Source organism: Onthophagus taurus, chromosome 10, assembly GCF_036711975.1.
Source record: "Onthophagus taurus isolate NC chromosome 10, IU_Otau_3.0, whole genome shotgun sequence".
Taxonomy (NCBI): Eukaryota; Metazoa; Arthropoda; class Insecta; order Coleoptera; family Scarabaeidae; genus Onthophagus; species Onthophagus taurus.
This window is the reverse complement of record NC_091975.1, coordinates 15,131,118-15,203,206: the sequence shown is the minus strand read 5'-3', so window position 1 is coordinate 15,203,206 and position 72,089 is coordinate 15,131,118. Positions and strand designations below refer to the sequence as shown.

The 72,089-nt window shown below is 35.1% G+C and overlaps 5 protein-coding genes and 2 long non-coding RNA genes across 7 annotated transcripts; 1 reads left to right on the top strand and 6 right to left on the bottom strand.

Annotated features, from left to right (window-relative positions):
- The first annotated feature begins 17,361 nt into the window (after positions 1 to 17,361).
- Positions 17,362 to 17,820, top strand: LOC139431628 (uncharacterized). The gene has a single exon (XM_071199627.1). The coding sequence runs from the start codon at positions 17,362 to 17,364 to the stop codon at positions 17,818 to 17,820; it is 459 nt and encodes a 152-aa protein (XP_071055728.1).
- Positions 17,821 to 28,964: 11,144 nt separating this feature from the next.
- LOC139431587 (uncharacterized) lies at positions 28,965 to 29,509 on the bottom strand. Its single transcript, XR_011641681.1, has 3 exons — positions 29,396 to 29,509; positions 29,105 to 29,338; positions 28,965 to 29,036 (listed from the first exon to the last, which is right to left on the bottom strand). It is a non-coding gene; the product is annotated as an uncharacterized lncRNA (long non-coding RNA).
- Positions 29,510 to 32,017: 2,508 nt separating this feature from the next.
- LOC139431561 (uncharacterized) lies at positions 32,018 to 32,562 on the bottom strand. The gene is made up of 3 exons (XR_011641644.1): positions 32,449 to 32,562; positions 32,158 to 32,391; positions 32,018 to 32,089 (listed from the first exon to the last, which is right to left on the bottom strand). It is a non-coding gene; the product is annotated as an uncharacterized lncRNA (long non-coding RNA).
- Positions 32,563 to 32,728: 166 nt separating this feature from the next.
- Positions 32,729 to 35,051, bottom strand: LOC139431627 (uncharacterized). Its single transcript, XM_071199626.1, has 3 exons — positions 34,695 to 35,051; positions 33,912 to 34,555; positions 32,729 to 33,548 (listed from the first exon to the last, which is right to left on the bottom strand). The coding sequence occupies exons 1-3, from the start codon at positions 35,049 to 35,051 to the stop codon at positions 32,729 to 32,731; spliced, it is 1,821 nt and encodes a 606-aa protein (XP_071055727.1).
- Positions 35,052 to 59,663: 24,612 nt separating this feature from the next.
- Positions 59,664 to 61,313, bottom strand: LOC139431626 (uncharacterized). Its single transcript, XM_071199625.1, has 2 exons — positions 61,127 to 61,313; positions 59,664 to 60,952 (listed from the first exon to the last, which is right to left on the bottom strand). Exons 1-2 carry the CDS (start codon positions 61,311 to 61,313, stop codon positions 59,664 to 59,666), a joined length of 1,476 nt encoding a protein of 491 aa, XP_071055726.1.
- A 2,933-nt stretch (positions 61,314 to 64,246) lies between these two features.
- LOC139431625 (matrix metalloproteinase-18-like) lies at positions 64,247 to 65,869 on the bottom strand. The gene has a single exon (XM_071199624.1). The coding sequence runs from the start codon at positions 65,867 to 65,869 to the stop codon at positions 64,247 to 64,249; it is 1,623 nt and encodes a 540-aa protein (XP_071055725.1).
- Positions 65,870 to 66,876: 1,007 nt separating this feature from the next.
- LOC139431624 (uncharacterized) lies at positions 66,877 to 67,770 on the bottom strand. The gene has a single exon (XM_071199623.1). The coding sequence runs from the start codon at positions 67,768 to 67,770 to the stop codon at positions 66,877 to 66,879; it is 894 nt and encodes a 297-aa protein (XP_071055724.1).
- Between the last annotated feature and the right edge of the window lie 4,319 nt (positions 67,771 to 72,089).

Here is a 72,089-nt window from a genome sequence, read left to right as displayed (position 1 = left end):
CTACAACTTTTGTAGTAAAAGTTTTTCTGTATTCTGCTCCGGATACCGTTTTTTTTTCAACACTCTTGTAATTTGCACATTTTTCAAAAATTCTCCACATTGATGCATCTGGGAGCAAAAATGTTGGAGACCATTGTGTTAAGGGCACAATTTGCTACAACTTTTGTGGTAAAAGTTTTTCTGTATTCTGCTCCGGATACCATTTTTTTTCAACACTCTTGTAATTTCCACATTCTTGAAAAAATCTCCACAATGGTGCATCTGGGAGCAAAAAAGTCAGAGACCATTGTGTTAAGGGAACAATTTGCTACAACTTTTGTAGTAAAAGTTTTTCTGTATTCTGCTCCGGATACCGTTCTTTTTCAACACTCTTGTAATTTCCACATTCTTGAAAAAGTCTCCATATTGATGCACCTGGGAGCAAAAAAGTCACAGACCATTGTGTTAAGGGCACAATTTACTACAACTTTTGTAGTAAAAGTTTTTCTGTATTCTGCTCCGAATACCGTTTCTTTTCAACACTCTTGTAATTTCCACATTCTTGAAAAAATCTCCACAATGGTGCATCTGGGAGCAAAAAAGTCACAGACCATTGTGTTAAGGGCACAATTTGCTACAACTTTTGTGGTAAAAGTTTTTCTGTAATCTGCTCCGGATACCGTTTTTTTTCAACACTCTTGTAATTTCCACATTCTTGAAAAAATCTCCACATTGATGCATCTGGGAGCAAAAAAGTCACAGACCATTGTGTTAAGGGAACAATTTGCTACAACTTTTGTAGTAAAAGTTTTTCTGTATTCTGCTCCGGATACCGTTTTTTTTCAACACTCTTGTAATTTCCACATTCTTGAAAAAATCTCCACAATGGTGCATCTGGGAGCAAAAAAGTCACAGATCATTGTGTTAAGGGAACAATTTGCTACAACTTTTGTAGTAAAAGTTTTTCTGTATTCTGCTCCGAATACCGTTTTTTTTTCAACACTCTTGTAATTTGCACATTTTTCAAAAATTCTCCACATTGATGCATCTGGGAGCAAAAATGTTGGAGACCATTGTGTTAAGGGCACAATTTGCTACAACTTTTGTGGTAACAGTTTTTCTGTATTCTGCTCCGGATACCATTTTTTTTCAACACTCTTGTAATTTCCACATTCTTGAAAAAATCTCCACAATGGTGCATCTGGGAGCAAAAAAGTCAGAGACCATTGTGTTAAGGGAACAATTTGCTACAACTTTTGTAGTAAAAGTTTTTCTGTATTCTGCTCCGGATACCGTTCTTTTTCAACACTCTTGTAATTTCCACATTCTTGAAAAAGTCTCCATATTGATGCACCTGGGAGCAAAAAAGTCACAGACCATTGTGTTAAGGGCACAATTTACTACAACTTTTGTAGTAAAAGTTTTTCTGTATTCTGCTCCGAATACCGTTTTTTTTCAACACTCTTGTAATTTCCACATTCTTGAAAAAATCTCCATATTGATGCACCTGGGAGCAAAAAAGTCACAGACCATTGTGTTAAGGGCACAATTTACTACAACTTTTGTAGTAAAAGTTTTTCTGTATTCTGCTCCGGATACCGTTTTTTTTCAACACTCTTGTAATTTCCACATTCTTGAAAAAATCTCCACAATGGTGCATCTGGGAGCAAAAAAGTCACAGACCATTGTGTTAAGGGCACAATTTGCTACAACTTTTGTGGTAAAAGTTTTTCTGTAATCTGCTCCGGATACCGTTTTTTTTCAACACTCTTGTAATTTCCACATTCTTGAAAAAATCTCCACATTGATGCATCTGGGAGCAAAAAAGTCACAGACCATTGTGTTAAGGGAACAATTTGCTACAACTTTTGTAGTAAAAGTTTTTCTGTATTCTGCTCCGGATACCGTTTTTTTTCAACACTCTTGTAATTTCCACATTCTTGAAAAAATCTCCACAATGGTGCATCTGGGAGCAAAAAAGTCACAGATCATTGTGTTAAGGGAACAATTTGCTACAACTTTTGTAGTAAAAGTTTTTCTGTATTCTGCTCCGAATACCGTTTTTTTTTCAACACTCTTGTAATTTGCACATTTTTCAAAAATTCTCCACATTGATGCATCTGGGAGCAAAAATGTTGGAGACCATTGTGTTAAGGGCACAATTTGCTACAACTTTTGTGGTAACAGTTTTTCTGTATTCTGCTCCGGATACCATTTTTTTTCAACACTCTTGTAATTTCCACATTCTTGAAAAAATCTCCACAATGGTGCATCTGGGAGCAAAAAAGTCAGAGACCATTGTGTTAAGGGAACAATTTGCTACAACTTTTGTAGTAAAAGTTTTTCTGTATTCTGCTCCGGATACCGTTCTTTTTCAACACTCTTGTAATTTCCACATTCTTGAAAAAGTCTCCATATTGATGCACCTGGGAGCAAAAAAGTCACAGACCATTGTGTTAAGGGCACAATTTACTACAACTTTTGTAGTAAAAGTTTTTCTGTATTCTGCTCCGAATACCGTTTTTTTTCAACACTCTTGTAATTTCCACATTCTTGAAAAAATCTCCACAATGGTGCATCTGGGAGCAAAAAAGTCACAGACCATTGTGTTAAGGGCACAATTTGCTACAACTTTTGTGGTAAAAGTTTTTCTGTATTCTGCTCCGGATACCGTTTTTTTTCAACACTCTTGTAATTTCCACATTCTTGAAAAAATCTCCACAATGGTGCATCTGGGAGCAAAAAAGTCACAGATCATTGTGTTAAGGGAACAATTTGCTACAACTTTTGTAGTAAAAGTTTTTCTGTATTCTGCTCCGGATACCGTTTTTTTTTCAACACTCTTGTAATTTGCACATTTTTCAAAAATTCTCCACATTGATGCATCTGGGAGCAAAAATGTTGGAGACCATTGTGTTAAGGGCACAATTTGCTACAACTTTTGTGGTAAAAGTTTTTCTGTATTCTGCTCCGGATACCATTTTTTTTCAACACTCTTGTAATTTCCACATTCTTGAAAAAATCTCCACAATGGTGCATCTGGGAGCAAAAAAGTCAGAGACCATTGTGTTAAGGGAACAATTTGCTACAACTTTTGTAGTAAAAGTTTTTCTGTATTCTGCTCCGAATACCGTTTTTTTTCAACACTCTTGTAATTTCCACATTCTTGAAAAAATCTCCACAATGGTGCATCTGGGAGCAAAAAAGTCACAGACCATTGTGTTAAGGGCACAATTTGCTACAACTTTTGTGGTAAAAGTTTTTCTGTAATCTGCTCCGGATACCGTTTTTTTTCAACACTCTTGTAATTTCCACATTCTTGAAAAAATCTCCACATTGATGCATCTGGGAGCAAAAAAGTCACAGACCATTGTGTTAAGGGAACAATTTGCTACAACTTTTGTAGTAAAAGTTTTTCTGTATTCTGCTCCGGATACCGTTTTTTTTCAACACTCTTGTAATTTCCACATTCTTGAAAAAATCTCCACAATGGTGCATCTGGGAGCAAAAAAGTCACAGATCATTGTGTTAAGGGAACAATTTGCTACAACTTTTGTAGTAAAAGTTTTTCTGTATTCTGCTCCGAATACCGTTTTTTTTTCAACACTCTTGTAATTTGCACATTTTTCAAAAATTCTCCACATTGATGCATCTGGGAGCAAAAATGTTGGAGACCATTGTGTTAAGGGCACAATTTGCTACAACTTTTGTGGTAACAGTTTTTCTGTATTCTGCTCCGGATACCATTTTTTTTCAACACTCTTGTAATTTCCACATTCTTGAAAAAATCTCCACAATGGTGCATCTGGGAGCAAAAAAGTCAGAGACCATTGTGTTAAGGGAACAATTTGCTACAACTTTTGTAGTAAAAGTTTTTCTGTATTCTGCTCCGGATACCGTTTTTTTTCAACACTCTTGTAATTTCCACATTCTTGAAAAAATCTCCACAATGGTGCATCTGGGAGCAAAAAAGTCACAGATCATTGTGTTAAGGGAACAATTTGCTACAACTTTTGTAGTAAAAGTTTTTCTGTATTCTGCTCCGAATACCGTTTTTTTTTCAACACTCTTGTAATTTGCACATTTTTCAAAAATTCTCCACATTGATGCATCTGGGAGCAAAAATGTTGGAGACCATTGTGTTAAGGGCACAATTTGCTACAACTTTTGTGGTAACAGTTTTTCTGTATTCTGCTCCGGATACCATTTTTTTTCAACAATCTTGTAATTTCCACATTCTTGAAAAAGTCTCCATATTGATGCACCTGGGAGCAAAAAAGTCACAGACCATTGTGTTAAGGGCACAATTTACTACAACTTTTGTAGTAAAAGTTTTTCTGTATTCTGCTCCGAATACCGTTTTTTTTCAACACTCTTGTAATTTCCACATTCTTGAAAAAATCTCCACAATGGTGCATCTGGGAGCAAAAAAGTCACAGACCATTGTGTTAAGGGCACAATTTGCTACAACTTTTGTGGTAAAAGTTTTTCTGTATTCTGCTCCGGATACCGTTTTTTTTCAACACTCTTGTAATTTCCACATTCTTGAAAAAATCTCCACAATGGTGCATCTGGGAGCAAAAAAGTTACAGACCATTGTGTTAAGGGCACAATTTACTACAACTGTTGTAGTAAAAGTTTTTCTGTATTCTGCTCCGAATACCGTTTTTTTCAACACTCTTGTAATTTCCACATTCTTGAAAAAATCTCCACATTGATGCATCTGGGAGCAAAAAAGTCACAGACCATTGTGTTAAGGGCACAATTTGCTACAACCTTTGTAGTAAAAGTTTTTCTGTATTCTGCTCCGGATACCGTTTTTTTTCAACACTCTTGTAATTTCCACATTCTTGAAAAAATCTCCACAATGGTGCATCTGGGAGCAAAAAAGTCACAGATCATTGTGTTAAGGGAACAATTTGCTACAACTTTTGTAGTAAAAGTTTTTCTGTATTCTGCTCCGGATACCGTTTTTTTTTCAACACTCTTGTAATTTGCACATTTTTCAAAAATTCTCCACATTGATGCATCTGGGAGCAAAAATGTTGGAGACCATTGTGTTAAGGGCACAATTTGCTACAACTTTTGTGGTAAAAGTTTTTCTGTATTCTGCTCCGGATACCATTTTTTTTCAACACTCTTGTAATTTCCACATTCTTGAAAAAATCTCCACAATGGTGCATCTGGGAGCAAAAAAGTCAGAGACCATTGTGTTAAGGGAACAATTTGCTACAACTTTTGTAGTAAAAGTTTTTCTGTATTCTGCTCCGGATACCGTTCTTTTTCAACACTCTTGTAATTTCCACATTCTTGAAAAAGTCTCCATATTGATGCACCTGGGAGCAAAAAAGTCACAGACCATTGTGTTAAGGGCACAATTTACTACAACTTTTGTAGTAAAAGTTTTTCTGTATTCTGCTCCGGATACCGTTTTTTTTCCACACTCTTGTAATTTCCACATTCTTGAAAAAATCTCCACAATGGTGCATCTGGGAGCAAAAAAGTCACAGACCATTGTGTTAAGGGCACAATTTGCTACAACTTTTGTGGTAAAAGTTTTTCTGTAATCTGCTCCGGATACCGTTTTTTTTCAACACTCTTGTAATTTCCACATTCTTGAAAAAATCTCCACTTTGATGCATCTGGGAGCAAAAAAGTCACAGACCATTGTGTTAAGGGAACAATTTGCTACAACTTTTGTAGTAAAAGTTTTTCTGTATTCTGCTCCGGATACCGTTTTTTTTTCAACACTCTTGTAATTTGCACATTTTTCAAAAATTCTCCACATTGATGCATCTGGGAGCAAAAATGTTGGAGACCATTGTGTTAAGGGCACAATTTGCTACAACTTTTGTGGTAAAAGTTTTTCTGTATTCTGCTCCGGATACCATTTTTTTTCAACACTCTTGTAATTTCCACATTCTTGAAAAAATCTCCATATTGATGCACCTGGGAGCAAAAAAGTCACAGACCATTGTGTTAAGGGCACAATTTACTACAACTTTTGTAGTAAAAGTTTTTCTGTATTCTGCTCCGAATACCGTTTTTTTTCAACACTCTTGTAATTTCCACATTCTTGAAAAAATCTCCACAATGGTGCATCTGGGAGCAAAAAAGTCAGAGACCATTGTGTTAAGGGCACAATTTGCTACAACTTTTGTGGTAAAAGTTTTTCTGTATTCTGCTCCGGATACCGTTTTTTTTCAACACTCTTGTAATTTCCACATTCTTGAAAAAATCTCCACAATGGTGCATCTGGGAGCAAAAAAGTCACAGACCATTGTGTTAAGGGCACAATTTGCTACAACTTTTGTAGTAAAAGTTTTTCTGTATTCTGCTCCGAATACCGTTTTTTTTCAACACTCTTGTAATTTCCACATTCTTGAAAAAATCTCCATATTGATGCACCTGGGAGCAAAAAAGTCACAGACCATTGTGTTAAGGGCACAATTTACTACAACTTTTGTAGTAAAAGTTTTTCTGTATTCTGCTCCGAATACCGTTTTTTTTCAACACTCTTGTAATTTCCACATTCTTGAAAAAATCTCCACAATGGTGCATGTGGGAGCAAAAAAGTCACAGACCATTGTGTTAAGGGCACAATTTGCTACAACTTTTGTGGCAAAAGTTTTTCTGTATTCTGCTCCGGATACCGTTTTTTTTCAACACTCTTGTAATTTCCACATTCTTGAAAAAATCTCCACATTGATGCATCTGGGAGCAAAAAAGTCAGAGACCATTGTGTTAAGGGCACAATTTGCTACAACCTTTGTAGTAAAAGTTTTTCTGTATTCTGCTCCGGATACCGTTTTTTTTCAACACTCTTGTAATTTCCACATTCTTGAAAAAATCTCCACAATGGTGCATCTGGGAGCAAAAAAGTCACAGACCATTGTGTTAAGGGCACAATTTGCTATAACTTTTGTGGTAAAAGTTTTTCTGTATTCTGCTCCGGATACCGTTTTTTTTCAACACTCTTGTAATTTCCACATTCTTGAAAAAATCTGAATATTGATGCACCTGGGAGCAAAAAAGTCACAGACCATTGTGTTAAGGGCACAATTTACTACAACTTTTGTAGTAAAAGTTTTTCTGTATTCTGCTCCGAATACCGTTTTTTTTCAACACTCTTGTAATTTCCACATTCTTGAAAAAATCTCCACAATGGTGCATCTGGGAGCAAAAAAGTCAGAGACCATTGTGTTAAGGGAACAATTTGCTACAACTTTTGTAGTAAAAGTTTTTCTGTATTCTGCTCCGGATACCGTTCTTTTTCAACACTCTTGTAATTTCCACATTCTTGAAAAAGTCTCCATATTGATGCACCTGGGAGCAAAAAAGTCACAGACCATTGTGTTAAGGGCACAATTTACTACAACTTTTGTAGTAAAAGTTTTTCTGTATTCTGCTCCGGATACCGTTTTTTTTCCACACTCTTGTAATTTCCACATTCTTGAAAAAATCTCCACAATGGTGCATCTGGGAGCAAAAAAGTCACAGACCATTGTGTTAAGGGCACAATTTGCTACAACTTTTGTGGTAAAAGTTTTTCTGTAATCTGCTCCGGATACCGTTTTTTTTCAACACTCTTGTAATTTCCACATTCTTGAAAAAATCTCCACTTTGATGCATCTGGGAGCAAAAAAGTCACAGACCATTGTGTTAAGGGAACAATTTGCTACAACTTTTGTAGTAAAAGTTTTTCTGTATTCTGCTCCGGATACCGTTTTTTTTTCAACACTCTTGTAATTTGCACATTTTTCAAAAATTCTCCACATTGATGCATCTGGGAGCAAAAATGTTGGAGACCATTGTGTTAAGGGCACAATTTGCTACAACTTTTGTGGTAAAAGTTTTTCTGTATTCTGCTCCGGATACCATTTTTTTTCAACACTCTTGTAATTTCCACATTCTTGAAAAAATCTCCATATTGATGCACCTGGGAGCAAAAAAGTCACAGACCATTGTGTTAAGGGCACAATTTACTACAACTTTTGTAGTAAAAGTTTTTCTGTATTCTGCTCCGAATACCGTTTTTTTTCAACACTCTTGTAATTTCCACATTCTTGAAAAAATCTCCACAATGGTGCATCTGGGAGCAAAAAAGTCAGAGACCATTGTGTTAAGGGCACAATTTGCTACAACTTTTGTGGTAAAAGTTTTTCTGTATTCTGCTCCGGATACCGTTTTTTTTCAACACTCTTGTAATTTCCACATTCTTGAAAAAATCTCCACAATGGTGCATCTGGGAGCAAAAAAGTCACAGACCATTGTGTTAAGGGCACAATTTGCTACAACTTTTGTAGTAAAAGTTTTTCTGTATTCTGCTCCGAATACCGTTTTTTTTCAACACTCTTGTAATTTCCACATTCTTGAAAAAATCTCCATATTGATGCACCTGGGAGCAAAAAAGTCACAGACCATTGTGTTAAGGGCACAATTTACTACAACTTTTGTAGTAAAAGTTTTTCTGTATTCTGCTCCGAATACCGTTTTTTTTCAACACTCTTGTAATTTCCACATTCTTGAAAAAATCTCCACAATGGTGCATGTGGGAGCAAAAAAGTCACAGACCATTGTGTTAAGGGCACAATTTGCTACAACTTTTGTGGCAAAAGTTTTTCTGTATTCTGCTCCGGATACCGTTTTTTTTCAACACTCTTGTAATTTCCACATTCTTGAAAAAATCTCCACATTGATGCATCTGGGAGCAAAAAAGTCACAGACCATTGTGTTAAGGGCACAATTTGCTACAACCTTTGTAGTAAAAGTTTTTCTGTATTCTGCTCCGGATACCGTTTTTTTTCAACACTCTTGTAATTTCCACATTCTTGAAAAAATCTCCACAATGGTGCATCTGGGAGCAAAAAAGTCACAGACCATTGTGTTAAGGGCACAATTTGCTATAACTTTTGTGGTAAAAGTTTTTCTGTATTCTGCTCCGGATACCGTTTTTTTTCAACACTCTTGTAATTTCCACATTCTTGAAAAAATCTGAATATTGATGCACCTGGGAGCAAAAAAGTCACAGACCATTGTGTTAAGGGCACAATTTACTACAACTTTTGTAGTAAAAGTTTTTCTGTATTCTGCTCCGAATACCGTTTTTTTTCAACACTCTTGTAATTTCCACATTCTTGAAAAAATCTCCACAATGGTGCATCTGGGAGCAAAAAAGTCACAGACCATTGTGTTAAGGGAACAATTTGCTACAACTTTTGTAGTAAAAGTTTTTCTGTATTCTGCTCCGGATACCGTTTTTTTTCAACACTCTTGTAATTTCCACATTCTTGAAAAAATCTCCACAATGGTGCATCTGGGAGCAAAAAAGTCACAGACCATTGTGTTAAGGGAACAATTTGCTACAACTTTTGTAGTAAAAGTTTTTCTGTATTCTGCTCCGGATACCGTTTTTTTTTCAACACTCTTGTAATTTGCACATTTTTCAAAAATTCTCCACATTGATGCATCTGGGAGCAAAAATGTTGGAGACCATTGTGTTAAGGGCACAATTTGCTACAACTTTTGTGGTAAAAGTTTTTCTGTATTCTGCTCCAGATACCATTTTTTTTCAACACTCTTGTAATTTCCACATTCTTGAAAAAATCTCCACAATGGTGCATCTGGGAGCAAAAAAGTCAGAGACCATTGTGTTAAGGGAACAATTTGCTACAACTTTTGTAGTAAAAGTTTTTCTGTATTCTGCTCTGGATACCGTTTTTTTTCAACACTCTTGTAATTTCCACATTCTTGAAAAAATCTCCACAATGGTGCATCTGGGAGCAAAAAAGTCACAGACCATTGTGTTAAGGGCACAATTTGCTACAACTTTTGTGGTAAAAGTTTTTCTGTATTCTGCTCCGGATACCGTTTTTTTTCAACACTCTTGTAATTTCCACATTCTTGAAAAAATCTCCACATTGATGCATCTGGGAGCAAAAAAGTCACAGACCATTGTGTTAAGGGCACAATTTGCTACAACCTTTGTAGTAAAAGTTTTTCTGTATTCTGCTCCGTATACCGTTTTTTTTCAACACTCTTGTAATTTCCACATTCTTGAAAAAATCTCCACAATGGTGCATCTGGGAGCAAAAAAGTCACAGACCATTGTGTTAAGGGAACAATTTGCTACAACTTTTGTAGTAAAAGTTTTTCTGTATTCTGCTCCGGATACCGTTTTTTTTCAACACTCTTGTAATTTCCACATTCTTGAAAAAATCTCCACAATGGTGCATCTGGGAGCAAAAAAGTCACAGACCATTGTATTAAGGGAACAATTTGCTACAACTTTTGTAGTAAAAGTTTTTCTGTATTCTGCTCCGGATACCGTTTTTTTTCAACACTCTTGTAATTTCCACATTCTTGAAAAAATCTCCACAATGGTGCATCTGGGAGCAAAAAAGTCACAGACCATTGTGTTAAGGGAACAATTTGCTACAACTTTTGTAGTAAAAGTTTTTCTGTATTCTGCTCCGGATACCGTTTTTTTTTCAACACTCTTGTAATTTGCACATTTTTCAAAAATTCTCCACATTGATGCATCTGGGAGCAAAAATGTTGGAGACCATTGTGTTAAGGGCACAATTTGCTACAACTTTTGTGGTAAAAGTTTTTCTGTATTCTGCTCCGGATACCATTTTTTTTCAACACTCTTGTAATTTCCACATTCTTGAAAAAATCTCCACAATGGTGCATCTGGGAGCAAAAAAGTCAGAGACCATTGTGTTAAGGGAACAATTTGCTACAACTTTTGTAGTAAAAGTTTTTCTGTATTCTGCTCCGGATACCGTTTTTTTTCAACACTCTTGTAATTTCCACATTCTTGAAAAAATCTCCATATTGATGCACCTGGGAGCAAAAAAGTCAAAGACCATTGTGTTAAGGGCACAATTTACTACAACTTTTGTAGTAAAAGTTTTTCTGTATTCTGCTCCGAATACCGTTTTTTTTCAACACTCTTGTAATTTCCACATTCTTGAAAAAATCTCCACAATGGTGCATCTGGGAGCAAAAAAGTCACAGACCATTGTGTTAAGGGCACAATTTGCTACAACTTTTGTGGTAAAAGTTTTTCTGTATTCTGCTCCGGATACCGTTTTTTTTCAACACTCTTGTAATTTCCACATTCTTGAAAAAATCTCCACAATGGTGCATCTGGGAGCAAAAAAGTCACAGACCATTGTGTTAAGGGCACAATTTGCTACAACTTTTGTAGTAAAAGTTTTTCTGTATTCTGCTCCGAATACCGTTTTTTTTCAACACTCTTGTAATTTCCACATTCTTGAAAAAATCTCCATATTGATGCACCTGGGAGCAAAAAAGTCACAGACCATTGTGTTAAGGGCACAATTTACTACAACTTTTGTAGTAAAAGTTTTTCTGTATTCTGCTCCGAATACCGTTTTTTTTCAACACTCTTGTAATTTCCACATTCTTGAAAAAATCTCCACAATGGTGCATGTGGGAGCAAAAAAGTCACAGACCATTGTGTTAAGGGCACAATTTGCTACAACTTTTGTGGCAAAAGTTTTTCTGTATTCTGCTCCGGATACCGTTTTTTTTCAACACTCTTGTAATTTCCACATTCTTGAAAAAATCTCCACATTGATGCATCTGGGAGCAAAAAAGTCACAGACCATTGTGTTAAGGGCACAATTTGCTACAACCTTTGTAGTAAAAGTTTTTCTGTATTCTGCTCCGGATACCGTTTTTTTTCAACACTCTTGTAATTTCCACATTCTTGAAAAAATCTCCACAATGGTGCATCTGGGAGCAAAAAAGTCACAGACCATTGTGTTAAGGGCACAATTTGCTATAACTTTTGTGGTAAAAGTTTTTCTGTATTCTGCTCCGGATACCGTTTTTTTTCAACACTCTTGTAATTTCCACATTCTTGAAAAAATCTCCATATTGATGCACCTGGGAGCAAAAAAGTCACAGACCATTGTGTTAAGGGCACAATTTACTACAACTTTTGTAGTAAAAGTTTTTCTGTATTCTGCTCCGAATACCGTTTTTTTTCAACACTCTTGTAATTTCCACATTCTTGAAAAAATCTCCACAATGGTGCATCTGGGAGCAAAAAAGTCACAGACCATTGTGTTAAGGGCACAATTTGCTACAACTTTTGTGGTAAAAGTTTTTCTGTATTCTGCTCCGGATACCGTTTTTTTTCAACACTCTTGTAATTTCCACATTCTTGAAAAAATCTCCACATTGATGCATCTGGGAGCAAAAAAGTCACAGACCATTGTGTTAAGGGCACAATTTGCTACAACTTTTGTGGTAAAAGTTTTTCTGTATTCTGCTCCGGATACCGTTTTTTTTCAACACTCTTGTAATTTCCACATTCTTGAAAAAATCTCCATATTGATGCACCTGGGAGCAAAAAAGTCACAGACCATTGTGTTAAGGGCACAATTTGCTACAACTTTTGTAGTAAAAGTTTTTCTGTATTCTCCTCCGGATACCTTTTTTTTTCAACACTCTTGTAATTTGCACATTTTTCAAAAATTCTCCACATTGATGCATCTGGGAGCAAAAATGTTGGAGACCATTGTGTTAAGGGCACAATTTGCTACAACCTTTGTAGTAAAAGTTTTTCTGTATTCTGCTCCGGATACCGTTTTTTTTCAACACTCTTGTAATTTCCACATTCTTGAAAAAATCTCCACAATGGTGCATCTGGGAGCAAAAAAGTCACAGACCATTGTGTTAAGGGCACAATTTGCTATAACTTTTGTGGTAAAAGTTTTTCTGTATTCTGCTCCGGATACCGTTTTCTTTCAACACTCTTGTAATTTCCACATTCTTGAAAAAATCTCCATATTGATGCACCTGGGAGCAAAAAAGTCACAGACCATTGTGTTAAGGGCACAATTTACTACAACTTTTGTAGTAAAAGTTTTTCTGTATTCTGCTCCGAATACCGTTTTTTCTCAACACTCTTGTAATTTCCACATTCTTGAAAAAATCTCCACAATGGTGCATCTGGGAGCAAAAAAGTCACAGACCATTGTGTTAAGGGCACAATTTGCTACAACTTTTGTGGTAAAAGTTTTTCTGTATTCTGCTCCGGATACCGTTTTTTTTCAACACTCTTGTAATTTCCACATTCTTGAAAAAATCTCCACATTGATGCATCTGGGAGCAAAAAAGTCACAGACCATTGTGTTAAGGGCACAATTTGCTACAACTTTTGTGGTAAAAGTTTTTCTGTATTCTGCTCCGGATACCGTTTTTTTTCAACACTCTTGTAATTTCCACATTCTTGAAAAAATCTCCACATTGATGCATCTGGGAGCAAAAAAGTCACAGACCATTGTGTTAAGGGCACAATTTGCTACAACCTTTGTAGTAAAAGTTTTTCTGTATTCTGCTCCGTATACCGTTTTTTTTCAACACTCTTGTAATTTCCACATTCTTGAAAAAATCTCCACAATGGTGCATCTGGGAGCAAAAAAGTCACAGACCATTGTGTTAAGGGAACAATTTGCTACAACTTTTGTAGTAAAAGTTTTTCTGTATTCTGCTCCGGATACCGTTTTTATTCAACACTCTTGTAATTTCCACATTCTTGAAAAAATCTCCACAATGGTGCATCTGGGAGCAAAAAAGTCACAGACCATTGTGTTAAGGGCACAATTTGCTACAACTTTTGTAGTAAAAGTTTTTCTGTATTCTCCTCCGGATACCTTTTTTTTTCAACACTCTTGTAATTTGCACATTTTTCAAAAATTCTCCACATTGATGCATCTGGGAGCAAAAATGTTGGAGACCATTGTGTTAAGGGCACAATTTGCTACAACTTTTGTGGTAAAAGTTTTTCTGTATTCTGCTCCGGATACCGTTTTTTTTCAACACTCTTGTAATTTCCACATTCTTGAGAAAATCTCCACATTGATGCATCTGGGAGCAAAAAAGTCACAGACCATTGTGTTAAGGGCACAATTTGCTACAACCTTTGTAGTAAAAGTTTTTCTGTATTCTGTTCCGGATACCGTTTTTTTTCAACACTCTTGTAATTTCCACATTCTTGAAAAAATCTCCACAATGGTGCATCTGGGAGCAAAAAAGTCACAGACCATTGTGTTAAGGGAACAATTTGCTACAACTTTTGTAGTAAAAGTTTTTCTGTATTCTGCTCCGGATACCGTTTTTTTTTCAACACTCTTGTAATTTCCACATTCTTGAAAAAGTCTCCACAATGGTGCATCTGGGAGCAAAAACGTTACAGACTATTGTGTTAAGGGCACAATTTACTATAACTTTTGTAGTAAAAGTTTTTCTGTATTCTGCTCCGAATACCGTTTTTTTTCAACACTCTTGTAATTTCCACATTCTTGAAAAAATCTCCACATTGATGCACCTGGGAGCAAAAAAGTCACAGACCATTGTGTTAAGGGCACAATTTGCTACAACTTTTGTAGTAAAAGTTTTTCTGTATTCTGCTCCGGATACCGTTTTTTTTCAACACTCTTGTAATTTGCACATTTTTCAAAAATTCTCCACATTGATGCACCTGGGAGCAAAAATGTTGGAGACCATTGTGTTAAGGGCACAATTTGCTACAACTTTTGTGGTAAAAGTTTTTCTGTATTCTGTTCCGGATACCGTTTTTTTCAACGCTCTTGTAATTTCCACATTCTTGAAAAAATCTCCACATTGATGCATCTGGGAGCAAAAAAGTCACAGACCATTGTGTTAAGGGCACAATTTGCTACAACTTTAGTAGTGTAAGAATGCCGGTTCTAGACCGGAAGTTGCTCCTGCTGCTCCTGCGGTGACTTCACGCCTCAATGTATTAGGTATAGGGGGGGATACCAACTAAAGTTTGGGGGAAAAAATTAGGTTGGTATTAAAAGTAACTAGAGATCTAGGGATTTTTAGAAAATTAAATAGAAAAATTTAAATACAATGGCGCCAAATATGATTGAGTGGTGTAAGTACTAGATTTAGGAATTTTTTATAAAATTAAACAGAAAAATTTAAATATATTGACGCTAGCTATGATTGAGAATTGAACTGTAAATTAGCGTAACTTGAGTTGAAAAATTAAATGGTGGTGGTGGTGGGAATATAGGATTAAAAATAATAAAAATCATTACATTTCAAATTAACAATAAATTATATTAGCATAATATATAAAAAAACCAATATATAATATAATCTGTGATTAACATGAAATGACTACATTTAAGAAATATATATATTGGGATGATGTTAACGAATTGGTAGATCGATTGAAATTGTTGTACGCTTCACATGCGGCAGGAAACAATTCCCATATTAATGAAATCACATCCATTATAGAAGAACTGAAGGAGAGCGGCGTTATATCATAATAATAATAATAATTTATGCGTACCAATGAACGATCAAGCGTGAGTGGTGTGAGCATTGATAAGTTTGGTCGTACATTACGTTCTGCGCGGAATAAAGTATTGAATGATGAGAATTTAATTACATCTCAACGCCATATTGGATTCCCTTTAACCGTAGATGGAGATTATGATATCCAGGGGCGTAAACTATCTAACGTTCAACAACCGACGGATGAAAATGATTGTGCGATAAAAATTTATGTAGACGAAATATGTGAAACATTGAAAGCTACAAAAATTAAGGTCATAATAGCGGACGTTCAAAGAATTATTGAAGATCATAGTAAACGTATACATCAGGTGTCAACAAAAATTGATATTAAAAACTCTACAGTCTTACGTGACATTAAAAAAAATAACGCGGAAATCCTATTAAATGGTCAGCAAATTACAACTCTAACAAAATCATTCAACAATAATTTAAATGCATTTGATATACTCACAACAAATCTTTGAAATGGGATACAGGGTGTTGCAGATCGTCTACTTGATATGGAAAGCATTATAAATTCACGACTAGATATATTGGAGAAAAAAAGTTAGACTTAATCCATGAGCGTAATAATGCAGGTTGTTACGGTTTTATTAGAATTTAGATTTGTTTTCCTTGTTTACATATTTGTGGGGTTATGTTTGTTTGTTTTTCATATCAATTCATCCTTTTGTTGGTAAGAGGGCGTTGTTGCCAGAATAAATAGTAATTTTTATTTGATTTGGGATGAGTTGGTATGAATAACTTTCGTATAAAAATGTGTTCCTTCTTCGTCTCTTCCTCTGTTTGTGAGTAACCTTGGTGGTGTCCAGTAAAGATCGGATTGCTTGTGGATTATCGAAAAGCGTGCTGATTCTGAGAAGTGAACGGCGTGAAGACCGTAACTCAATTATCTCAATTGGGGCTTCTCATCCGAAGTATCGGGATCCAACGTTATTTTGTGACAAAAGTGAGAATACGAAAGTAAAAGTATTTTCAAGCGGAATCTTTTTTATTCGGATTATTTTTCCGACAAGCCATAGCGATCTTCTTTTTTAACACCCTTGAACACAGGCTTCCCGGAGTGGAGGTAATGTTGTGATGTTATTGTTAATGTTTGTCTAATGTGTTTTTTTTTTGTATCAACTAAAAAAAAAAACATTATTACCAACAATCCCGTCTGGCCGAAAAAAAGTGAACCCTGAAGCGGGGCCAATTTGTGACGACCACGTGTGGGGAGGTGAGGAAGAAACTACGAACCACTGTCTCTTTATTGGACCGTCTATTTTGTTAAGATTTCGTTTGTCAATTGTGAAACATTAATGGTACGTACCACATTTTTGTGTCGACCGTAATTTTATAATTTTTGTTTACATTGATGAGATTTGTAAGGCTTAATAAAGGAGAGGGAACACATTTACTTCTATCATTTAACCTTCACCATCCACTGCGGGAGGGCGTCGGGTTGGCACCCAGCGTGGTCGTGGCAGGTCTCAGCGGTGAGTTTACGGCTAGTGTCCAATTGTGGACCAGGAATCTGCTTCCCCTGACATTTGGGCTGACCGGGTTGAGTTCAAGAAAAAAAGTGGTAGCAAGGTATCGAAAGCGAAACAAACTATAGTTGAAGAACTTCATCGTCCCGCTAGACGTTTATTTCCTAGACGAAGAACTATACTGAAGGGGATCGATGATTTATGGCAAGCTGATCTTATTGAAATGATAGAATTTGGTAAAATCAATGTTAGACATGAATACATCTTAGTGGTTTTCGATTGTTTTTCAAAGTATCTCTGGATGCGTCCGTTAAAAAATAAATCCTCTACAGATGTAATACACGCGTTACGTTCAATTCTCTTTGAAGGTCGTGTACCTAAAAATCTACAAACAGATCAGGGAAAGGAATTTTACAATACACACTTCAAAAAGTTGATGATGGAATTTAAAATTAATCATTATTCAACGTATAGCGTAATGAAGGCTGCAATAGCTGAACGCGTAATTAGAATCATAAAACAAAAGTTGTATAAAATGTTTAGTCTTTACGGAAATCATAAATGGTTACACTTATTGGATGCTATTACAACTCAATATTATAATTCAAAGCATTCAACCACGAAAATGAAACCATCTCAAATAAATTCGAAATCTGTAGAAAATAAACTTCCCAATACGGTGTACAATCATATTAAAATTGCCGGTAAGGGAAACTTTAATATTGGAGATGTAGTTCGCATTAGCAAGCATAAGCATGTCTTCGATAATGGATATTTACCCAACTGGACCACTGAGTTATTTAAAATAGTTAAAACACAAATTACGAATCCAATTTCTTATTTATTAGAAGATATGAATGGACAACCTATTAACGGAGCTTTTTATGAATTCGAACTTCAAAGATCCAAACAACCTGATGTGTATCTTGTCGAAAAAGTGTTAAAGAGAAGAAAGAATCAAGTGTTCGTTAAGTGGTTAGACAATATCGTTTAGGTTTAAATGTTTCTTTTCTAAGTAAAACGTATATTTACTTCGCATTATTGTTAACTTAAATATTAACAAATCCTATTATTTATTTAAAAACTTTTAATTTTTCACATCCTTATACTTAATTAGGGTTTTAAATTTCTATTTATCCGTATTTCATTTACACCAATAATTCTATTGCTCAGCATTATTGTAAACCACAATGTAATTTAACACTTCCACTGACGTGGTGCATTGAACTTTACTGAACCACGGTGATTTAATAAAAACTGCTTAGTTTGCATTTTTATGTAATATTAATACATATTATTTCTAGAAACGTTTTACTTCACATTCATCTGTGGAACTAGCAACATCAACAGTTTTAATAAGCGGTTGCTCTCGTTAAAGTTTATATTTGAAACTCTCAATTTCAAATCTCTTTAAAGATGTTCGCGTGCGATAAGTGTCAAAAGTCATTCAGCGCCAAAAGGAGTCTCGATCGGCACACACGACATTCGCATACTAATTACGTTAGGAACGAGTGTTCTTTATGCGATAAATCTTTTTCGAGATTCGATAGTTTTGAAAATTAGTGCATGGTTTAGAAGTTGGTCCTCAGCGTCAAGCGCCACCTCCAGCAATGGCAAATTATTCGAAAGCGAAATCCACCATCGATGTACCACCATCTACATCATCGACGGTGAGGTCAATTTTGCAACCTTCTAAACGTCTTCCTCAACCGCTATCGGGTGATAATGGTTTAGAAGTTGGTCCTCAACGTCAAGCGCCACCTCCTGCAATGGCAAATTGTGCGAAAGCGAAACCCACCATCGATGTACCACCATCTACATCATCGGCGCCGACGGTAAGGTCAATTTTGCAACCTTCTAAACATCTTCCTCAACCGCTATCCGGTGATAATAGATCAAAGGTATGTGATTTGTGTGGAATTTCTTTCACAAATCATATGGCTTTGGAGTCACATCTCAGGATGAATCATACGATACAGGTTGAGAAAGGTGTTGAGAAGATTGCAACTTGTTACAAAGATCGAGTTGCGTCTTATAAAATATCTGGAGGTCGTGATGATGATGATGATATCTCCACATATCTAGCGCGTACTCGAAATACTGTCGGAAATATTATCACACCTTACATGAACCTGCTCGGTGAAGGTGCAACTCGAGCTTTTATCCATTTTTATTAAAACAACAATTAATGAAAATGGAGATGAGACCGTTACCGCGTCCGAAAAGAATTTTAATACCAAATTCGAAGTAATTACACAATTCGCCGATTTTAATGAAACTTATGATGAGATGGTGGCAAGTATTAACCAACAAGCTGAAGAGTTTCAGGAGAGGGGGTCCGGTTGAGCCTTCTTTTCTATTTCATACCTTCTTCTAAACATAAACAAATTCCAACCAATACCCGGCTCGTCGTACATCCCGCTTCCAGAATCAATCGCTACTAAGAAAGCGTGCATTAACATCAAAAACTACGATGACAACGCTTGCTTAGCTTGGAGTCTCGTATCTCATCTGCGACCGGTAGAAAGTAATAGAAACTTAACATCATCGTACCCGCACTTTTCAACCGTATTAAATTTAAAAGATATAAACTTTCCCGTGCATTTAAAAGACATCCCTAAAATTGAACAATTAAATAATTTAAGTATAAATATTTATGAACTAGTTAAATCATCCAAAGAATACGTGGTGGAAGGACCAATTTATTTTACAAAAAATCGACGGGATACCCATATAAATTTACTTTATTTATATGAAAATGGACACGGACATTACGTTTTAATTGTAAATCTATCACGTTTGATTTCTAAACAAGTATACAACCACGGTCATTCTGTACACCTTTGCGATGGTTGTTTAAGACGCTTTTCCACACAAAAGTTGTTAAACGATCATCAACTGCATGATTGTAATCATATTAAAACCATTTTACCATCGAAAAATGTGCGCTCAAGGCCAAACTTTCTAGGGTCGTATACGCCTGAAAATATTTTACAATTTAATAATTATAAATATACTCAAAACGTCCCCTTTGTTATATATGCGGATTTTGAATCGATTTTAAAGCCGGTAGAGTTTTGCGAACCTAGTACTTCAACATCTTTCACCGAAGCGGTAGATATACACATGCCGTTTAGCTTTGCTTATTATATCGTTTCAACATCCGATGTTAAATATTATAAATTCGAAACGTATATGGGCCTCGATTGTGGTAAAGTTTTTGTTTCAATTTATATTTATTTACAACGAATATTTAAAATGTATTAAACCAATGCTACCTCTAACCGCTGAAGAGGAATTGAAATTTAATTCAGCTTCGTTATGCCATATTTGTAAGTCACCGTTTGATGGTTGTAATCAGAATAAGGTTCACGACCATTGCCATATTACCGGCAGATTTAGAGGTGCCGCACATTCAACGTGTAACCTTAATTTCAAACTCCCTAATTTCATTCCGATATTTCTTCACAATTTTAGCGGCTATGATTCACACTTATTCGTAAAGGAATTAGCTGATATCGATTCGGAGGGTGGTATCGATGTTTTACCCAACAACAAGGAAAAATACATTAGCTTTAGTAAAAACGTTTTAGTTGATCGCGTTAAAAAACAGCACAAAGATGATTTTGAAAACGTCTACATGAAAATGCGCTTTGTAGATTCATTTAGGTTCATGGCATCCTCTCTCGATTCGCTCGCCAGCAATCTTGTGGACGATGACTTTATCCACGTTAAAAAATTTTTCATACGTCACGAACAGTTTAAATTGTTAACAAGAAAGGGTATTTTTCCTTATCAGTATATTGATTCTATTGATAGATTGGGTGAAACATCATTACCCTCTAAAGATGCTTTTATGAATAAGCTGAGCTTCGATGGTATAAGTGAAGATGAATACAATCATGCGCAAACCGTTTGGCGTACATTCGGGTGTCAAAATTTACGTGAGTATTCTGATCTATATCTAAAGACCGATGTACTTTTACTTGCAGACATCTTTGAAAAGTTTCGAGAAGTTTGTTTTAGTACTTATGGGTTAGACCCTGCCCATTATTATACAGCGCCAGGTTTATCTTAGGATGCTATGCTTAAGTTCACGCAGATCAAACTCGAACTTTTAACAGATATAGATCAGGTACATTTCATTAAAAAGGGAATTCGCGGGGGCATTTCGTTTTGCGGCCATCGTCACGCTAAGGGAAATAATAAATATATGACCGATGGTACTTTCAACACCGATTTACCTTAAAATTATTTGATGTATTGGGATGCAAATAACCTCTATGGATGGGTAATGTCTCAATATATGCCCGTTAATGAGTTTGTTTGGTTGGATGCGGCCCAAATTGGAAGTTTCGAATTTAGAAACGTATCCGATACCTCAGATTACGGGTATATATTGGACGTTGATATTGAATATCCGCGCGAATTGCACGATTTGCATAACGACCTACCATTTCTAGCCGAAAATATATGCCCGCCAAACTCTAAAAGCGTGAGCGATAAAAGACTTATTCCAAATTTATTTAATAAGAAAAATTGTGTAATTCATTATAGAAATTTAAAGCATGCCGTCGCTCACGGTCTTATAGTTAGAAAAAGTAATCGTATTTTATCTTTTAAACTATCAGCTTGGCTTAAACCTTACATCGACGTTAACACACATTTACGCCAAACTGCCAAAAATAGTTTTGAAAAGGATTTTTTTAAATTAATGAACAATGCGGTTTTCGGTAAAACTATGGAAAATGTAGATAAAAGGGTCGATGTGAGGTTAGTGACAAGTTGGGAAGATATACGTAAGAGAACGGGTAGACCAAAATTAGGGGCACGTAGTCTAATTGCTAAATTAAATTTTAAGAATATAAAAATTTTTACGGAAACATTTTCGGCTATTCAAATGGAACATCTGCATGTGGTTTACGATAAACCGTTATATGTAGGGTTTGCAGTTTTGGAAATTTCTAAATTACTTATGTAACAATTTTATTATGATTTTTTGAAACCTAAATTTGGTTCTGAAATTCAATTGTGCTACATGGATACCGACAGCTTCACTGTGTCCATTACCACAGATGATGTGTATGCATTCGTAAAAGATAATTTAGAACGCTTCGATACGTCAAATTATCTTCCGGATAATGAGTTTAGCATTCCACTACAAAATAAAGCGGTATTGGGGTTGATGAAAGATGAAAATTCAGGTAGAATCATGTCAGAATTTATTGGTTTACGTTCTAAATTGTACGCTAATAGGGTCTGTTTCGGCCGTATCACTAAAAAGGCTAAAGGTGTAAAGAAGGCTGTGGTTAAACGCAAAATTATCTTTGAACATTATTTGGAATGTTTAACGTCAAAAAGAGATATTTACATGAAACAATACTTGTTCAGAAGTCAAAAGCATAGCATATATACCATGCTACAAAATAAATTGGCTCTTTCATCACGTGATTCGAAACGTTATATTAATGATGATGGGGTGAGTACATTAGCGTGGGGTCACTATCGTATCAACACTCCATTATCATAAATAGTTTATATTTTTTGATTATATAATTGTAAAAAAAGGATTTCGATGGTTGAATTGCGAATCGCGTTTAAATGTGATTTTCTATTCCCTTTATGTTGTAAGTTCAATTCGGCCACTAAGGTATTTGTTAACATTACTCCATTGAAATCCTTTTTATTATTTAAATTTTTGATGTAAATCCATTTTAGTTGTAAGTTAAATTCTGCTGTTATTTAGTTGACTTTTAATAAATTATGTTTAATTGTAAATTTAAATCATATGTGTCTCAGTTACCTTTTAAAAATCGAAGTGTTCACATCGTCGTCATAATGTCTTGGACTGACTTTCGGCTTAAACTGAAGCAGTGTTTAAATACCGATTTCCCAGAAGAAATTACTCAGCTCGATTTGGTACTTGTAGACATACGAGACATCGATGGTGATAAAATAAATGATTCGCAATTTGTACAGTTTTGTGAATTTGAAAATAACATATGGAGGGTTTATCGCAAGGGTGATATTCTGTATGTTGGTAGTGATGAAGACTTTGAAGATCATCGAAAATTTAAAAATTTCCTAAAAGTTAATGGATACTTTCCTGATAATGAATCAGCTAAATTAATTATTGACGACCATATTAATGTTAATGATTTTGAATATATTAACGATTGTTATTACAATTATAACTATTGGCATGTGTATCGTAATGCAAATACTATATTTGTTAATTTTACCGATTGTTAAATTTTGTATATATTTAATTGTGTATAAACTTTCAAGATTGTATTTTAAAATGTTTCAATATATTTAAATTGGGTTAATTGGGAAAATTAAATTGTATTATTTAAACCTTTTCCTTCTTTTATTTAAATGTATTTTTTTTTACGTACATCATTTTTGTTAATGAAAACGCATTAAAAAAATTTTATAATTTGTATTATTTTTTTTTACTTTCTTAATATTAATTATATATATAGCATTTCATTTAGGTCAATTATTCCATTGTTCAGCATTATTGCAGCGCGCCGCGCCGATTGTAACTTAACACTCCCGTCAGCGAGGTGCATTGCACTTTACTTGGTGATGCGCCGCGCCGATTGTCGTAAGTTGACACTTCCGCCCCGGCGAGGAAAGCATTGTATCGCGTAACTCATAATCAGTTTTACTTTAGAAACCGAACGTGTCAAACGTAAACCGCGCGCAATGTCTCGTAGTCGTCTCTGTGTTTTTCTTTTTTTCGCTCTCTGTGAGTTTAAACCAAAGAAAAAATTTATTCGAAGTTGAGTTGGATTTATCCGTCAAACGTAAACCGCGCGCAATTTCTCATAGTCGTCTCTGTGTTTTTTTTTCTTTTTTTTTCAGTCTTTGTGAGTTTAAACCAAAGAAAAAATTTATTCGAAGTTGAGTTGGATTTACTCCTTTTACCATATTTATTGTTAATGGAAAACGTCTTACGAGCTGCCAGATGATCTGCTCTTTTTTTAAAAGTAACCAGATCTAGTTCCTTTTCCAATACCAACCTATATTTGTTTTCTCCACAGCCATAGGTTGGTACCCTTCCTTATCCTTTTACATTGGGTTGATGACGTCATGTGGAGCAACCTCTTATCTAGAATCGGCGTTTCTATACTACTGACGATCCATTCATCGATTATCACCAGTCAATCGAAGGTATTTAGTTCAGTTAGGATACGAAGTGTTAAAGTAATGGACATTTTAAAAGTAACCGATAAGATAAAAACAGATCACTCTATCGTAAGTTATGAATTCCATTCGCATCAACCGTTTGGATCGACCACGTTCGATAACAATGACGAAATTAGAATTTCAATTCCGGAAATAGATAATTATACTTTACCGAGCGAGAGTTATCTATACGTCGAGGGTAGCGTTCGTAAGTTAGCCGCGGATGGAAGTATAACAAAAGATGCCAGCGCAACGGGGCAATTGGTTAACAATCCCGTTGCATTTATGTTTAGCGTTATTCGATATCTTATTAACGGAGTACATGTTAATGGTGTGTGGAACGTCGGTATAAGCTCATGCATGAAGGGTTATTTCTCATCTACACAGAACGAGGTGGTGAAATTAGAGAACGCCGGTTGGCACATAAAACCTTGGAAAGATGACGTAGCGGGTGTTTCAAAGGCTTTAGACAAAAATGGAAATTTCGGTCGTTGTTAGGATTCGCAGAAGATTTCAGAAAGATCATGATGAAAGTTCGACAGGAACTTGTGCTAATTCGCGGACACGATGATACTGACGTCATCTTTCAACCGGCAGCTGCTCCGAACGACGAAAAATTGAAATTGATCATTAATAAAATTATATGGAGATTTCCTCACGTGGCGGTTGGATTACGCGAACAGTTGGCATTAACAAAACTATCGGAAAGAAACGTAGACATTCACGTTCCTTTTCGATCGTGGGAAATACACGAGTACCCTCAATTACCTCAAACTACGAAGCAATCTTGGGCCGTCAAAACTGCTCCACAATTGGAAACGCCTAGGTTTATAACAATCGGATTTCAAACAAATCGAAAGGGAATATTTAAGGGAAACATGGCATTATTTGATAATATAAACTTAACGAACGTAACCGTTTTCTTGAACGGAGAACGTTTTCCGTACGATTATTGCGTCTCGTTTCGATGAGATCGTTTGTTATTTGTGCCGTTCAACAAAAGAATTTTAACAATACCGGTAAAAGAATTGCCGGAAAATGAATGCAAATTAGAGGTTGGTGCGCCGATGTGTCCCTATCATAAAAAGAGACCAAGTATGTGCTCCTTGTCGAATGTTTTTTATTTATTTTCATACGTATTCAGAAATCTATAACTATATGTAAACGAATTGAGAAAGGCAGACAAGTAGTAGCGGTAGAGCAGTTCAAGATGGAACGTCTTTGGCGGTTAGTTACCAGATTAGGACTTTCAACTTTTATAATTAATAAAGTGTGGGATATTATGGAAAGATACGAATCTGATTTATCTTTTGCGAATATTAAAAACTACGAATTATGTCATTTACCAATCGATTATTATATCAATAAAGTAAAGCCATTAGATTTGGCGGCGGTTTGGTTTAAATTACCGTTGAAGTATAGAAACGATGAGCGATTACAAAGCAAGCTGCCCTGTTTTGAACATTATAATTTGCCTCATTGGGAAACGCATATTGATGGTCCACCATCGGCAAGAAAGGATTGTTCTTTATGTAAGGTTTAATATATAAACATTGTCAGTTATAGATTGTAAATTATAATAATAATAATAAAAGATTGTAAAAAGTATAAAAAATTGTTTTAATTTGAAAGAAAAAAGCATTTGTATACGTTGAGTTGGGTACTGTTGGGTGGGGTACTGTTGGGTTGTAAAAATTGTTGTAAATTGAAAAGAAAAATCAAGAAAAAGGAAGAGAAGAAGAAGGAAAGAAGAGAAAAAAAGGAAAAAAAGAAGAAAAAAAGAGGAAAAAAAAGAAGAAAAAAAGAAAAAGGAAAAGGATTGTTTATTGAAGCTCCTCCCACGCTCCTCCTCAGGCTCCTCCCAAAAGTGGAGATGGAAGAGTAGGGATGGGAGTGGGGATTCGGAGTTGTAATCTAAAATTCTGATCACTTCCATTTTTTGTTTGATCAGTTCGATCAGTTTTGATAACTTCGTTATCTCGGCGACTTTTTTCTGGTAAGTATAGCCTTCTTTTCCTTTGCATATATTGTTGCTAATCTGTTTTTTTCATTCCTATAGCTCCTTCTATTTTAAATCTTATTTTTTGTTGGTAAGCATAACTTTATTATTCGAACGTTTGTATCCTAATATCTACGATAATTTTTTATCATTCACATCCTATCATTCAGTACCCACTGCAATTAGATTTTAACGTTCTTTTCATCAAGCGATGTAAGTATACATGATTTTTTATTAAAATAAAATAAATTAATGTATGAATCTTTTTTTTATCAAGATGTCTCAAGACGGTTTTAGTCAAATTGATTTAACTGCTCCCGGTTTCGCCAGCAGCCAGGAGCCATTCCTGTTAAACAGTTTTGACATGAACCTGTTGAACATATCGACTGTTGAGAAGGCGCTGGATCCAAACGTGCAGCCTAATGAGCAGCCAATGGATCCTAACGTGGAATCTAATGCGCAGCAAGATCCGTCGCTTCTGAACGTTGCAGGTTCCGCGAATGTCGACGATAAAAATGTGAAACGCCTTTCACTTCGTCGGAATTCGGGGAGCCGTGAACATTGGAAGAAGGCTGCTGGTGTGTGGGTACCGTCAGAAAAGTATAGAGAGGAAAGACAAGAAAGAAGGGAGGCACGTGCTCGGTCGCGACGTAGCCAACGCAAGTATGTGTCAGTTGAACCAGCGACCCCGTCGAAGGTTGAAATGACACAGTCGAAAGTGGTTACCGAGAACGTGTCCGATAAATCCGACGACTCTCTTGCTTTAATGGCGGTATCACAACACTGTAGTACCGTAAACCGGAAGTATCTTAAAGCTATTAAGGCTCCTTTTTCTTCTTCTAAAGCTTCATTGGCTCCCGTTACTAACTCAAATATCCCTAACACCGAAATTCCTTCGTTAAGCCCGAAAGTACACATCTTAAGGGTTGACAATATTCCTGCTAATATTCCTGCTACTTCAGATATTTCCGATGTGTCTGCCAGCCTTTTTTCAAACGCAATGTGTACAGCAGTAGAAATTAATAGTTTGTATCAAAATTTTTATAAAGACCTTCATGCAAAGGTTCTTCAATTGCAGACCTCTTTGAGAGAACTTTCACAGTTTAGAGAAGGGCTGGCGTCGAGCTGTAACAACCGTTTAACAATATCGCTCGACATCACCATAGCATCATTAACCTGTGAAATTAAAAAGGCTGAATCTATTTTATCTAGTTTCACTACTAATAGCGTAAACTTCCCTTCCTAGCTTAAAGATGACTTCCAACAACATGAGTTATAATCACATGATCAGATTATGTAATGTGGAGCGGAAAGTTGCCTCGTTGGAGGTGAAAGTAGAGGCACTGTTTAAATTGGTACGTTATATTTATAATCCTTTTTTCCAAGTCATTAATTTTATCTTTTTAGGTGCAGAGTGTGTCAGAATCGGCTGTGGTGAGGGGCGAAGTGCATGTGCACAACATGCATATTAACCACTGCACCACAGCCGTTAGTTCACCGACTCCGGCAACGACTCTGGCAACGACTCCGGCAACGACTCCGGCACCAGCAGCACCACCGCCTTACGAAGAAACGAACCAATTACATCCAGAAGAGGAGGAGTGGTAACTACTCCTTCTCCTCTTTTTATTAAGTTAATTTTTATGTTAATTTTTAAGTTAATTTTTAAGTTAATTATTAAGTTACATTGATATTATTTTTATATAAATCAATATATTTTATGTCTCTATATAAAGTTACATTTGCTAAATTTTTATTCAGTCTTATCCTGTTAATGTCATAATTCATTTAGTGCGAGAATCATGATCGATAAGAAACTAAAGTGTTTACCGCAACCGCTAACACTGCCAATACTAAATTTTAGTAAAGGTACCACCGAAGAACATTTTACAAGACACAGTAATTTATTTGGTGGAAAATGTAAGCGAGGTTTAATTGTAGGACCCTCTGGTGTCGGAAAAACAAATGCTATGTTATCGCTTTTACTTGCACGTAATGGCTTCCGCTTCCTAAACTTATACTTATGCTCCAATTCGTTATACCAAAATAAGTACGATTTTTTAAGACGTTTAATTGAACCTATAAAAGTAGCGTAAGAATATCCGGTTCTAGACCGGAAGTTAATCCTGCCAATCCTGCGGTGACGTCACGCCTCAATGTATTAGGTATAGGGGGGGGATACCAACTAAAGTTTTGGGGAAAAAAATTAGGTTGGTATTAAAAGTAACTAGAGATCTAGGGATTTTTAGAAAATTAAATAGAAAAATTTAAATACAATGGCGCCACCTATGATTGAGTGCTGTAAGTACTAGATTTAGGAATTTTTTATAAAATTAAACAGAAAAATTTAAATATAATGACGCTAGCTATGATTGAGAATTGAACTGTAAATTAGCGTAACTTGAGCTGAAAAATTAAACATTTCAAATTAACAATAAATTATATTAGCATAATATATAAAAAAACCAATATATAATATAATCTGTGATTAAATTGAAATGACTACATTTAAGAAATAGATGCCGATGGAATTTCATCATTTGAACCAATATTCTTCTTCTTCTTCTTTATAAATTCAATCTTTTGCACAGTACATGTCTTGTTAAGTTCAAGTTCTCCAAGATATACCAAACAGATTTCACGTAGTTCAACAATTTCAGCATCGGAAATCACTTCAGCAATACGTTTAGGTAGAAATACAATAAATCCAGCTTCCAGTTCAACAATTGCCGTAGGCCAAGCTCGGCTTGGAATACGTTTAGCTGCTACAATTGGATACGGTGTATGTAAATGTAAATCACTCACTTTTTTCTTAGGTAAAAATTCACACTGTCCTAAACGATTTAGCTGTTCCATCTTTTCAATAAGCGGTGTATAAACTTCAAGTGAACAGTTTGGAGTGTAAGTTCGGAATAAATAAATTTCGCACCAGGCGGTAGAGATACTGTAACCGCAAAAAAAAATAATGTGGTTAGACGCAATAACATCTCTCTAGATAAACAAATTTCCAATAACAACTGTTGATAAAATTTAAAAAAATAAAATTATCAAAAGGAAAATTCGAGAAACAATAGAAATTACTCACAGTATAAAAAATAAATCGATCCTAAGTGTTCCCAACACATCCCAATGGTTGGTAAACCATGTTCTCCACAATCTCAATATGATTTCGATGGGCAACATCCCGTAAAGCTCAAATACATGAATTCTTTTTTCAGTCTTAAATTCACAAAGAATTGGTTGAAGATTTTAAAATTGGAAACGTATCGTCCTTTAAAATCTCATTTTCATAACGTTTAGGTATATAGACTTTAAAATCCTGCAATTGAATTAAAACAATAAAAAAAAACTCGATGGTGTAAATTAACATACTTACCAATGAGATTTGAACCATAGCTAAAGTGTGATGTAAACAGAAAGTAAAGCGAATAAACAATTAAACCATCGAGAACTTTTCAATAAATTACAATAAATACGAATAAATTAACTTAAAATTAAAGTATGTACTATCGTCATTAATACTATAATGACCCCAAGCGAATGTATTAATTCCATTATTACAAATATATCGCTTGGAGTCATTTGGTGATAGAACCAATTTATTTTGTAATGCTGTAAATATGTTATGATTGAAACTTCTAAATAACGTTTGTTTTTTAAATAAAACCGATTTTGAATTTAAACAATCTAAATAATTTTGAAAAGATATGTTATGTTTAACAATAGCTTTCTTAACACCTTTAGATTTCTTTGTAACCTGACCATCAGCGACCCTATTCGCATACACTTTAGACCTCAAACCGATAAATTCAACCATTATGTTTCCGCAATTGTCGTCTTTCATTTTACCCAAAACAGCTTTATTATGTAACGCTATGTCAAACTGATTATCAGGACTGTAGTTCGATGTGTCAAATTTATCTAAATTCAATTTCACGTCTCTATAAACATCATCGGAATCAATTAGTACGGTGAAGCTATCGGTATCCATGTAACATAAGCGAATAGATTCACCGTACTTTGGTTTTAAGAAATCATAATAAAAATTATACATTAACAATTTAGACAATTCTAAAACCGTAAAACCAACATATAGAGGTTTATCGTAAACGACATGGAGACGATCCATTTGAATTGCCGAAAACGTTTCTGTGAATATGCTTATGCTTTTAAAATTTAATTTCGCAATTAAACTTCGAGCTCCTAAACGAGGACGACCGGAGATTTCGCTAGTATGAACATCATCCCAACTGGTCACTAATCTTACATCGACTCGTTTATCTACATTTTCCATGGTTTTACCAAAAACTGCATTATTCATTAACTTGAAAAAATCTTTTTCAAAAGAATTATTAGCGGATTGGCGTAATGCTGTATTCTTATCGATGTAAGATTTCAACCAGGTAGACTGTCTGAACGATAAAACTCTATTAATTTTAGAATACGTTCCTTTTCGATCGTGGGAAATACACGAGTACCCTCAATTACCTCAAACTACGAAGCAATCTTGGGCCGTCAAAACTGCTCCACAATTGGAAACGCCTAGGTTTATAACAATCGGATTTCAAACAAATCGAAAGGGAATATTTAAGGGAAACATGGCATTATTTGATAATATAAACTTAACGAACGTAACCGTTTTCTTGAACGGAGAACGTTTTCCGTACGATTATTGCGTCTCGTTTCGATGAGATCGTTTGTTATTTGTGCCGTTCAACAAAAGAATTTTAACAATACCGGTAAAAGAATTGCCGGAAAATGAATGCAAATTAGAGGTTGGTGCGCCGATGTGTCCCTATCATAAAAAGAGACCAAGTATGTGCTCCTTGTCGAATGTTTTTTATTTATTTTCATACGTATTCAGAAATCTATAACTATATGTAAACGAATTGAGAAAGGCAGACAAGTAGTAGCGGTAGAGCAGTTCAAGATGGAACGTCTTTGGCGGTTAGTTACCAGATTAGGACTTTCAACTTTTATAATTAATAAAGTGTGGGATATTATGGAAAGATACGAATCTGATTTATCTTTTGCGAATATTAAAAACTACGAATTATGTCATTTACCAATCGATTATTATATCAATAAAGTAAAGCCATTAGATTTGGCGGCGGTTTGGTTTAAATTACCGTTGAAGTATAGAAACGATGAGCGATTACAAAGCAAGCTGCCCTGTTTTGAACATTATAATTTGCCTCATTGGGAAACGCATATTGATGGTCCACCATCGGCAAGAAAGGATTGTTCTTTATGTAAGGTTTAATATATAAACATTGTCAGTTATAGATTGTAAATTATAATAATAATAATAAAAGATTGTAAAAAGTATAAAAAATTGTTTTAATTTGAAAGAAAAAAGCATTTGTATACGTTGAGTTGGGTACTGTTGGGTGGGGTACTGTTGGGTTGTAAAAATTGTTGTAAATTGAAAAGAAAAATCAAGAAAAAGGAAGAGAAGAAGAAGGAAAGAAGAGAAAAAAAGGAAAAAAAGAAGAAAAAAAGAGGAAAAAAAAGAAGAAAAAAAGAAAAAGGAAAAGGATTGTTTATTGAAGCTCCTCCCACGCTCCTCCTCAGGCTCCGCCCAAAAGTGGAGATGGAAGAGTAGGGATGGGAGTGGGGATTCGGAGTTGTAATCTAAAATTCTGATCACTTCCATTTTTTGTTTGATCAGTTCGATCAGTTTTGATAACTTCGTTATCTCGGCGACTTTTTTCTGGTAAGTATAGCCTTCTTTTCCTTTGCATATATTGTTGCTAATCTGTTTTTTTCATTCCTATAGCTCCTTCTATTTTAAATCTTATTTTTTGTTGGTAAGCATAACTTTATTATTCGAACGTTTGTATCCTAATATCTACGATAATTTTTTATCATTCACATCCTATCATTCAGTACCCACTGCAATTAGATTTTAACGTTCTTTTCATCAAGCGATGTAAGTATACATGATTTTTTATTAAAATAAAATAAATTAATGTATGAATCTTTTTTTTATCAAGACTGTAACCGCAAAAAAAAATAATGTGGTTAGACGCAATAACATCTCTCTAGATAAACAAATTTCCAATAACAACTGTTGATAAAATTTAAAAAAATAAAATTATCAAAAGGAAAATTCGAGAAACAATAGAAATTACTCACAGTATAAAAAATAAATCGATCCTAAGTGTTCCCAACACATCCCAATGGTTGGTAAACCATGTTCTCCACAATCTCAATATGATTTCGATGGGCAACATCCCGTAAAGCTCAAATACATGAATTCTTTTTTCAGTCTTAAATTCACAAAGAATTGGTTGAAGATTTTAAAATTGGAAACGTATCGTCCTTTAAAATCTCATTTTCATAACGTTTAGGTATATAGACTTTAAAATCCTGCAATTGAATTAAAACAATAAAAAAAAACTCGATGGTGTAAATTAACATACTTACCAATGAGATTTGAACCATAGCTAAAGTGTGATGTAAACAGAAAGTAAAGCGAATAAACAATTAAACCATCGAGAACTTTTCAATAAATTACAATAAATACGAATAAATTAACTTAAAATTAAAGTATGTACTATCGTCATTAATACTATAATGACCCCAAGCGAATGTATTAATTCCATTATTACAAATATATCGCTTGGAGTCATTTGGTGATAGAACCAATTTATTTTGTAATGCTGTAAATATGTTATGATTGAAACTTCTAAATAACGTTTGTTTTTTAAATAAAACCGATTTTGAATTTAAACAATCTAAATAATTTTGAAAAGATATGTTGTTTAACAATAGCTTTCTTAACACCTTTAGATTTCTTTGTAACCCGACCATCAGCGACCCTATTCGCATACACTTTAGACCTCAAACCGATAAATTCAACCATTATGTTTCCGCAATTGTCGTCTTTCATTTTATCCAAAACAGCTTTATTATGTAACGCTATGTCAAACTGATTATCAGGACTGTAGTTCGATGTGTCAAATTTATCTAAATTCAATTTCACGTCTCTATAAACATCATCGGAATCAATTAGTACGGTGAAGCTATCGGTATCCATGTAACATAAGCGAATAGATTCACCGTACTTTGGTTTTAAGAAATCATAATAAAAATTATACATTAACAATTTAGACAATTCTAAAACCGTAAAACCAACATATAGAGGTTTATCGTAAACGACATGGAGACGATCCATTTGAATTGCCGAAAACGTTTCTGTGAATATGCTTATGCTTTTAAAATTTAATTTCGCAATTAAACTTCGAGCTCCTAAACGAGGACGACCGGAGATTTCGCTAGTATGAACATCATCCCAACTGGTCACTAATCTTACATCGACTCGTTTATCTACATTTTCCATGGTTTTACCAAAAACTGCATTATTCATTAACTTGAAAAAATCTTTTTCAAAAGAATTATTAGCGGATTGGCGTAATGCTGTATTCTTATCGATGTAAGATTTCAACCAGGTAGACTGTCTGAACGATAAAACTCTATTAATTTTAGAAACTTTAAGACCGTGAGCAACGGCCTGCTTTAAATTTCTATAATGCACAACATAATTTGTTTTATTAAATAAATTTGGAATCAATCATTTATCGCTTTCACATCTACCGTTAGGTGGTAAAATGTTTTCACATAAAAAAGGTAAATCATTATGCGTATCATGCAAATACTCGGGGTATTCGATATCTACATCTAAAATGTAACTGTAATCTGAAGTATCTGATATATTATTAAAATTAAAATTTAGAATTTGGGTATCATCTAACCACTTGAAATTGGAAACCGGTAAATATTGCGACATCGCCCATCCATACAAATTATTCGCGTCCCAATACATTAAATGCGATTATGGTAAATTGGGGTTATAATCATCCATATATTTATTATTAGCTTTAGCGTACCGTAGGAAGCATTGAGAAATACCTCCACGGATACCTTTCTTAATAAAATGAACTTGATCTATATCCGTCAACAATTCTAATTTAATTTTGGTGAATTTCAACATGGCATCCCAAAATAGTCCCGGTGCCGTATAACAATGCGCGGGATCTAAATCGTAAGTTTTAAAACAAACTTGCCTGAATTTTTCAAATACATCAGTCAATAAAAGAACATCAGTCTTTAAATACAAGTCGGAATATTGTTTCAAATTTTGACAATTAAATTCTTTCCACACACATTGAGCGTGCGAATATTGCTCATCGCTTATGTCTTCTAAATTTAATTTGTTGTAAAACATGCTTTTAGGTGGTAGTGATGTATCATTTAGTTTGTCGAAAGAGGTTATATAATTGTATGGAAATATACCCTTTTTCGTTAACAATTTAAAATGTTCGGGGTGTGGAAAGAATTTACGTATATTGATAAAGTCATTTATTTCGAGGTTGCCGGCTAAAGTGTCTAATGAAGATACCATAAATCTAAACGAATCAACAAATCTTAATTTCAAAAAAATATTTTCAACAATTTTATCTTCATTGATTAATTTATCGACAAACACTCTTTTACTGAAACCGATATATTTTTCTTTATTGTTAAATAAATGCTTTAATAAATAAATGACAATCGTAACCGCTAAAATTATGAAAGAATATTGGAATAGAATTTGGAAGTTTGAAATTTAGATTACAATTTGTATGGGCAGGTCCCCGGTATTTACCGCTAATATGACAATGATCACGTACCTTAATCTGGTCAGATGTGAAAGGATTTTGACAAATATAACAATTTTCAGCTGAATCGAAATTGCGTTGCTCATCGGTTCTTAAAGGTATCATTGGTTTTACGGTTTTCAAGTATTTATTATAAATAAATTTAACATCATCGATTAATTTAGTGATAAAAACGTGAGATGTATCAAGTCCTGTATACGTTTCAAATTTATTAAAACTGCTATCAATCGTGGAAACGATATAATAAGCGAAACTGTAGGGTTGATGCATCTCAACTTTTTCGGTAAAAGATTTAGATGAATTGGGCTCACAAAAATCGATGGGTTGTAGAGTCGATTCGAAGTCTGCATATATAACAAACGGCACCATCTGTGTGAATTTATAGTTGATAAATGATAAAATATTTTCGGGAGTGTGTAAGCCAAAATAATTAGGTTTTGATTTTAAATTTATCGTGGGAACAATTGTCTTTATATGATTACAATCGTGATTCTGATGTGTAATTAATTTTTCAGCAGATGAAAATCGGGTTAAACATCCATCACAAAGGTGTATAGAATGCTCATGGTGTGAAAACTGACGTGATATAAGCCTGGATAGGTTCTTAATTAATACAAAATGACCTTTCCCGCCGGTTTCATATAAATAAAGTAAATTTATATGAATTATTTAACTTTTCCACTTTAACAATGTCTTTTAAAATAACGGGGAATCTAATACCTTGTAAATTAAGTGTTTCACTATAGTGAGGGTAGCTTGAAGTCCGGTCTTGACTATGATTTGCAGGATAAAGAGCTGCCATCAAACACCACGCTAGACATGCATCATCTTCATAGTTCTTAATATTGATGCATGCCTTTTTCTTTTCGATATCATGAGGTAAACGAATATATGATGACCCGGGTATGGGTTCAAATTTATTGATATTTAGGAGCAGGTGAGATATGGAGTGGAAAGCCCACCCCGACCCACGCTCCTGAAACTCTTCGTTTTCAGTTAGAATATCCCGAGTCATCTCATCATAAACCTCATTCAACACAGTGGTGGCAGTAATAATTCTAAATTTTGTATTAAAATTTTTCTCCGACATAATAATTTCCTCATTCCCGTCATCATCATCAAATCCGGACTTAATATAATTTGCTAATAACTCAATCTGAGCTTTTACCGAACCATTCCTATTGAGATGTTGTTCAATCAGTCGATTAACTGTTTCACAACATTTCAATAGATATGACGGTATATCATCATCAGGTTGAGCTCCATCAATTCTATAGCAAACTACCCTATTTTTATAGCAAGACTTAAATTTTTTAACATTATCATCGATTATTTCAACATGCTCAGTTCTAAGATGGCATTCAAGCGAAATAAGTGATGGTAGTAAATCGCCACAAACTTGACATATCCTTCCCTCGTTTTCGATCATGGACTCTGGACGTGCTGAATATCGATGACGTTTATTACCTAGTGGTGGTGATGTTGATGGTGTTGGTGTTGGAACTTCCATCTCTAAATTTGATCAATGTTTGATGGTTGATGGTAATGGTGGTGGTGGTGCTTGACGTTTCATAGATAACCCATGAGATCGTTTCAGATGTACGTTCAAGTTATCTCGTCTTGAAAATTTTTCTCCACACACGGTACAATCGAAATTAGTTTGGCCATGTTTACCTCGCATATGCCTGTCAAGATTATGTTTCGCCGTAAAAGACACTTGACAGAACTCACAAATAAACATGTTTAGAGTTTTTTCTTTTCACTTTCGGAAATAAAAAGGTTTTATAAAAGTAACAAATGCTATTTACTTTTCGGTAACGAGAACATCCTTTATATATCCATTGTCTTTAAATAATAAACAAGTTGGAGATAATTGCGGTGAAAAAAAACAGATAACAGTTGGTCGAGATGATTAATTCTACTTCAAAAACAAAAAACCACAAATGTATAAACAAGTGGAAAATTTTTTATTTAAAATTAATTTACATAGGAACCTAAATAAGTTTGTTGTTACATAGATTTAATCACATTTGATACATAACATTTAATTTTCCGCTGGAATTGGGATATTTGATGAAATTATTGTGGACAATATATATTTGAGTTAATCAATTATAGGGACAAGATATATCTAATAAAGATAGTTCCTTTTTCGAACTACTCAAAACCTCTTTTAAATATTCATTGTAACGGATAATTATATCCCCAACAAAGAAATTTAATAAGCCATCATGCGTTTTATATACACCACTGAAGTTGTTTGAAATTCCCGGAAAGACTTCATCTGCAGACATTATAGTCTTTTTTCTTCTGTAAAGTACTCATCTACCTGGATGATATAATGTTTATCGAAAAAGATATATGTCAAACCGTAATTATTGGCAACCACACCTCTAATTTTACTTGCATCAGTTAAACCTAATTCAGTTTCAGAAAATCTATATTTATACCTTACAGTTAAACTCTTAATTTCAATTATATATATATTTCATTTTTGATAATAAATGTGAATAGGCCATTTGAATCTACTGACACTACATACTTATAGTCGCTATTGTCTAAATCCCCTCTCAAGGGCTGTATCCAATCTAAAATATTTACAGGTTCAGATTGAATCGGTTTTTTAGTCTTTAGATCAATTAACCAAACCCACTGCTTAAAGAAAACATAGACTATTTTATTGTAAATTAAAAATGCTGAAAACTTTCCATCCACATCACATATGGGAGACGTTTACATTTGAGACTGATGTTGACCTTATTGTTGATGTTGACCTTATTGTTGTTGTTATCCCAATTACCACATCGGGGTTTTGACAGTAGCTTTAATGTATCCTTATCAGCTTCCCCTGTTATAGGGAGATTATAGTAATTTTGAAAGGGGGATAGACCTTCAGCTAACATATCCTGATGATTTAAATTTAAATTGGGTCGAATGTTGGGGATGAATGAAAGAAAGTCGAAGAGTTTACAAAATATATTCAATTTTACAGTATACATTTTGAATGGTTTAAGTAATTTTGTAATATCAATGCGTTGTTTTGAGAACATACGGCTGGGGACCCGTTATGACACCAACATGCATCTAACGAAACATTGAATTTAATCTCTTCGGCTACATTACATTTTTCTAGTGATAGGTCGATAATATTTAAATTCCTACAACATCGATTTGGATGGCATGGGCGTTTTTCCAAAAAATGTGCCTTCTGGTTCCCCTTCACATAGATCATATCATAGTTTGAGATGGTATCATCCAGCAGCTTCAAACTCATACCTTGACTGATCCAGCCATCGTTAAAATCCAATCGATGATGATGTTCTAAATATCTACAAGACTTCTGGTCCTTTTCACTCAGCGCTCGGAATGGTTTGCTTGACTGAAGATGTAGATGTAACGTGTGGGATGTGTCTAAATCTATGAGAGTGACTTCTCTGGCTTCAAATTCTGAATCGACTAGAACACCTTGAATATCTACAACTGCCGTACGTCTGAATGTCATGATGGTAACTAATGTGTGTGCATAGCATGGACGTCATATATGTATAGTCAGTGGTAGTTGTTCCATTGTTATATGTAGTTTTTCCACGGTTAACCACATTTTATCATTGTGGATGTCCTGTTTGTCTATAACGTCCTGCACCTGCACAGTTGTTTTTCTCTGTGGCTGACCACATTTTTTTATCAATGTGGATATCCTATTAGTTTATGATTACCGACACCTCACCACTCAATGGTTTATATATATACATGGTGTCTCGAATTTGTTTTTTCTAAAGGGGTTGTTACTGGTATATATTGCTCTTGAAGCAAATGTTCAGATGTATGGTTCCTTGTTTTAATGGGGTTTGTTCCAACCATATCCTCCACAGTCCGTAGAGCATCCCCAGTAACTATAAGAATTCCATCCGGCAACTATATAATTTGATCAGAAACCAATCAGTTTTACCCATCCAACCGCTTTTCAGTTCGAAAAAGTATCGGTGCCGATAAAAGTGGTTGGTCAGATAAAACAGATCGGTTAAAACCGGCCTGTTAAAATTTATCTATTAAAACAGTTTATATAACAACCTGTGACAATCCTTAACGTCCCCAGTAACTATAAGAATTCCATCCGTCAACGGCATAATTTGATCAGAAACCAACCTGTTTTACCCATCCATCCGCTTTTCAGTTCAAAAAAGTATCGGTGCCGATAAAAGCGGTTGGTCAGATAAAACAGAAGGCTCTATGAATACTTTAGTCTTTACGGGAATCATAAATGGTTACATCTTTTGAATGATGTAGCTAAAATTTATAACGCTTCAAAGCATAGGACTACAAAGCTAGCTCCTAATTTAATAAATTCTAAATCTATTGAAAATCAGCTTCTCAGTACAGTCTACAATTTCGTAAAAATTGCTGGTAAATGAAAGTTTAAAGTTGGTGCCAAACATGCTACACCGGCTGCTCATCCCGATATTTCATTGGTATTTCTGACAAAGATTGCAAAGCCTACTAAGATTTTTTCATTACAAATTTATTTTAACTTTCGATTAACTACTCTACAGTTAAACAGTTAGTGTTTGCTTAATTAATTTTTTTCTCACAAATTATTAAGTTTTAATATCAGAGGGGTAAAAAAGTTTTAGAAGTTTTTTGATATTTTCATTTATCTAAATCAAAATTTTCCAATGTATTTAACATCTTCATAAAAAAAGTCTAGACATAAATTGAACGGGGGTGGTTACGTTTAGTAATTTAGAAGGGTAGGTTGAAAGTACAAATAGGGTCAAAACGTGCCCTATTATGAGTTAAACATATTCCCCAAATTTCATTTTCCTAGCGTTTATGGTTTTTGAGAATAAAAAATTAAACCAATTTTCCGCCATTTTGTTGTAGGAGGGTTGTAGCTCCTTAGGGGAGCCGAAGTCGCCCATGGTTCATATATTAAAGTACCCTTAAAATTCACTAAAGGATCACCCCTTGAAGTTTGTAGAAGTCATAGAAAATAATTCAGTGCCACAATTGCAATGACAATTACCATGTCGTTTGACATGGCCATATTGGCGGTATGAAACAGTAGTAAGGAATCAACCGAAAAATTACAAGCTGCTATTAAATCATTCATTTTATAATATTCATCTTCAATATTATTACAATATCGTATCATTATTCTTAGTTATACAGCCGATATAATTTAAAACAATTTCGTGTTATGTTTGTTTTACAAATTCAACAGTTTTGATTTTATTTTATTTTTTAATTACTACACATTGCTATAATCGTTTCCAGTACATATTTGCTGATGTACTGTTCATCAGATTATTTTGATTAAAATTGTATATGTTTCATTTTATCCAATTAAGGCGAGCTCACTTGCAAACGGAGGATTATGTCAACCGGATACTGATAATTACATTGCTGTCATCATTTCCTGCACAGATTTTCCGAAGAAACTGATCATCACATTGCTGCGTCTCGGCCACAAGTAGCATCGGCCGAGGTCACCCGACATTAACCCCTTGCCTACTACACCAACGAAATAATTGACTATTATAGTCTGGATGAGTATTAACTAACTGTGTAATGTGGATTCTATTAACAAAATAAAAAATTGCTTTACTTTTCGCTAAGTACGTTAAAATTGGTTGTTTAATTTATTCTTCCTATAATAAAAATTGGTAATAAACATTTAAACATGTACCATAATTTTGTGATGAAAATGTTTAAAAGTTTCTTTTCTTCAAAACTGTTAATATCCAATTAAAGAAAACGTACACTTTCTTGCATTCCTTAAAAATAGCAATATTTATTATCACCAAATATATCAAAACAAAAATGTTTACATTTGCAGCCGCTGCGTGCGAGAATTCGCGAACTACAGGAATCTCCACTTTAATCTCATTCTGAGACATACATAGTAAAATACAATTTAAATTATACACAGTATCCGCCACACCACCAGCCTATTCAAAACAAGAAAATCTTTTTATAAAATTATACAGGATTTACAGAAATTGAAAGTCAAGCTTGACGTTGAGTTTCGGGACATACAACTGTAGTGAGTTGCTGTCCGATTGTATGATTATGAAAGAAGGCCTCAAAGTTAATTGCAATTACGAAAAAACAAGCTAGATCTTTTCTCTAAAAGCAGTTGTATTAATTAAATTAGACAAATTAAATAGAGATTCAAACCAGAACAAATTCAGTGATCCCCACAGATAAACAAATTGCAACAAAATTTTTTGTAGGAATTAGAAAAGGGGTGCAAAGAGTATTTGCGAATTGGTACATTCTGAAATCATTAACATCTCTTCGTCGATATATTAAAATAAATTTTCAGATAAGAATACCTAAATATTTCATGGTGATACATAACAACAAGTTTTAATTTTCTTAAATTTCTTTTCTTATTTCTTGTTAATTTTATACCATCTATTATTTCGATAAGATGTTGTAAACGTGCAACCAATAATTCCACTGAATAAGTACACAATATTCGTATGCCGAGGATAACATGAATAATAGTACTGATTGTATACATATAACATTATTAATGTTATTTGCCAGTGTTTTAATTGAAATGGGAAGTAATATTCAAACATTAAACAACGTTTAGTATTTTTAAATTTAACGCAATTCGCCTCAAAGCAAATAGAGTACGTAATTAGGTACGCCATAACAAGTGCTTTGTAATGCAACGTTTTAAACATCTTCTTAACGTTTGTATCAATGACTTTGATTCTTTGCGGAACACCAAATTAGCTCAAATCGCTCAATAAATCGGTTGTTTGGATTAAATGACGTCGACTCCACAATAATTGAACATTGAGACATAGGAATAATATTACCATCGAAGTTAACTCCACGTGAAATAACAGTTTTTCAAAATTCGTCTTATAATCTAAAATCATAAAGAGAACAATTATAAGAAATATCTCGAGTAATTTTATGCAACACTCACTTGCAATAATTTCTATTATAAACGGGTAAATTACCCAAATTACGTTTATAACAATCAAAATTGTTGGTGCAAGACCGCGAAGTCCATGCGCGGAGGGCCAAAACTGATATTTTCGGAAATACGTTTCTACAACGTAAAAACCGAGCGTTTTCGACATCTTAACCATAACTACTGAAGTAATCAAATCAAACAGGACGCAAAATGGAAGAAGAAGTCGGAAGTGGATTAAATAAATAAAATCAAAATTGAAAAGTATTTTTCAAAAAATCGCAATAAAACGGGATTTCAATAAATCATTAAAAACCTAACGACGACGACGGCTACGTAAAACACGAGCATCATCTATGCTAAATTTCTGGAAATAAAGGAAGAATGTTGTACCACCAGACATCTCATTAGAGAAGGGATAAGCATGTATTATAAAAACATCTCGGCGCCGTTTTAAGTATGTTGCTTTTTGTCCGTCACATTGTCATTGTCGTTTGAATAAAAAATTAATACATTAGTTTAAAGTTTCTTTCTAAAAACTTTGGTTTTATTGAAAGAACCTTAACTGGCGCAGCCAGTGGTATTATTTCGTCTCAACAGTGCTCGAAACTAATCGAAGAAAATTGGGACTGGTGAATTTTACTTCTTAGTGACGCGAACCTACACAAGTGAAAGTGATCTGTAACGAAAGCTAACCCAAGGGTCCAGACCTTAAATTGGCACGACTCAATCACAAGGGAGAAGCCGTTCTGCTTGTACCCGTACATCCTGAAGTGTACTCAAAGAGGTACACAACATCCCGGGGAAAGTATCAACTAGTATCAGAGCCAACACCGAAAAGGATACGAAACGAAGCAACAATCGCAAGAGAGAAGAAAGAAAATTTTAGAGTAAGTTGTTTTAAGATTATTTTTAAGTGATTTTGTAAAGGTTTGGAAAGTTCTCTGTCGTCCAGATGTTCGACACAGAGACCCCCTGCCAGTGTTTTACCGTGGGTTGGAAAACACGATACTAGAGACCTGCCTGGAAATGGTCAGGGAATCCTACCCGTCTCCCATATCGCGTTGTTGGCGGTGTAGGGTCTGTCTGCTGGGGTCCTGGATCATTCCGCGTAGCCTCTGGGCGTTGTGGATCCTCCTGGCGTTGTTCCTCTCCGGACAGGATGTAGGCTGGTTTCAAGCAGTCGATTGAAACGGTAATTTGTTTCCCTTTCTTCTCCAGGGTGAACGTCCTGTCGTTCCGGTTGGTGACGGGATATGGGCCCTCGTATGGGACTTCCAACGACGCGTGGTGTTCTCCACCCAAGCGAATCCAAACATGTGTATAGGTGGATAGGTCTCTGAAGACGAAGATCCTTTTACTTCCGTGCCTGGTTCCGTGGATCGATTGAAGCTGTTGAAAGTGCTTTTTCAATTCTTGGCTGAAGTTCGTCGCACCTTCCTCGTTCCCGCACGATTCTGTGGGGGCTGACGCATGTCGGCTCGCTAACAACCAAAACAGTGCCGGGCCCACCTCCTACAATCCGCCCTAATCGACGGAAACACGTAACATTGAGTTACGAGCTTGACCGTGGCGTTAATTCCGAGGTGTGACAATTGATGTAGGGAATTGAACGCTGCATGTCTGAATTCGCGGGTGACGAAAGGTCGGGCATTAGGCGTAGATATGTCGCAGTACACATTTTCGCTGGTTCCTGGGATTGTTATCTTCTTTAAGTTGAAAACAGAATCTGATTCCAGGAATTGAGATAGCTCATCGTCGTTTGTTTGAGCCCGTGCTAATGCCTCGAAATCCAACGCGGGTGACAACTCTTCCACTGGCGATAATGAGTGCGGCCAGCACATTATCTTTTCTCGCCCTCTGTAGAGACGATTGGTGCTTTCCCTTTTAGGTTCCCCTTTAACAAATCGTTCAGGGGCGATTGTAGTTCGGCCGCTCTCGGTACTGCCTGCCTCGAGAAGTTGAATGCTCCTATGAATCCCTCCACAGGCGACGCTGAATCCCTGGAAATTTACTTGCGGTTTCCCGGAAACGCGCTTCGCAGGAGAACGTATTCCTTTAAGCGTTGGAAAATCTGCTTCGGGTGTTCCAGGTGCTCTTCTTCCGAGGCCGAGGCGATGAGGATATCGTCGATATACTCGTAGGCGAAATCCAGACCTCGTAGAACTTCGTCCATTTGTCTCTGGCAGATTTGTGCCGCGTTACGAAGACCAAAGGACATGAACGTGAATTTTGGGATATCTTCCTGGGCGACCGGAATTTGGTTGTAGGCACGCACCAGGTCTATGGTGGTGAAGATTTTCTTCCCATGTAGGAAATGCGAGAAGTCTTGCATGTGAGGTATCGGATAATTGTCTGGCACCGTTCTCGCGTTTAATGCGCAGTAATCTCCGCATAGCCTCCAAAGGTCGCCTTTCTTGGGGACCATGTGCAGGGGCGATGACCAACTACTTTTGGATGGACGGATTATCTTCATCTACAGCATGGTCTCGAACTCCCTTTTGGCAGCCTCGTACCTTTGGGGGTTTAGTTGTCGAAATCGATATGGTGTTCCACTCCGTGTTTCGGGTTAACCCCCTGCGGAACTCCAGAAGGTCTCATTATTTTGGGATATTCGGCGAGGAGATTGTGAAAAATAAATCCGCCTGCCAAAACCCGTCTACGACTTTCAGCGATGTTACGCTGTCCACCAGCCGTCGGTTGCACACATCGGCGACAATGAAACGCCACGTGAAATCGCGGCGAAGTCCTAGGTCGAGAGTAAGGGTCTCGTATCCATAGGTCGCGATCACCGAATCGTTTGCCGCGTAAAGGTTAAAGGATGAATAATAACGATAAACCTGTTGAATATCGTTTTGCAATTTTCCAAAATTCTCATAATCTTTCACATTCTGGTATTAAAACAACACAAAATTTAATTAACTCTCGATTTTATTGACCAAAAGTTTAGACATTTATACATGGACAAAATGTTGCATTAAATGTCAACAATCAAAAATTCATAAACATACAAAATCTCCACTTAATAAATTTGCTATTCCTTCTGGACGTTTTGAACATATCCACATTGACTTTGTAGGCCCCCTTATACCTTCGCTTGGTTATTCTTTTTTTCTTGCAGTTATTGACCGTTTTACAAGGTGGCCAGAAGTTTATCCTCTCAAAAATACATACGTCAAGTTCTACTGTTGCGACTACTCTGCTGGCGCATTACTTTTCAAGGTTTGGTATATCACACACGATTACGCACGATCAGAGCAGACTATCTTTTATATTTTTAATATGTAAGTTGATTCTAATGATTTTTAATATGTAAGTTGATTCTAATGATTCTTAATATGTAAGTTGATTCTAATGATTCTTAACATGTAAGTTGATTCTAATGATTTTTAGTATCCAAGTTGATTCCAATGATTTTTAATGTCTAAGCTGATTCTAATGACTTCTATTATCAAAGTTGATTCAAATGATTTTTAATATCTAAGTTGATTCTAATGATTTTTAATATCTAGGTTGATTCTCAAGATTTTTAATACGTAAGTTGATTCTAATGATTTGTAATATCTAAATTGATTCTAATGATTTTAATATCTAAGTTGATTCTAATGATTTTTAATATCTATGTTGATTCTATTGATTTTTAATGTCTAAGTTGATTCTAATGACTTCTATTATCTAAGTTGATTAAAATGATTTTTAATATCTAAGTTGATTCTAATGATTTTTAATGTCTAAGTTGATTCTAATGACTTCTATTATCTAAGTTGATTCAAATGATTTTTAATATCTAAGTTGATTCTAATGATTTTTAATATCTAAGTTAATTCTAATGTTTTTTAATATGTAAGTTGATTCTAATGATTTTTAATATCTAAGTTGATTCTAATGATTCTTAATATGTAAGTTGATTCTAATGATTTTTAGTATCTAAGTTGATTCCAATGATTTTTAATGTCTAAGTTGATTCTAATGACTTCTATTATCTAAGTTGATTCAAATGATTTTTAATATCTAGGTTGATTCTCAAGATTTTTAACATGTAAGTTGATTCTAATGATTTTTAATATGTAAGTTGATTCTAATGATTTTTAATATCTGAATTGATTCTAATGATTTTTAATATGTAAGTTGATTTTAATGATTTTTAATATCTAAGTTGATTCTATTGATTTTTAATGTCTAAGTTGATTCTAATGACTTCTATTATCTAAGTTGATTCAAATGATTTTTAATGTCTAAGTTGATTCTAATGACTTCTATTATCTAAGTTGATTCTAATGATTTTTAATATCTAAATTGATTCTAATGATTTTTAATATCTAAGTTGATTCTAATGATACTTAATATGTAAGTTGATTCTAATGATTTTTAGTATCTATGTTGATTCCAATGATTTTTAATATCTATGTTGATTCTATTGATTTTTAATGTCTAAGTTGATTCAAATGATTTTTAATGTCTAAGTTGATTCTAATGACTTCTATTATCTAAGTTGATTCTAATGATTTTTAATATCTAGGTTGACTATCAAGATTTTAAATATGTAAGTTGATTCTAATGATTTTTAATATGTAAGTTGATTCTAATGACTTCTATTATCAAAGTTGATTCAAATGATTTTTAATATCTAAGTTGATTCTAATGATTTTTAATATCTAGGTTGATTCTCAAGATTTTTAATACGTAAGTTGATTCTAATGATTTGTAATGTCTAAATTGATTCTAATGATTTTAATATCTAAGTTGATTCTAATGATTTTTAATATCTATGTTGATTCTATTGATTTTTAATGTCTAAGTTGATTCTAATGACTTCTATTATCTAAGTTGATTCAAATGATTTTTAATATCTAAGTTGATTCTAATGTTTTTTAATATGTAAGTTGATTCTAATGATTTTTAATATCTAAGTTGATTCTAATGATTCTTAATATGTAAGTTGATTCTAATGATTTTTAGTATCTAAGTTGATTCCAATGATTTTTAATGTCTAAGTTGATTCTAATGACTTCTATTATCTAAGTTGATTCAAATGATTTTTAATATCTAGGTTGATTCTCAAGATTTTTAACATGTAAGTTGATTCTAATGATTTTTAATATGTAAGTTGATTCTAATGATTTTTAATATCTGAATTGATTCTAATGATTTTTAATATGTAAGTTGATTTTAATGATTTTTAATATCTAAGTTGATTCTATTGATTTTTAATGTCTAAGTTGATTCTAATGACTTCTATTATCTAAGTTGATTCAAATGATTTTTAATGTCTAAGTTGATTCTAATGACTTCTATTATCTAAGTTGATTCTAATGATTTTTAATATCTAAATTGATTCTAATGATTTTTAATATCTAAGTTGATTCTAATGATACTTAATATGTAAGTTGATTCTAATGATTTTTAGTATCTATGTTGATTCCAATGATTTTTAATATCTATGTTGATTCTATTGATTTTTAATGTCTAAGTTGATTCAAATGATTTTTAATGTCTAAGTTGATTCTAATGACTTCTATTATCTAAGTTGATTCTAATGATTTTTAATATCTAGGTTGACTATCAAGATTTTAAATATGTAAGTTGATTCTAATGATTTTTAATATGTAAGTTGATTCTAATGATTTTTAATATCTAAATTGATTCTAATGATTTTTAATATGTAAGTTGATTTTAGTGATTTTTAATATCTAAGTTGATTCTATTGACTTCTATTATTTAAGTTGATTCAAATGATTTTTAATATCTAAGTTGATTCTAATGATTCTTAATATGTAAGTTGATTCTAATGATTTTTAGTATCTAAGTTGATTCCAATGATTTTTAATGTCTAAGTTGATTCTAATGACTTCTATTATCTAAGTTGATTCTAATGATTTTTAATATCCAGGTTGATTCTCAAGATTTTTAATATGTAAGTTGATTCTAATGTTTTTTAATATGCAAGTTGATTCTAATGATTTTTAATATCTAAGTTGATTCTAATGATTCTTAATATGTAAGTTGATTCTAATGATTTTTAATATCTAAGTTGATTCTAATGATTCTTAATATGTAAGTTGATTCTAATGATTTTTAGTATCTAAGTTCATTCCAATGATTTTTAATGTCTAAGTTGATTCTAATGACTTCTATTATCTAAGTTGATTCTAATGATTTTTAATATCTAGGTTGATTCTCAAGATTTTTAATATGTAAGTTGATTCTAATGATTTTTAATATGTAAGTTGATTCTAATGATTTTTAATATCTAAATTGATTCTAATGATTTTTAATAAGTAAGTTGATTTTAATATCTAGGTTGATTCTAATGATTTTAATATCTAGGTTGATTCTAATGATTTTTAGTATCTAAATTGATTCAAATGATTTTTAATATCTAAGTTGATTCTAATGATATTTAATAGCTAGGTTGATTCTCAAGATTTTTAATATGTAAGTTGATTCTAATGATTTTTAATATCTAAATTGATTCTAATGATTTTTAATATCTAAGTTGATTCTAATGATTGTTAATAAGTAAGTTGATTTTAATGATTTTTAATATCTAAGTTGATTCTAATGATTTTTAATATCTAAATTGATACTAATGATTTTTAATATCTAAGTTAATTCCAATGATTTTTAATATGTATGTATGTTGGTTCTAATGATTTTTAGTATCTAAATTGATTCAAATGATTTTTAATATCTAAGTTGATTCAAATGATTTTTAATATCTAGGTTGATTCTCAAGATTTTTAATATGTAAGTTGATTCTAATGATTTTTAATATCTAAGTTGATTCTAATGATTCTTAATATGTAAGTTGATTCTAATGATTTTTAGTATCTAAGTTGATTCCAATGATTTTTAATGTCTAAGTTGATTCTAATGACTTCTATTATCTAAGTTGATTCTAATGATTTTTAATATCCAGGTTGATTCTCAAGATTTTTAATATGTAAGTTGATTCTAATGTTTTTTAATATGCAAGTTGATTCTAATGATTTTTAATATCTAAGTTGATTCTAATGATTCTTAATATGTAAGTTGATTCTAATGATTTTTAATATCTAAGTTGATTCTAATGATTCTTAATATGTAAGTTGATTCTAATGATTTTTAGTATCTAAGTTGATTCCAATGATTTTTAATGTCTAAGTTGATTCTAATGACTTCTATTATCTAAGTTGATTCTAATGATTTTTAATATCTAGGTTGATTCTCAAGATTTTTAATATGTAAGTTGATTCTAATGATTTTTAATATGTAAGTTGATTCTAACGATTTTTAATATCTAAATTGATTCTAATGATTTTTAATAAGTAAGTTGATTTTAATATCTAGGTTGATTCTAATGATTTTTAATATCTAAGTTGATTCTATTGATTTTTAATGTCTAAGTTGATTCTAATGACTTCTATTATCTAAGTTGATTCAAATGATTTTTAATGTCTAAGTTGATTCTAATGACTTCTATTATCTAAGTTGATTCTAATGATTTTTAATATCTAAATTGATTCTAATGATTTTTAATATCTAAGTTGATTCTAATGATACTTAATATGTAAGTTGATTCTAATGATTTTTAGTATCTATGTTGATTCCAATGATTTTTAATATCTATGTTGATTCTATTGATTTTTAATGTCTAAGTTGATTCAAATGATTTTTAATGTCTAAGTTGATTCTAATGACTTCTATTATCTAAGTTGATTCTAATGATTTTTAATATCTAGGTTGACTATCAAGATTTTAAATATGTAAGTTGATTCTAATGATTTTTAATATGTAAGTTGATTCTAATGATTTTTAATATCTAAATTGATTCTAATGATTTTTAATATGTAAGTTGATTTTAGTGATTTTTAATATCTAAGTTGATTCTATTGACTTCTATTATTTAAGTTGATTCAAATGATTTTTAATATCTAAGTTGATTCTAATGATTCTTAATATGTAAGTTGATTCTAATGATTTTTAGTATCTAAGTTGATTCCAATGATTTTTAATGTCTAAGTTGATTCTAATGACTTCTATTATCTAAGTTGATTCTAATGATTTTTAATATCCAGGTTGATTCTCAAGATTTTTAATATGTAAGTTGATTCTAATGTTTTTTAATATGCAAGTTGATTCTAATGATTTTTAATATCTAAGTTGATTCTAATGATTCTTAATATGTAAGTTGATTCTAATGATTTTTAATATCTAAGTTGATTCTAATGATTCTTAATATGTAAGTTGATTCTAATGATTTTTAGTATCTAAGTTGATTCCAATGATTTTTAATGTCTAAGTTGATTCTAATGACTTCTATTATCTAAGTTGATTCTAATGATTTTTAATATCTAGGTTGATTCTCAAGATTTTTAATATGTAAGTTGATTCTAATGATTTTTAATATGTAAGTTGATTCTAATGATTTTTAATATCTAAATTGATTCTAATGATTTTTAATAAGTAAGTTGATTTTAATATCTAGGTTGATTCTAATGATTTTAATATCTAGGTTGATTCTAATGATTTTTAGTATCTAAATTGATTCAAATGATTTTTAATATCTAAGTTGATTCTAATGATATTTAATAGCTAGGTTGATTCTCAAGATTTTTAATATGTAAGTTGATTCTAATGATTTTTAATATCTAAATTGATTCTAATGATTTTTAATATCTAAGTTGATTCTAATGATTGTTAATAAGTAAGTTGATTTTAATGATTTTTAATATCTAAGTTGATTCTAATGATTTTTAATATCTAAATTGATACTAATGATTTTTAATATCTAAGTTAATTCCAATGATTTTTAATATGTATGTATGTTGGTTCTAATGATTTTTAGTATCTAAATTGATTCAAATGATTTTTAATATCTAAGTTGATTCAAATGATTTTTAATATCTAGGTTGATTCTCAAGATTTTTAATATGTAAGTTGATTCTAATGATTTTTAATATCTAAATTGATTCTAATGATTTTTAATATCTAAGTTGATTCTAATGATACTTAATATGTAAGTTGATTCTAATGATTTTTAGTATCTATGTTGATTCCAATGATTTTTAATGTCTAAGTTGATTCTAATGACTTCTATTATCTAAGTTGATTCTAATGATTTTTAATGTCTAAGTTGATTCTAATGATTTTTAATGTCTAAGTTGATTGTAACGATTTTTAATATGTAAGTTTATTCTAATGATTTTTAACATCTGAGTTGATTGTAATGATTTTTAGTATCGAAGTTGATTCTAATGATTGTTAATAAGTAAGTTGATTCTAATGATTTTTAATATCTTTGTTGATTGTAATGATTTTTAATATGTATGTTGATTCCAATGATTTTTAATATGTATGTATGTTGATTCTAAAGATTTTTAATATCTATGTTGATTCTAATGATTTTTAATATCTAAATTGATACTAATGATTTTTAATATCTAAGTTGATTTCAATGATTTTTAATATATATGTACGTTGATTCTAATGATTTTTGTCTATGTTATCGATTTTATCTAAGTTGATTCTAATGCTTATTGCTAATGTTATTCTGTTGTAAGGTGAATGTTGCCAGCCATCGTGTCGTCATACCTTTGTAACCAGATCAGGTGAGTCGTCGTTTGATCCAGTTTTACCTCTCCCAACGATGTAACATCTCCATTTTTCCACCACCACGTGTGTATCATTAAAAAAAGATTGTAAAGCACTCCATCAAAACCGTTATTTGCTTTACCCGATGATCTCACCGTTTTCAAATTATCTCGGTGAACAATGAACGAGGAGAAATCCGAAAAGTACGGCTATTTAATTAAAAAGTGTCAAATAATTCAAATTAAATACCTTTATTGATTATATACTATATTTAATCTTATCTTGATTAATAAATTAATACATACATTAATATATTTAATTTTTTTAAGCACGGATAGAACTTCAAGATTGTTGAGGTCTCGTGGAGAAACCCCCGATTAATCAAGGTCCTTAGAGACACGATCAAATTTTTCTAAAACAAGAAACTCATTCACAGAGAGCCCCTTAAGGTTACAATCATCGAGAATGGCCATCGATTCACCACCAACAGGTTGCGAATCGGATGATTCCTTAAGAATCGAAAGATTGTAATAATTCGGGAATTATTTAATTAGTCAGTAGGTTTTGAATAAAATTATACTGAGATGATGTATATGTTTAATTCATCTTTCTATACCAGGTTTCGGGGTCTGCCCGTCACCAGTAGAAATTCTGCAATATAGATACATTTCAAAATCGTTCTACAACCAAAATTAAAATCGATTTTCATCAGAAAACCTTTACAAAAGGTAAACGTACTATCGACAAATCCTTAAATGCACCATGGCGTAAGAGACAGAAAAGAAAGCCCCCACGCGGTCGCTTTGCCGAATACGGCCGAAGAATCAGAGAATGGAGGGGCGTACTCATTTGCTCTGGAACGTGTGCTCGAGCCTTGTCGTCTCTTCAACCCTGAAAAGCCGGGCGCCCGACCGACGCCAGCTGAGCGGCCTGAGCGCGTCTTGGATTCGAACAAATACACAATTTCTTTTTTACAATTTAAATGATTTTAACTGGACCAATGTTATGACTTAATTGATTTTAAAAACTGATAAAATAGTCAAGAATATTTATTAAAAATAAAAAAAAAAATTAATTATTATTATTATTGATATTAGAAGCGCTTCGATTGCGAAGATCTTTAGCGCTCACCGTATTTATAATTGATGGAACAAATCAATACACTTAAAAAATTCAATCAAATTAACAGGATTCGCGTATGCATCATCCAGACATGAGATATTATGTAATTGTCTCTCGTTGGCATATAATTCACAGTCTAGCAGCATATGCATTACCGTGAGATGAACTTCGCAGCCCAAACATACAGGTCTTGGTTCTCGTTTTAACAAATAACCGGAAGTTAGTTGTGTATGCCCTATATATAATCTCGCTAGTTTCACCTGTTCTAATCTATTGAAGATAATGGGCTGATTCCAAGGTTTTATTAAGGGTTTGATAAGGCGTAGAAAACTTTCATTGTGTTGCCAGTCATTCTGCCATTTGTTATACACCAGAGATTTAAGATGCCTTATGATATCCTTATGACGACATACACTGACGTCAACACTGTTACCGTCAACACCGTGTCCTGCTGCTTTATCTGCCCTTTCATTACCCTCAATGCCGATATGACCGGGCACCCATATAAATACGATCTGTTTTCCAGAAAGCAAGATAACATGTAACAATTCTCCAACCATCCGTATCATCGGTTCATTTGGACACATTGCTTGTAATGATTTAAGAGCACTCAACGAGTCTGTAACTATGACAAAGTTATTTCCGTTATGACTCATACGGATGAATAACAGAGCCTGGAAGATGGCATACAACTCCGCAAAGAAGATAGACGCCAAACTCTGTAAGCTCCATGAATAATCGTTATCCCCAACCACAAACGCGCAACCAACCCCACTCTCCTTTTTGGAACCATCAGTATAAATAAAAACAGCATCATCATAGGCATTGATTATATTTCTAAATTCAGCTCTAAGTAATTCCCGTGGTGTACTCTCTTTAGCATAACATGTAAGATTTAATTTGAAAACGGGTTTATTTAACTGCCAAGATGTAAATTCAATACTGCATAAAGAAAGCATCGTAAAATCTAAAGTTCCCAGCAGTTCTTTGGCTCTTACTATTGCCGGTCTTGTGGCTGTTAATCTGTACACAGGAGGCTGTTGGAAAAACAATACAGATATTGGGTGCTCAGGTTGTATGCGTTTTTTTACAAAATAATTAAGAATTTGTCAATTACGCCGATGGTGAAGAGGGGCAATACCAGACTCACAATACAAACTATGAACCGGACTAGTGGGAAAAGCCCCAAGTATGTACCGTATTGCAAGATTGTGTATTACATTAAGTTTTTTGAGTACGGTTATTCTTGCAGAGGAATACACCACACTACCATAATCAATAACAGGTAATATCACACTTTTATACAACATCTTTAGCACTGTAGTATCAGCCCCCCACCTTGTACCAGATAAAACGCGCAGTAGATTTAATGATTTCAGACAACGCGAAATAATGTACTGAATATGGCTCTGCCATCGTAACTTGGCATCAAATATTATCCCTAAGAATTTAATTTCAGGAACAACACCAATACGGATACTTCGTAAATACAACGAGGGATTTTCTTGATGACGATATCGCCTAGAGAATAGAACACACTTTGTTTTTTGCACAGATACCTTATAACCAATCGATATAGTGTTCTCTAATATAGTGTTGATGGCAGGCTGAAGTGAATTATTAAGTTGTTGTACTGTGGATCCTTTCAAATATATACAAAGGTCATCCGCGTATAAAGATCTTCCTATTTCTGGGTTAAGATTGGATATTACACCATTCATAGCAATCAGAAAAAGGGCCACGCTTAAAGTAGAACCCTGAGGAACGCCATTTTCCAACAAATGCTCCGATGAGATCCCATTCCCCACTCTGACACAAAACATAGGCAAAATGCCACGTAAACCCCACCTGTGCAATTGAACCATTATTCCATGGTGCCATGTCATGTCATAAGGTTTTTCTAAGTCAAAAAACACCGCTACCAAAACCTGTTTTTGTAGAAAGGCTTCCTGAATAGCAATCTCAAGCAAAACAATACTATCAATTGTGGATCGACCTTGTCTGTATCCAAATTGGAAGTTAGAAAGTAGGTTTTCCTGTTCTACTATATGCATCAACCTATAGCTCACCATTTTCTCTAGTATTTTACCAATGCAACACGTTAAGCTAATAGGACGGTAACTGTTAGATAATGTGGGGTCTTTATTTTCTTTAAGCAACGGAACTACTATGGCCTTTTTCCAGTTATTAGGATAAATACCACTACTCCAAATACGATTATATAGATTCAACAAGAACGTTTTTGCATCGCATATTAAATTGGTAAGGAATTCATATGGAATATTATCAGGTCCGGCAGATGATCGTTTCGGTTTATTCAGGACACGGTTTAGCTCACACATATTGAATGGCGAATTATAATCGAAATGTTCATTGGTACAGAAATCAAGAGGAGTCTCTTTCTGTCTTTTGGTTGTTAGGAATTTAGGATCATAATTATTACTAGAACTTGTAGCAGCAAAAGTGTTAGCGAGTAATTCTGTTATGTTGTCAACAGATGATACAAGAATGAATTGTCTTCTATGAGATATTTAATAGAAAAAAAGGATGCACTATTTTTAATACCTTTTACCATTTTTCATATCTGTGAGCTTGGAGTATTGGAAGTTATGGAAGATACATAGTTATTCCATGAATTCCTTTTACTTTCAAGTATCTGTCGTCTAGCAACCGCTCTTAGCTTTTTAAAGTGGATAAGATTTTCTTCTGTTGGATGTCTACCGAACAATTTAAAGGCGGATTTTTTATTACGAATTGCTATTGCTACATCCTTACTCCACCAGGGAACAGCTTTCTTTAAAGGAATATATGATGAGCGTGGAATTGATCTTTCGGCTGCCTCTAGTATCATTGCACAAAAGGATTCAATATCATTATCGATTGCTTCCGAAGCAGATGGCGTTCTAACGGACATCTGATATAACTTCCAATTAGCTTTTTTAGTACACCATGTAACGAAGTTACATTATTTTTATTTTTCAAAAACCGAATATCCTGAAAAATTACCGAAAATTAAATATATCCGAGTATACTTCCCACACTACCTCGATACGTTACAGTTTCCATCCGATTTGTAGGAACTCCGAAAAAGATATTTTATCTCCTTATCACCGCCCGTTTATGCAACCCAATTCACATTTTATTAATTTTGATAATTTTCTTAATTAGACTTTGATTTTCTCCGTTTTCCATTTCGAAATCGTTATCTTAAATTATAACAACGTTCCCTGACCGAATCATTAATAAATGAAAGTAATTAATAAAATTGCTGAATCACGAAAACATGTGCTTTCCGAAAAATTATTATCAAATAATTAAATAATTCCGAAATTAACAAATTTTCAAACAAGATAGGACAAGCCACATGTTTCTATCAGTCCAGCCGACCGTCCCGAGGAAGTTTCAGCTGCCAGCGAGCTACCGTCGAGCTACCGTAGAGCGACTTTTTTTTTATGATGCGGTATTACAAATCGTAGAACGACCAAATCGATTTCAAACATTTACAAATATCATGAAATAACCGTTGAACGATTTTAAAGACGATCCGCTTATTATTAACACAATAATTCACCGAAAATCATCCCGCATCATAATTAATAATTAAATTACTCCGTTCCTGATGCTGAAATCCGTTGAAAATATTGCCCATGTAGGATTGCCCCGAACATCACCCAACTGCTGGAATTGTTTTGTGTTAAGGTGCGCGTAAATTAATACCGATTAATTGGTTTTAACGTGAAACACGTGGTCGGGAAAACGTTTGTGAATATAAGTGCCGTAAACAGTGGCCGGTTTTGTTAAAAATATTTTTGTGATTTTCCGTATAAGGAAGGGTATCTTTTGATTTGTGTTATAAATTTTTCCGTTAATTATTGTTGATTAATTGTTAATTACTCCACCGTTCTTTAACCGATTTTATCCGTTCAAAGACAATAATTATGTAATTTTGTGTCCCGCATCCGATAGCGCCGTCAGAAGTTTGCTATTTTTGTTAATTAGCGCCGCGCATTGTAAATTAGTCGTTGATAACTTGTACTGATACGATCCCCCACGCGGAAAAATCCAGTTTTCGCCCCAAAATGGTATAAATAGCCGGCTAAAATTCTGATTTTTAAAACAGTTCTTCATCAGTTCTACGACAGTTTCAACAGTCCGCAACAGCCGTGATTAGTTCCGAAGACACCCGCTAATTTTTCTTAGAAATACCCGTATTTAAATTTTACCGTAAGTCCGATTTATTTTGAAAGACTTTGATTTTATTTTTTGTTAACTTTCATTAATTTTTGTACATTTTGTCCCAACCTTAATACTCTTGGAAGGTTTTTCGAGTATTCCGTTCCTTTACACCTTAGGAAGGTTTCCAGGTGTATCCTATACCTCCGCCTCATTTTTTTGTTTGTTTAATTTAAACTCATTTATTATAAAGTCAAAGTCTTGTCAATTTATTCCCCACCGTCCCCATTCTCCGACCGTGGTCAAAAATTTTACCGTGAATGGGCGGCATGTGTGACGTGTTCCCCTTCAGCACCTTGACCATCTTCCAACAGGAGTGATCGCATTCGCTGTTCAGGGCGTCGAGTTTGGCGTCGAAAGACGCGTATCGGAACTCCGCGAGTTCCCTTCTCACTTCATCGCGCAGACGGTTATAGCGTCTTTTGAGGTCGGGATCCCAATTTCCCTAATTTAGCGCCCATCGATGGTCCTTTACGCGTATCGAAGAGAATCCTCGATAGCGACCGTGAGTCGTTCAACAGCCTCATCCAGTTCCTAAGCGTTGTGGATCGGTCGTATTTGTCCCATATTGTCGTGCATGTGGTCGGTGAAAGCCGGCCACGATACAATGGAACGTTCAACCGGGACGCGAACGTCCGGGACGTCTTCTAGCTGCAGCAGCACAGGGAGATGATCGGAACTAAGTTCGTTGAGCGTGGTAACTCTATGAACTAGTCTGACATCTTTCATTACAACCACGTCCAAAACGTCAGATCATTGCCTTTCGTTCGACGGGTAATACGTGTGGTCCGCGGGGGCATCGGTGTCAATGCCCGTCTCGTCGGTAAAACAGCAGTATTTTACCGTTCGCGTTTGCGATCCGACTGTTCCACGATGGGTGCTTGGCGTTTAGGTCGCCGGCGATAACCACGACTCTGTCCGTATCCAAGACACCCATTAGTCTTCCAACAACCGCCGATTCGGCGGATTGTAGGCGGCGACCAAGCGGACGCACCCCGATAGTGCTCGTACCACAATCGTAGTAGCTTCGAGATCGTGAGATGTTGAAGAGGGGGAGTCAGATCCTCGTAATGCGCCAAACTGGTCCTTACGAAGATGGCTGTCCCGCCCCTCTTGCTCCAACTCTAACGTTTCGATAGAAGCGACAATTGGGCAGCCGTGGCCTGTCGCCCGCTCGCAGATGGGTTTCGCAGATGAGTATCGCGTCAAGGTCATACCTTTCGACGAACTCGCGAAGCTCATTCTGTTTACAAGGCCGTTGGCATTCCAATAAGCCAACTCAAGCGAATGAGGTACTCTCGGTCTTCGATGAATCATCATAAGAGTTTCATCATCTCGGACATGATTTGGAGGCACAACTTAACTCGTGCGTCCCTATCGGATTTGTCGATCCGGATGACCTCGCTCATCATCGCCGCCTGTTCCGCAACATTGACCGGTGATGGTGTTTCAGCCACCGCGATCGACCCGCTTTTACGAAGCCTCCTATTGCGACGCCTCCTCTGCGACCTCGACAGCTTCGGAGGGTCGTCGGTCGCCTTTTGCTTCGGCTCGTTGAGCTTAGCTTTGGGTGCCGCGACCTCTTTCCGAACTACCTTGGTAGCTGGAGCGTTCGCTTTGGGGGCAACGTTAGCGTTGCCTTTGGGCTTTTTCGTCTGACTACTAACCGCTTTCACGGATTTCGCCGCGACTACTGGAGCCTTTTTATCCCCCTTTTGCGCCTGAGTAGGTGCTTTCGGGAGAACGGTCGCTTTGACCTTTGGGGCTGCCGCCGGCGCCCTCGTTTCCACCGCCTTCGGGTGTTTTGGGCACCCTTTGTAGTTGGCGGTAGGAGGGCCACCGCAAAGGACGCACTTGGCGGGCGCATCCTTTGCTTTGGAACAGGAAGCCGTCGAGTGATCACCGGCGCACTTAACGCAACGAGGTGCACCATTGCAAGAGTAGATAATAAACGCCGGTTCTGGAGCGGAAGTCAATCCCCATCCCCCTAATCCCCCATGACGTCACTTCCGGTGTCATCCCACTTCCGGTATCTTGTCACTTCCGGTGTCATCTTCAACCCCATGTGACTGCCCTTTTGGCCCTTCAACCCCCATCCCCCTCAACCCCATGTGAGTGCCCTAATGGACCCTTCAACCCCATGTTAGTGCCCTATTGGCCCTTCAACCCCCATCCTCCTTCAACCCCATGTTAGTGCCCTATTGGTCCCCTTCAACCCCATATGTTAGTGCCCTATTGGCCCCCTTCAACCCCATCACCCCCTTCAACCCCATGCTAGCGCCCTAACAGTCGGTTAAATTTTTTTTTTTTTTTTTTTTTGCCAACGCTCAGGATCGAACCCGGGCTGTCTGGTTGAGAGTCGGGCGTCTTGCCCGCTAGGCTACCGAAGGAAATGAGTTAAAGGTGTTTAAATAACGTTCAAGTAGAGATGACGACGGCGCTCATACGTTTATCAGCGGAAGCTAATCCCCCGCGGAGCGATGACGACAACGACGATGACGTCGACGATCGTATGCTTATCAGCGGAAGTTAATCCCCCGCGGAGCGATGACTGAATTGAAATAATACTCACCTTAAAATAGGTTATTTATTATTATTATTATTGATTGATTGATTGACTGATTGATGGTAGGAGGAGGAGGAAGAGAAAATCACAAAAAATTAAAGTTAATACATATATTAAAAATTTAAATTTAAATTAAACATACTCGAATAGAATGATACTATTTTCTACTTAACCTACTTAAATATATTTAAACGTTATTCGAAATAGTTGTAAAATGACCCCAAGCCAATGTTTTAATACCATCGGCATCGATACATCGCTTTGAATCATGTGGGGAAAGGGCCAATTTGTTTTGTAAAACGGTAAAAACCGTGTGGTTAAAACTTCTAAATAATAACTGTTTTCTAGACACGATGGAATTTGAATGTAAACAATCGAAATAATTTTGAAATGAAAGCTTTTGTTTAACCACAGCTTTCCTAATACCTTTAGATTTTTTAGTAACCCGCCCATCAGCAACCCGATTTGCGTACACCTTCGATCTTAAGCCAATAAATTCGACCATTACGTTTCCGCAATTTTCATCCTTCATCTTACCTAAAACCGCTTTATTTTACAAGGGGATGTCAAACCGATTATCGGGACTGTAGTTAGATGTATCAAATTTATCTAAATTTAATTTAACATCGTTATACACATCGACAGACTTAATTAGTACGGTGAAACTGTCGGTATCCATGTAACACAACTGAACGTCCTCGCCGTATTTAGGTTTTAAAAAATCATAATAAAAATCGTACATTAATAATTTTGAGAGTTCTAAAACTGTAAATCCAACGTATAGAGGTTTATCGTAAACGATATGAAGACGCTCCATTTGAATTGCCGAAAACGTTTCTGTGAATACTTTAACATTTTTAAAATTTAATTTAGCGATTAAACTCCGAGCTCCAAGTCTAGGCCGACCTCCGGTTTCGCCAAACCTGATATCGTCCCAACTGGTTACTAAGCGGACGTCGACTCGCTTATCAACATTTTCCATGGTTTTACCGAAAACGGCGTTGTTCATTAATTTAAAAAAATCCTTTTCAAAATCATTTTTAGCCGATTGACGTAACTCTGTATTTTTATCTATATATGACTTTAACCAAGGGGATTGTTTAAACGATAAAACTCTATTTACTTTACTTATAATTAATCCGTGTGCAACGGCTTGTTTTAAATTTCTGTAATGAATTACATAATTTGTCTTATCAAATAAATTTGGAATTAATCGTTTATCGCTCTCACATTTACAGTTAGGGGGGATTAAATTTTCGGCTAAGAAAGGTAGATCATTATGCAGGTTGTGCAAGTGTTCGGGATACGCAATATCCACATCTAAAATATATCCGAAATCGTAATCATCGGCTGTATTATTAAAATCTAAATTTTGAATTTCGTTTTCAGTCAACCATTTAAAGTCGGAAACGGGGATAAATTGAGACATTGCCCACCCATACAAATTATTAGCGTCCCAATACATTAAAAATTTTGAAGGTGAATTAGCATCATAATTTTCCATATATTTATTGTTTGCTTTAGCATGACGTAGAGAGCATTGTGAAATGCCCCCACGGATACCTTTTTTAACGAAATGAACTTGATCAATATCCGTCAACAATTCCAATTTAATTTTCGTAAATTTTAGCATAGCATCCCAAGATAACCCCGGTGCCGTATAATAATGCGCGGGATCTAAACCGTACGTTTTGAAACATACTCGTCTAAATTTCTCAAATACATCAGCTAATAGAAGAACATCGGTCTTTAAGTATAAATCGGAATAATCCTTAAAAGTATGACAATTAAATTTCTTCCAAACAGTTTGAGCATGGGTATATTGCTCATCAGATATTCCCTCTAAATTTAAATTATTAAAAAATGTCTCTTTAGGGGGTAAGGATGTGGCATTAAACCTATCAAATGATGACATAAAGGCGTAGGGAAAGATTCCCTTTTTGGTCAACAATTTAAAATAATCATTGTGTGGGTAAAATTTACGCACGTGAATAAAATCAAACTCATTAAGGTTACCTGCTAAAGAATCTAATGAAGATGCCATGAACCGCAATGAATCAACAAATCTTAATTTAAAGAAAACATTTTCAACAGATTTGTCTTCGCTAATTACCTTATCAACCAACACTCTTTTACTAAAACTAATGTATCTCTCTTTATTATTAGGTAACACATCAAGTCCATCTTTGTCTGCATCGGCCATTTCTTTAATAAATAAATGACAATCGTACCCACTAAAGTTATGAAAAAATATCGGAATAAAATTTTGAAGTTTGAAATTTAGATTACAATTTGAATTGGTGGGACCTCGGTATTTGCCGCTAATATGACAATGATCACGAACCTTAACCTGGTTTGAAGTAAAAGGATTTTGACAAATAATACAATTTTCGGCCGAATCGAAATGCCGTTGCTCATCGGCCGTTAAAGGTATCATTGGTTTTATAGTTTTAAAGTATTTGCTGTAAAGTAATTTAACATCATCAATTAATTTAGAGATAAAAATTTTAGGCGCATCCGGCCCCGTATACGTTTCAAATCTATTTAAACTGCTATCAATATTGGAAACAATGTAATAAGCAAAACTGTAATTTTGATGTTCCTCAATTTTTTCCGTAAAAGATTTAGCGCTACTCTGCTTACAATAATCGATCGGTTTTAAAAGCGATTCAAAGTCGGCGTAGATGACAAATGGTGCCATCTGAGTGAATTTATAATTGTTAAATTCTAAAATATTTTGCGGAGTTTTTAAACCGAAAAAGTTTGGTTTAGATTTTAAATCGGTTGTAGGTAAAACGGTCATCACATGATTACAATCATAAGTCTGATGTGTGAGTAACTTGTCTGCGGATGAAAACCGCGTTAAACATCCATCACAAAGGTGTATAGAATGTTCGCGTCGCGTGACTTGACTCGATATTAGTCTTGAAAGATTTTTAATTAAAACGAAATGTCCCTTCCCGTTTTCGTATAGATAAAGCAAATTTATATGAATATCGCGTCTTTGTTTGGTAAAATAAATTGGCCCTTCCACCGTGTATTTACCACTACTACTACTACTTATCAATTCGTAAACATTAATACTTAAATTATTTAATTTTTCTACATTAATTATATCTTTTAAAGTAATGGGAAATGTAATCCCACGCAAATTAAGTACTTGACTATAATGAGGGTAGCTTGTAGTTCGATCGTGACTATGATTTGCAGGATGAAGAGCCGCCGTCAAACACCACGCTAAACAAGCATCGTCCGTATAGTTTTTAATATTTACGCACGCATGTTTTTCAGCAATTACCTGTGGTAAACGTATATACGATGCTCCGGGTATAGGTTCAAATTTATTAATATTAAGCAGGAGGTGAGATACGGAGAAGAAGGCCCACCCAGAGTCGCGTTCTTGAAATTCTTCGCTTTGAGCTAAAATTTCCCTACACATCCCAACATACACCTCATGCAAATCAGTACCCACCGAAACAACTTGAAATTTACAATTAAAATTTTTCTCGGACATTAATACGTCTTCATCCCCATTTTCATCATACGCGGCTTTAACATAATTCGCAAAAAACTCAATCTGAACCTTTATAGAGGGACCACAGCGATCTAAACTAACCTCAATCATTCGTTTAACAGCTCCTTCTGATCTTGTTAGGAACGATGATATATCATCATCGACCAACACGTCTGCGACTCTATAGGTGCAAACTCTACCTTTAAAACATGATTCCAATCTATCGACGTTATCTTCACCTTCGACCGGGGTCGCATGTTCCAATCTTAGATGAGTCCGTAGGTGAGTGGTAGATATAAAGTCAACACCGCAAATTGGACATAAGTTGGAGGGTTGCCGCTGCTTAGGTGAAGGACGTGATGATGTTGATGACACATGTTGAACAGGCTCCGCCGACGTACTTGATGAAGGGTTGGAGGGTTGTTGTTTAGGCGGATGACGCAATGACGTCTGTTCAACCGGACCGACCGATGTACTTTGTAAAGATGGTGGCGGCGGCGGCGGCGGCGGCGGCGCAACATAACGTGGAACATCTAGTCCATGTACGCTTCTTTGATGGTGTTTCAATTTGTCGGATCTTGAATAAACTTTTTCGCAGATACTGCATTTAAAGTTCGATTCCCGCACATCACCGTGTTTCAAACGTATATGTCGGGTAAGATTGTGTTTTAAGGTAAACGCACCGTTACACACTTTGCAAAGAAACATTTTATTACGAAATTGAATAAATGTACGCGACGGCCGCTAACGCTGAACTGATAAGCAGCTAGGTGTGTGATTAGAGTTATGAAGGTCGACACTATCACGAGGTGATCACGTGATCCGATAGGCGCGGCGGACAATATTACGAGGTGATCACGTGATCAAATAGAAACTGTTGTAGTGGAGTTTATTATTTCCAAGTATTCCATCACATAAAAATTAATTTCCGATAAATTATTTAAACAGAATTCTTCAATGGACGTCGTGTTATACATATCATCGTCGTCGTCGTCAACAAGCTGTAGAGATTTAAGGTATTCCATAAAATTTAGGCTATCCAAAAGGTTCATTTTATAGGTAATTAGCTTCTCCATTGCGAAAATCTTATCGATATCCGTTGAATGAAGTAAAATCGGTATGAATACACCACTTTCGGAATCCTCAATCACATACGTTAGATACAGGTAATCATCATCATCGTCAAATTCGACCTTTAGGTTACCTTCGGCTAATGGTAGCGTCTGCGAGGAAACTTCTACATTGAAACGTATCAGTTTAAGGGTAGATATTAGATGTTCCCAATCTTGACGTAAAAACGTAATTTGATGCGACTGGGATTCCAAACCTTTGCATGTTCTAACTACGAACTTTACACAGGTTGTACCCCCTCTAGCGACGCTAATTCCAACTTTAATGCTGAAAGATTCGGTTGAAAATTGCGTTTCCCCGATAAATTTAGTCTCCTTTTTTATCAATTCACGATACCGTTTCCACTGCGCGCCGATTGAATTCCAATAATCCAAGCCCATCTCTTCACAAACGTCGCTCACTCCTCCCTCGATATCCATTTCCAATGGAGAACTGAATTTAAATGCACGCAACGGGTGAATATAATTAACTACCCCCTCCCCCCCATCATCTCAATAATTTATGGGAATTGAGAGATTGGTTGAAATGATTGTTGAGAGGAGAGATTTCAATTGATCTAAAATTGTTATATAGGGGCAAGTTATCCCTAATATCGATAGACTCTTGTCAGAGGTGCCTACAACCTCCTTTAAATATTCATCGTATTGGAGGATTCGATCGCCAACAAAGAAATTAAATATGCCGTCGGAACCTTTGTAAATCCCATTGAAAGAAGTTGGGATTCCCGGAAAAAGTTCACCAATCGAAACTATAACTCTCTCCTTTCTAAAGTAATTAAAATCCACTTGAATTGCGTACATATCATCGAAAAATATGTAAGGTAAACCGTAATTGCTTGTAACTATCCCGTTAACTCGAGTAAAATTATTAAACCCTAACTCGGTGGAAGTGAACGGCCTCACAGACCGCACATTCATACTCTTAAAATCAATTCTGTATATTGCATTTTCCATTATAAGTATAAGGTCACCTATAGGCGAGATAGACACTTTATAACTATAGTCTACAGTACGAAAAACATTCCTCAAAGTCGGCAGCCAATCATTTATGTCTATAGGATTGGGTTGTTTAGGTCGTTTAGACTTTAAATCTATTAACCAAACCCATTGTTTGTAAAACACGTACATGGTTTGATAGTGAATCAAAAAACCGGAAAACTTTGAATGAACATCACAAACGTCTCTAAAGGGTGAGGGTTGAACGGCAGGATTTGTCGTAGACCGACTCGTCGTGGTCCTATATGATGATGTAACGTGACTTGAAACAGTCGATGATGTATACAATTTGGGTCTACCATATATAGCTTGAATTGCCACAATATCTCTGCTATTCAACTTGAAATCAATTTTCATGTTACCATAGTTGGGATGCATGATGGAATCGAGTTCAACTCGATGCATTAAACCTAAGGAATGTCCAATTTCATGCACCATTACCAAAAATAGGTTATATTTCCCATCTACTGTAGAGTTGGATAAATCAAACTCTAAATCTGAATTTATGTGGATTTCAACATTACGTCCATTAATATAAGGATAGTATGCGTGAGCTAAAATTCCATTTTTGAATGTACTACCACACATTGATCCAACGTTCCTTATGCACGTATGGTTGTAACCTTTAAACCCGATTAGAATGTTGACGTCGGTAAACGAGCTCTGAAACTTTAAATCTATATGCTTAGCCCAAACCGCAAATGCCCTTTCAACGATATTGGGAAAGCCATCTGGATATTTATTATAGATGGCCCATTTAACTATGGGGATCCCCCACTTTCGATGTATCGTACGTTTAGCGTCTACTGATATGTCTTCCAAGTCTTTATTCCCACATCTTGGTTTACCAATCAAATCCAAAGTTTTAAAATCAACTTCACCCGATACTGGCAGGTGAAAATATTCCTGCAATTTACGTAACCCTTCCGTCATTGTTGTTGTTGTTGTATATTCCATCTGATGATGATGATGTAAACCGCTCACATTCCCATTTAAATATCCAAATGCTTTGAGATATTTATAGATTTCCATATCCCTATCGTACATCAAATCTTCCATTAAAATTCGTATTGGAAGCGCCCAGAGCGTATATACTAAAATAACTCTCGCAATGTACATGTTTGCGTGATGGAGGTGAGACACTGAATGCATGAAGGATTCAAAAATAAATACAATAAATAAAAGTTAATATATGTATTAAAAAAAAAATTTAACAACTTCTTATATAACACGTCTATGCAAATTACATAAAAAATTCTTTAAAATTATGGCGTTATTTTGCGAGCAAACTGCGGGAGCATCGTTGTGGAACCAGCATGGATTGGAAGTTGCCGTCAATTTAGTATCTTCTTCAACCGCCTTCTCAGAAAACTCCGAGGCAATATCCCTGACCGTCAAATTCCGATGACATCGGAACCGATAATAGGGTCTGCTTTCCAAAAACTCCCTCTTCTGGCTACCCTTCACATACACCTCATCATAGAACGACAGTATATCATCCAGTAAATTTAACCCCATTGACAGATCCATCCATCCTCCAATATACGATAGTTTATGGTGATTTCGCTCTAAATACTTGGCGGATCGTTGATCTTGAACCGATAAGCATCGAAAGGGTCTGTCAGCCTTGAAGTGGAGATGTACGGCATAGTCGGTGATAAGGTCGAGAAGTGTGAATTCTTTAACTATGAATTCAGAGTCTATATAGAACCCCTGAATATCAACTACCGCTCTACGCAACTCCATAACTCTGACTATGATGCGCAATCGAAATTGACTCAATTAATAACGATTGAGACCTCCCCACTCAGCGGCTTATAGGTATACATAGATTCCTGTATTAGGATACAGTATGCCTTCGTGTTGGCGGGAAAATCTTTATCACTCTGAATTTCAAGCCGCACTTCACATGATGCAGATGGCGCTGCCTCCTCATCATTATTCTTTGTGGTATCAATTACGAATAGAGGTCTTTTCTTGAAACTGTTGAAATCCATTATCGGTTGTTTTCGGTTAGATTCCCAAATGTATGATTGAAATTCCGTATACATTTTATATAGTTCAACGTAGTTTTCCTTCGTAAAATCCAAATTCATAGACTCGAATGGGTAGGAATATGAATTTAACTAGACTTTAAGATCTATAATGTTCAAGTGGTCAAACAGCGTACAATCAGATTTCGGCTGATCCTTTCGATTGGTTTGGAATGCCACTATGACATATTGCGGTCTACCCCTGTTAGTAGTTGATGTAACAGGCCAAATCTCTTTATTCCCCCGTCTCATAGATGGCAATTCATAAAACGTCCATTTACGAAAAGGTACAGCTATATTCGAATTTTTATTTAACCCATCCAAAAGTTTAATCTTTATCGATGGACTGGGATAAACATGCTTCGCCAGTAATGACACTGTCTTTATGGTAAACTCTGCAGTGCTGGGGTCGGCTTTAGTCGATATAGATTTAAAACAGTTTGAATCTGTGCGGCTTCTGACAAACCTAAACTTGAAACGACCTCTCATAACCTGATTGTAGTCTCTAAATAATCCAAAAATGTGCACAAGTGGGATTTGAAATACAAAGTTATCGTTTGCGCTGTCCACCGTGGGTAAGGCTCCTTCAGGAGGCCATTTTAACCCGGCAATTTCCAATGATTTACATTCCACATCGTTATGGTGTAGAAGGGTTCTAATTAGCGATGTGAGCCCTGGTTCACGAACACGTTCTATTTCAACGCCATTATGTTCGAATGCGATGTACTCAAATAGAAATGCCGGCAAATTGTGCGTTAAACTTACGCTATCTGCAGGATCCGTCAATTTTTTAACATAGTTACCCTCAATTCGTATATAACTCTCGAAAAAGGAAAATAAAACATCTTCTTGGTTCAGTTCAATGGTGAACACATCGTTGTTTTGAAACGAATTTGTTGAAGGATGGTAACTGTGTGGTAACTCTTCCCTAGCGATGGAATTATCCACGATAGGATCTCTATAAATGTTTAATTTTTTTGTTGACATGGTACCCCAAATCTTGAAGGAAACGAACGTTGTCAGGTCGCAACGAAGTCTTTCTGCAGACTGATCTAGACGTTCTCTTACGTTTACATTTATACCCTTTACCCTTTTTCAAGGTAGGCTGTGATGGTGGTGGGCGATTGGTTCCACCACCACCAGGCGTTTCAAACATAAATCCCATTATAATGCAACACGTTTCAGCTCTAACCTAATTACGATTTCTTCTCCTCGAAAGTTTACCAATCTACCGCGCTGATCCAGGAGTCTAAGGGTAATGTTCGTTATCGCTCGATCGGTGTCGACTGCAAAATATATTGGGTTCCTAGGCTCTATATTTATACTGAAGCCAGGATCTACCGCCGGTGCAAATTCGAATAGCGTATGTGACTGCTTATTGTTGTAATATGATCCAGAAATTATATTACACTCCACGCGAACGGACGTCACGCGTTTTATATTTACAGGGAGATCGGATCTGTGTAATTGTTCGGGTTTCAGTGTACGTTGGGAGAATCCTAAAATCGAAGCAATCGAATCGGATTCTGTGAAATCAATCTCCAAGTAGTCGCTGCTAATCTCGCACTGTAACGTATTGTTATTAGCCTTGAGGGACAATAGGGTCTCAGGTCTATCTATCTTATCCAATCCGACCAACCGTAGAATCTCCTTTTGCAAATATTTTTCAACATCTGAAATTTCGTATACGCCCGTAGGAATTCCGATTACCTCTTTTGAAGTATTCTTAGGCCCCTGCTGCTGCTGTTTATTGATGGGATTTACTATTGTAAAGTGGAATTTATCGTTAACTTCCTCTTCAATGTTGGGTATGCTGTTATATGTGTACAGACCAATCAGTCCCAATGAATAGTTAAAGTTGGGATCCAATTGTATAGGTGGAAAGTATTCCTCAGAAATTTCGCTCTTCGTACCAACCAGTGTGAACAGTATGTCTGCGACATCGTTATACATATGACCCGTTTCCTGTTTGAAGTAGGAATTTTATACATAAATGCCCGCAATTGTACTGATTGTCCTTTTGATAATTATCGTGGTTGTATATAATTTGAGTGTCTTTAAAGTACTTTAAAAGTTCTTTGAGGGGTTTGAGATCCCCATAACTATCAAAATAGAACACTCTATTACCGGATTTTCTATAGGCTACCCAATGCGTTCCATCTCCGCTTTGTACATCTAAATTCACCACCGCCGCTTCATCCGTTTTAGGGCCCCCTTTTGGTAATGCGTTTCGCATATAGACGCCGCGGAATTTTGGGATATTTAGAGATTTAGCGTAACGTAGTATATCAAAGTTGGTTAGAGGTCTCTTGGGTAGCAGCCTTAAAAGTTTTTTTGAGTCTTCTTCTTCTTCGTTAAATATATACCCAATCCCTTTTTATATCTTTTAATGCAAATACCACTCCCCGTCTTTCCGATCGCAATGTCCTCCATTGCTTTATTGTGCCGCTCAGCTTCTTTCATTTTATCCTTCGCCTCTTGAGTTTTCTTTACTGCTCTATAGACTCCGGCCGCGCCTCCGGATAGTGCGCTGAGAGCTGACAGTCCGGCGAATATCGCAGGAAAAAGTGGTAATGTTCCTCCTCGTTTAACTGGAATTGGGATTGTTCGTGGAATTTTAACTTTTCGCTTTCCGCCTACAGACTTTACGGCTATGCGAGCACCTTTCAACGCCAATCGCGCCGCTTCTCGTAAACTATCGATGTTTTTCGGTAAATCATTTGCTATACGCTTAACTATCCCCATTTGAAAGGTCACCTGTTTACCGCCACTTTTCGACTTCAATGATCCACCTCGACGTTTTCGCCGGCTTTTACCACCTTTACGCTTATGCCCCATGCCTAATTTACGTTTCGCTTTCAGAGCGTTTGTAACTAACCACGCCGCAGTCTTTTCACCAAGTGATGAGTCTTTCGCCTTCACCCTGTCCCAAGCGGAATCCTCTAAACGCCTATCGGCCTCGTGACGTTGATCTAATGTTTTATTATCCCTATAGGCTATATCGTGTTCTCTACAGGCGCGATCTAGCGGATTTATGCCTTTTTCACCTCGTGCCAAGCGTTTATCCAACTTTGTTCCGGGCCCGCAAAATTGATATCCAGGAATGTGTAACTCTACGGGGAGTTTGTTGATAATTGAATTTAAAATTCCTCCACCTCGAATTGAAGCTACTGTTGATGTGTTACCTTGAGCGAGCATTACTCTCAAGTGATGCGATTTCAAACATAACCGGGACCTTTATATATGCGTACGTTAGAGTCTCAGTCAATTTTTGACAACATGCGTGTAGTGAAACACCCTTCTCTAACTATGCCATTGACTGATCTCGATCGACTGGTATCAGCAACGGAGACGAAGCGTAGACATAGCGATTTAATACCCAACAGTTTACGCGCAATTGTCTGCGGACCTTCTGGCTGTGGGAAGACAAATTTAATTTTGAATCTAATATTTGATGAAAATGGTCTGACATTCGAAAATATCTACATTTACTCAAAGTCACTGGGGCAACCGAAATATGAACTTTTAAGTTTAGTTTTGAATCGACTTCCGGAAATTGGATTCTATCGATTCAGCGATAATGACGCCGTAGTGGATCCGAATGAAGCTAAGGAGAATTCAATTTTTATATTCGATGATGTGGCGTGCGATAAGCAGGATAAAATTCGAGCGTATTTTTCTATGGGTAGACATAGAAACGTAGACTCTTTCTACCTTACACAGACCTATACGCGTATATCTAAACATCTAATTCGGGATAACGCTAACGTGTTAGTGCTTTTCAAGCAGGATGAGGTGAATTTGAAACATGTATACGACGAACATGTAAATACCGATATGAGGTTTGAAGAATTTAAAGAGATGTGTAGACGCTGTTGGAACGACGGTAAATATAACCCATTAATTATAATGAAAGACTTTGAAATTAAGGATGGTAGATATCGTATAGGCATGGATAAATACATCTACCCAGATTGAAAAGACGCATTGCTATTTTACATGCGTTTGTGTGAGGTCATCATCACCATTATCATCGATGGCCACTTATAGTAGTAAACAAAATAAAGTAGGCAAGCGGTCAAACGCCGAACGTGATAGAGCTATAGTAAACATCACGAATGCGATAAAGCGTAAACGCCTGGCGATTAGACTAGGCCAGGAACGCGATGACGCGCTTATAGCTAAACTCCACCGACCGTTAAGCGATACTTTGAAGGATATATCGAAAAAATTGGATGACGTAAAGGTACCGATAAAATTGCATCGAAAGACTCAACAGAAAACAGTTAAGGGTGAAATTAAAGACGTAAAGTTTAGTGATGAAGATGTTGATAAATTTGAGGTTAAAAGTCAGACCGTAATTCCCAAGGGTTCGCAAATGATTGAAAATTTGGGAGCTGATGTATCAAAATTCCCTTCAACGTCAACGTTGACGAAACCCGATGCAAAATTAGAGCGTATACCTATTGGAAGGCTACCCGTCGGAATTAGAAATTTATATTATATGTACGGCAAACGGGATTCAATTGATCTCAGAATGGGTATAAGGTACGATTCTAAAACAGATGGATGGAAGATTGGTTCAAAACCTGTTGAATTTACCGACGCTCACATATCACTAGACGGTGGTAAATTAAATATTCCAACCAGCTCGGGTTTATACGAGCTCATACAATTGAAAGCACCTAAAAATTTTACGGAAGAGGATCTTCGCAAGTATAAAGAGATTCTAACGTATACGGGAACTCATAAACAGAACTATACCGGTCCCATAGCGAGTAATCGTTCTGAAAAATATATTAAAATAATTAAACCGCTATTTAGCAGCGCGGGTGAAACCGCAGGGTCAGGTCTAGAGGTTAATTCCAATCGGATTCAGTATAAATACTGGGATGATGTTAACGAATTGGTAGATCGATTGCGATTGTTGCATGCATCGTATGCGGCCGGAAACAATTCGCATAGAAACGAGATTGCGTATATTGTGGAGGAGCTTAAAGAAATCAACGTTATCAAATAATTTACTACGGACATGTTTGGAGGCGGTGTTGGTGGTATTATCAGTATCGATAAATTCGGACGTACGTTGCACGCATCTTCATGGGGTAGAATAATTGATGAAGCCGGAACGTCTCAGCGGGCGGTTGGATTACCGTTAACCTCATCTGGGGATTATGATATGCAGGGACGTAAACTTAGTAATGTACAAAGTCCATCGTTAGAAAACGATTGCGTTATAAAAGTATATGTAGATGAGATGTTTAAGACAAACGATACGGAGTATAAACGTATGTTCGATTCAATAA

What these genes read in the sequence shown, in the direction of transcription:
- LOC139431628 (XM_071199627.1), top strand. Translation starts at nt 17,362, where the DNA reads ATGTTTAGTCTTTACGGAAATCATAAATGGTTACACTTATTGGATGCT.
- LOC139431627 (XM_071199626.1), bottom strand. Translation starts at nt 35,051, where the DNA reads ATGGTGCCGTTTGTTATATATGCAGACTTCGAATCGACTCTACAACCC. An exon ending in TCACATCTGACCAGATTAAG is followed by an intron (nt 34,556 to 34,694) that starts GTACGTGATCAT and finishes TATTTATTAAAG; the next exon opens with CATTTATTTAACAATAAAGA. An exon ending in ATTTCTCAATGCTTCCTACG is followed by an intron (nt 33,549 to 33,911) that starts GTACGCTAAAGC and finishes TGTGCATTATAG; the next exon opens with AAATTTAAAGCAGGCCGTTG.
- LOC139431626 (XM_071199625.1), bottom strand. Translation starts at nt 61,313, where the DNA reads ATGGCCGATGCAGACAAAGATGGACTTGATGTGTTACCTAATAATAAA. An exon ending in TTCATTAGATTCTTTAGCAG is followed by an intron (nt 60,953 to 61,126) that starts GTAACCTTAATG and finishes ATTTAAATTTAG; the next exon opens with AGGGAATATCTGATGAGCAA.
- LOC139431625 (XM_071199624.1), bottom strand. Translation starts at nt 65,869, where the DNA reads ATGTACATTGCGAGAGTTATTTTAGTATATACGCTCTGGGCGCTTCCA.
- LOC139431624 (XM_071199623.1), bottom strand. Translation starts at nt 67,770, where the DNA reads ATGTCAACAAAAAAATTAAACATTTATAGAGATCCTATCGTGGATAAT.